Genomic DNA, 70600 nt, shown 5'->3' on the forward strand with positions numbered 1-70600 from the left:
AAGAGTTATTTATGCTGTCTAGACGTAAGTTCTTGGTTGGATAACTGTTTTGCAAATATTTTCTCCCAGGCTGTGGGTTGCCTTTTTGTTTTCTTAAACAGTGTCTTTTGAGGATAACTGGTTTTAAGCAATTTGATTATGACGTAATTTGGTGTAGTTTTTTTCATGTCTCTTCTGTTTGGGGTTCATTGAGCTTTTTTGTAATTATTGTTAATTTTCATCAAATTTGGAAATTTTATGTCATTATTTCTTCAAATGTTTTTGTCCCTCCCACTGTCCCCTCTTCTGTGATTTCAATTACATGTGTATTCGACTTCGATGTTGTCCCACAGCTCTTTGATGCTCTGCTCATGTTTTTTCAGTCTTCTCTCTGTATTCCATTTCGGATAGTTTTTACTGCTGTGTCTTCAAATTCGCTAATATTTTCTTCTTCAATATCTAGTCTGCTGCTAATCCCATCCAGTGTGGTGTTTTTTGTTTTTTGTTTTTTTTTTGAGACAGAATCTCACTCTGTTGCTTGGGCTAGAGTGCCACGGGATCAGCCTAGCTCACAGGAACCTCAAACTCCTGGGCTCAAGCAATCCTTCTGCCTCAGCCTCCTGAGTAGCTGGGACTACAGGCATGCGCAACCATGCCCGGCTAATTTTTTCTATGTATTTTTAGTTGTCCAGCTAATTTCTTTCTATTTTTAGTAGAGATGGGGTCTCGCTCTTGCTCAGGCTGGTCTTGAACTCCTGACCTTGAGCGATCCTCCCGCCTTGGCCTCCCAGAGTGCTAGGATTACAGGCGTGAGCCACTGTGCCCGGCCCATCCAGTGTATTTTTAATCTCACATATTATGGTTTTCTTATAAAGTACTTGAATTTGGACATTTGTTAATAGGCTTCATGTTTCTTATTACACTCAGGCTTTTGTCTACCCTCTTGAACATTTGAAGTCTATTTATAATTTCTATTTTAATGTCCTTGTCTACGAATTCTGCCTATCGTTTGTTTTGTTTCTTGGTCTGTCTCTATTGATTTATTTTTATTATCATTACGAGTTGCTATTTTCCTACTTTGTTGTACACCTGGTAATTTTCAACTGTATATCAGACACTGTAATTTTATCATGTCTTCTATTTATTTGCTGAGACTTTGTAACCAGTCATTAAGTCAAGAAAAATAAATAAAAGGCTTATACATTGGAAAGGAACAAATAAATCTCTCTCTATTAGCAGAATACATAATTGTCCATGTGAAAAATCACAAATACACAAAAAGCTACTATAAGTAATAAGTGAGTTTAGCAAGGTTACAGGACACAAAGTCAACAGAGAAAAATCATGATGTTTTATATATTGGGAATGACCAATAAAATGGGATTTTTTTTTTTTTTTGAGACAGTCTCACTCTGTTTCCTGGGTGGGGCTAGAGTGCTGTAGCGTCAGCCTAGCTCACAGCAACCTCAAACTTCTAGGCTCAAGTGATCCTCCTGCCTCAGCCTCCCAAGTAGCTGGGACTACAGGCACATGCCATCATGCCTGGCTAATTTTTTCTATTTTTAGTAGAGACAGGGTCTCGCCCTTGCTCAGGCTGGTCTCAAACTCCTGAACTCAAGCAATCCTTCTGCCTTGGCCTCCCAGAGTGCTAGGATTACAGGTGTGAGCCACCGTGACCTGCAAAATGGGAATTTTTTAAACGATGCTTTTTTTTTTTTTTTTTTAAGACAGGGTCTCAGTATGTCACCCAGGCTGGAGTGCAGTGGTGTGATCATAGTTCACTGTAACCTTGAATTCCTAAGCTCAAGTGATCCTCCTGCCTCAGCCCCCAGAGTAGCTAGGAGTTCAGGTGCGCACCACCAAGCCCAGCTGATTTTTAAATTGTTTGTAGAGACAGGGTCTTGCTATGTTGCCCAGGCTGGTCGTGAGCTCCTGGCCTCAAGTGATACTCCCACCTCAGCCTCCCAAAATGCTGGGAGTATAGGCATGAGCCACCATGTGCAGTGTTGTAACTAGTTTTTAAAGTACATTCCATAGAATTATTTACATACTTGTCTTCTGCAATTAAAGACAGTTCTTCTTAATACTTTCCAATCTGCACACCTTTAACTTCTTTTCCTTCCCTTAATGCATTGACTAGCACCTCCAGTACAGTGTTGAATAGAAGTGAGGAGAGAGAGTATCCCTCCTTTCTCCCAATCTTAGGGTATAATTGTCTGATGTCCCCTCTTTTATTGCTGATTTTGGTGATTTGTGTATTCTCTCTTTTTTTCTTGGTCACACCACTTAAAGCTTTACCAATTTTGTTGATCTTTTTAAAGAACCAACTTTTGGTTTCACTGATTTTTTAAAAAATTGTATTTGTTTCAGTTTTATTTTCTACCTCAGTTTCAGTAAAAGACTCAGACTGATGTTTTTCTATTGCTTTTTTTTTCTATTTCACTGATTTCTGCTCTTATCTTTATTATTCTGTCCCTCTTTACTTTAGGTTTGATTTGCTTTTCTTTTTTGAACTACTTGAGATGGAAGTTTAGATTTTGATAGTTGACTTTTCTCTTATTCTAATATCAGCATTTAAAACTATAAATTTCTGGCCAGGCATGGTGGCTTACACCTGTAATCCTAGCACTCTGGGAGGCCGAGGTGGGAGGATCGCTTGAGCTCAGGAGTTTGAGACCAGCCTGAGCAAGGGTGAGAACCCGTCTCTAATAAAAATAGAAAGAAATTAGCCGGGCATGGTGGCGCATGCCTGTAGTCCCAGCTACTAGGGAGGCTGAGGCAGGAGGATCGCTTGAGCCCAGGAGTTTGAGGTTGCTGTGAGCTAGGCTGACGCCACGGCACTCTAGCCTGGGCAACAGAGCGAGACTCTGTCCTAAAAAAAAAAAATATATATATATATATATAACTTTCCCTCTAAGCATTGCTTTAATGAGATGCAATCAATTTTAATATGCTGTCATTCAATTTTTATTCAGTTCCACTCATTCTCTAATTTTTATTGTGTTTTCATTTTGACCTATGGGTATTTAGAAGTGCCTGTTTTAATTTCCAAATATTTGGAGATTTCTAAATTTTCTTCTCTTATTGACTTCTAATTTAATTCTGTTGTGTATGAAAAACATATTTTGTATGATTTCATTCTTTTTAAATGTATTGAGTCTAGTTTTATGGCCTAGTATATCCTCTATCTGGAGAATATCCCATGTTTGCTTGAAAATAATGTGTCTTCTAGTGTTGTTATTGGATGGAATGTTCTATCAAAGTTAAGTCAAGCTGGTTGATAGTGTTGTTTGGGTTTTCCATATCCTTACTGATTTTCTAACTTCTTGTTCTATCAGTTACTGAGAGAGGGATATTGAAATCTCCAACTATAATTGTTGAACTGTCTATTTCTCCTTTCAAGTCTGTCAGTTTATGCTGCATAAATGTTGGGACTCTGCTTTGAGCTGCATGTATATATTTATAACTGTTTTTCTCTTCCTGATCCATTAATTCCCTTATTGTTATGGCATATCTGTAATAATGCTTCTTGTGCTAAAGTCGTGTTTTGTCTGATATTAATACAATCACTCCCTCTCTTTTACAGTCACTATTTGTATGATATATATCTTACTCCATTCTTTTAAATTTAAACCTATTTATGTCTTTGAATCTGAAAATGTGCCTCTCATAGACAGCATATAGTTGAATCTGGCTTTGTTATCCAGTCTGACAATCACTGTCTTTTGTTTGAAGTGTTGAGACCATTCACATGAAATGTAAGTATTGATGTGATCTGACTTGTATCAATGCATTATGCTATTTATTTCCTATATGTATCAGCTGTTTTGTTCTTTCGTCTCCTTTACGCCCCTCATTTGTGTTAAACAGATATTGTTAGTGTACTATCTTAATTCCTCTGTTGATTTTTTTTTTACCATTTTTAAGTTAATATGGCTTCATTTCCTCTCACCTCATTTGAGCAATCATATTTATATGTTATTAACCTGACATTAGCATGGTATAATTATTACTTTATAGAATTCTGTGCTTTTTTAAAAGAATTAAGTAAATGAAGCCTATCACAAATGGACAAATATTGTAGGATTCCAATTATATGGGGTTCACGGAGTGGTCAAATTCATAGAGACAGAAAGTAGAATGGTGGCTGCCAGGGTCTGGGAAGAGGGGAGAATGAGAATTTAGTGTCTAATGGACACAGAATTTCAGCTGGGGAAGATGAAAAGGTTCTGGAAATGGATGAAAAACAATGGGAATATAGTCATACCACAGAACTCAGTACAATTAAAATGGTATGTTTTGTGTTAAGTATATTTTATCGCAATTTAAAATATCTCAAAAAAATTAAAAGAAGAAAAATACAATTACAGTCTCCTGTGTTTACGCAAATGTTTGCCATTTCCAGTGCTGTTCACTTGCTCCCGTGGATTTGTTACCATCCACCGTCTTTACCTTCCATCCTGGAGAACTTGCTTTGCTGTCCTAACAGGGTGGGACCGCTAGCAATGCATTCTCTGTGTGTTTTTAATCTAGGAATGTCTTCATTTGTACTTTATTTTCAAAGAATAATTTTTCTGGATATAGACTTCTTGGTTGACAGGTGCTGTTACCCGTGGCACTCTGAGTGTGTGAGCTTGCTGCCTCTGACTGTTTCTGAAAAGTCACCTAGTATTTGTCTTATTCTATGTCTGCAGCTGATGAGTCATTTTCTCTTCCTGCTTTCAAGATTTTCTGCTTTCAGCAGTTTGACTATGATGGGCCTTTTTTTTCTTTTGAGATGGTGTTTTGCTCTGTTACCTGGACTAGAGAGTGCGGTGGCGCTAAGACTGTGATGTGTCTTGGTGTGGATCCCTGCTTATCCTAACTTGGGGTTGGCTGAACTTCTTGGATCTGTAGATTAAAATTGCATCAATCTGGATAAGTTTTCAGCCACTATTTCTTCACACAATTTTTTCTGGCCCTTTTTCTCTCTTCTCCTCCTGAGAAGCTACCACGTCTGGCTAATTTCTCTACTTTTTGGAGAGACAGGGTCTCGCTCTTGCTCAGGCTGGTCTCCAACTCCTGATCTCAAGCCATCCTCCCGCCTCGGCCACCCAGAGTGCTAGGATTACAGGTGTGAGCCGCCGTGCCCAGCCCACAAGTTTATTTTTATATATTTATTCATTAATTCATTTCTAATTTGCCTAGAATTACACTGCAGATTCTGTCTCCCCTGAGGTGTACACACATTGTTGTTCCTGCTTAGGTCGTTTGTTTTTTTCACTTCCTCCTTTCTTTCTCATTCTAATTTTTTACCCTAGCTTCCTGGGGATTGTCCCTGCATAACTTAGTGGTCACCCAATAATTGGAGCAGTGGGAGTTCTCAAGCACCTGGAGCTTGTAAGATTCATTCTCTGACAGCTGCTCTTTATGTGGGTTGTGGGGTTTTTCCCAAATTCATCCCGCCCTCCAGACAGCCTGGCTTTCACTCTCCACTGGGCTCTGGCAGAGCTCCCCTGCGCACCTGTGTCCTCTCCCAGTCATGCAGGCGTGTGCGGAGAGCTGATTAGCCCTTCCGCGGCTCACTCATTTCCAGGCTCTTCCCCATTAGGTTTCTGCTTGGTCTGCCGCGCAGCCCAGACAAGCTCACAAAGCTGCAGGCTGTCCCCATGCATTTCCTACTTTACTGCTGCTGCTACTGGCGGAAGTTTTTGGCTCCCCCTCAATTCAAGTATGTTCCGTCTTATGAATATACTTTTGGTTTTTATTGCCAGCCCCACCTAGTAACATTGTCATTCTTAATGGCCAGGCTGGGGGAGGATAGGAGAATTTCTGGGCAAGAAGGCTGCAAAATTCCACTGTTCTTACTCAAAGTTCTAGCTTTTTTTTTTTTTTTTTGAGGAATAATGCTTCTCAACTTGTTTGCTTTTAATTGAATTCCAGAACCCTGAAAAAGTTGTTTTCTGAAAAATTTGTACAGTTTTATTCTTGTTTGGGGTGGAAAGTATTTGCCAACCTACTCATGCTATCACAGATGAAAGTTCTCCCTTTTATTATTGATGTTTGAAAATTCATTATAATTTCTGAATACTAGTTCTTTATCACATATATGTATTACCAATAGTTTCTCCCGAGCTGTTGCTTGCCTTTTCAAGTTCAAACACTGCTTTTTGTTGTTGTTGAGACAGACTCTCAGTCTGTTTCCCAGGCTAGAGTGCCGTGGCGTCAGCCTAGCTCACAGCAACCTCAAACTCCTGGGCTCAAGCGATCCTCCCGCCTCAGCCTCCTGAGTAGCTGGGACTACAGGCATGCGCCACCATGCCTGGCTAATTTTTTCTATATATATATTTTTAGTTGTCCATATAATTTCTTTCTATTTTTAATAGAGACAGGGTCTCACTCTTGCTCAGGCTGGTCTCGAATTCCTAAACTCAAGCAATTCTCCTGCCTCGGCCTCCCAGAGTGCTAGGATTACAGGCATGGCCTCAAAATGTGTTTTTGATATTCAAGTTTCTTTGTACTTCCGTAAGTATTTTAGAATCAGCTTATTGATTTCTGTGAAAAAGCCTGCTGGGATGTTGATTGGAATTGCATTAAATCTACTGATCAAGTGGGGGAGAATTAGGATTTAACAATATTGATTTTTTTTTCCAACCCATAAGCAATTTTTTAGGTCTTCTTTAGTGTCTCTCCTCAATGTTTTATTGTTTTCAGCATGTCAATCTTACATGTTTTGTTAGATTTGTACCAAGTATTTCATGTATTTTATGCTATTTAAAATGGCACTGGCTGGGTGTGGTAGCTCATGCCTATAATCCTAGCACTTTGGCAGTCCAAGGCAGGAGGATCATGTGAGGCCAGGAGTTCACAACCACCCTGGGCCACATAGCAAGACTCCATCTCTACAAAAAAAGTTAAAAATTAACTGGGCATCGTGGCACACACCTGTAGTCCCAGCTACTCAAGAGGCCAAGGGAGGAGGATCACTTGACCCCAGGAGTTCAAAGTTACAGTGAACTATAATCACACCACTGCACTCCAGCCAGGGTGACAGGATGAGACCTTGTCTCTATTAAAAAAAAAAAAAAAAAAGCATCATTTAAAAAATTCCCATTTCATTGGTCATTCCCAATATACAAAAACATCACGATTTTTTTCTGTTGACTTTGTATCCTCTAACCTTGCTAAACTCAGTCATTAGTTGTAGTAGCCTTTTTGTATATCTTTGTGATTTTTCACATGGACAATTATGTATTCTGCTAATGGAGAGAGATTTATTTGTTCCTTTCCAACCTGTAAGCCTTTTATTTATTTTTCTTGACTTAATGCACTGGTTAGGACCTCCAGTAAAATGCTGAATGGGAGTGGTAAGAATGGACATCCTTGCTTGTTCCTGAACTTAGGGTAAAAATATTCAGTCTTTTATCATAAAATATGACAGCAGATGTAGAATTTGGTGGATGTCTTTCACTGAGTTGAGGAAGTTCCCTTTAATTGTTAGTTTGCTGAGAGGTTTTATCATGAATAAATGTTGAATTTCTTCCATGTCTCTTAATTTCTCTTTCATATTTCACCATTTTATCATTCTTTGTGGAATTCTTGGTAATTTCTTAAGCTTTATATTTCAATTTACTATACTCTCTTCTACTTTGTCTATTCTCCTTTTTAACTTTTCTTTGGAGGTTTTTTAATAATTACAGTTTCATTTCTAGAAGTTTTACCTGGTTCATCTTCAAATATTTGCCTAGTTAAGTTTATTAGTTTCTTTGCATCTGTCATCACAGTTTCAGTATCCTTTCTCACTTCTTTAAACATATTAAAATATTTATTTCCTTTTCTATGTCTCATCATTCCATGTTTCGCAGTATTTGTGGGTCTCATCTTATAATTTGTTGTTTCTGCTGACTCATGCTCCTTGTGGTTTGTTTCCTTATGAGTGTATTGATTTCTGATTATGAGCTCATGTTCCTTGGAATTCTTTGTGGGAATTCTTTGAATCTGTGTTTAATATATATTCTTCCAGAAAGGACTTTTGTTTGCTTCTGCTAGGCGTCTAGGGATCTTTCCAACTCAGAACCACTGAAAAAAAAAATTTTTTTTTTAACGTAGGATTTTTCCAGTCACACAGGGAATATAATTTTGGGCTTTTCTCTGCATGAATTTTGGCTTTTGTTAGGAATTTCTGGACTTCATTTTACCCTGTGTTCTTTCTCCAGCCAAAGCGAAGTGGATATAGGAAAGTCTTCTGTGGCTGAGTTGATTTTTTTTCCCGTTTCTGCCCTAGGGCATTGACTTTTGAGAAGTCTCAAATTTGGAAGGGAGGATGGATAACCTACCTCCCAGGACCAGACCTCGGGCCTTTTCTCCTCTTCCCTGTTTTGTTTAGGTTCCCCTAAAAGCAGAGCCTCAGGAAAGGCTTGTGTGTACTCAATTTGGGAAGTAATCCCAGGAAGCAGGAGTGAGAGATGGAGAGAGTGAACAGAGAAAGAGGAAAAGCCTGCACAAGGTGGCCTTATCAAGGCAGATGCTTGATTTTCACATGATTTTCTGAGGCACCTTATGAGATGGGATATGAAAAGAAGAAACTTTTATTTGCTTGGGTCCCCATTGGTCAAGAGTGGCCCCACAGACATTAACTCCCCTGAACATGTGTCTACAAATGTGTGAGGGTCCAAGAGATTCCCAAGAGTTTCCCACACTGTGGAGCCAGAGAGACTCAGGCAGGGAAAGGCAGCCCCACGTGCTCAAGACAAGGCGACACCTGCATGAAGCTGGTTGAAGTCACATGAAACTCATCCTCTCAGCAGTGGCTGGAATCTGAGCTGAGACCAAGAGGACTGACGTGGAGCCCAGGAGGTGCCTGATGTTCTGGCCATTCACAGCCCAGGGAGCCGGGCTGCAGTGCACACTTACCCCATGAGATCGTGCTGTCTTGTTATTCTGGCTCTGAATGGTTCCTTTATTTAATGCCAGTTCATCTGTGCTTTCACATACATGTTTCTGATGTTTTATTCAGCATTTTTAGGGAGGGATTTCTCTATTTAACTAGCCTGCATATTTCTGGATACAGAAGTAAATGGTCATTATTTTCAAAATGCTTATATATGTATTTTAATATCCCTTTAAAAATTTGTGAGTATGAAATGAAACATCCCTTCCTGGAGTTCCTACAGTCCACCTGTGTGCCCTATTTTGAGAAACAGTCCAGCCAATAATAACAGCAACAGCGGCTACCTGTTTTTGAACATGTATTATGTGCTGTTATTGTTAAATATATTACATTTCTGTATGTTACAGACCTAATAATGCAATAAACATATTTTTTATACAATTGTTTTTTAAATCAGTTAACAGAAGAAAGAAGAAGAAATAAGCACTTATACTGTCTTTTATTATTTCATTCCCTTCTGGGGACACTGTCTAGAGCACTCAGAATGGTCCAGTGTTGGACATACTGTCCTAGGCTTTCCTACAATACAACCTCTAACAAAACTAGGTTGTCCTAAACGCCTGGTAATAGAATTGTTTACTTTTATACCAAGAAGGTTGGGAAAGCACCAGAATCTGCATGTGGCACGTGCCAGGCAGACTTCAAGGGAGGGGTTCGTGCTGTGAGAGCTACAGTTCTTATGAGATTGTCTAAAACAAAAAGACACGTCAGCAGAGCCTCTGGTGGTTCCATGTGTGCCAGATGTGTTCATGACAGCATCGAGCATGCTTTCCTTATTGAGGAGCAGACAATTGTTATGAAAGTGTCGAAGGCAAAAAGCACAGATTCAGAAAGCTAAATAAAAAATGAAGTTTTTTGAGTAATAAAATAATAATAATTTCATAATTACCTTTACCAGCACTCTGTTTTTTCATATGGTTTTGAGTTACTGTTGGGGTTACTTGCTTAAATCCTGAAAAATTTCCTTTAGCATGTCTTGTAATGTAGGTCTGGTAGCAATGAATTCTCTTTATTTTTATCTGGAAATGTCTATATTTCATTTTCCTTTTTGAAAGCTAGTTTTGCTGAATATAAAATTGTTGGTTGACGGAGTTTTTTTCAGCATTTTGAGTATGTAATCTCACTGCCTTCTTGCTTCCATTGTTTCTCATGAAAAGGGAGGTGTTATTTTTATCAGCTAGCAAGGGTCAGCCCTCACCATTTGTGATGTCCAAGACCCTGTGTTTTGGGGACATGTGTGTTGCATCTTCAGCTCAGAGGTGGGAGGGAGGGAGCACACCACAGATGCTCAAGCAGTGCTGAGGACTGACCCTCGGCCACCCATTAAGCTGAGCAGGGGCCCTCTTCACATCTCTGGTCCTCCAGCATCTGCTCAAACATCCCCAGAGCGGGAGGCTCGCTATCTCAATAGCTCCCCCATTTTTCATAAGCTCTGAATGTCAGGACATTTTCCTTCTATGGGATTGAACTTTGCCTCCAGGACATTCCTCAGAGGTCTAGGATACATTCTTGTCCCCCTGAGGCTGCTCTTCCCTACTCATCCAGCCTGGGTTTTTTTGTTTTTTTTTTGAGACAGAGTCTCACTCTGTTGCCCGGGCTAGAGTGAGTGCCGTGGCGTCAGTCTAGCTCACAGCAACCTCAAACTCCTGGGCTTAAGCGATCCTACTGCCTCAGCCTCCCGAGTAGCTAGGACTACAGGCATGTGCCACCATGCCCGGCTAATTTTTTGTATATATATATTTTAGTTGTCCATATAATTTATTTCTATTTTTAGTAGAGACGAGGTCTCACTCTTGTTCAGGCTGGTCTTGAACTCCTGACCTCGAGCGATCCACCCGCCTCAGCCTCCCAGAGTGCTAGGATTACAGGCGTGAGCCACCGCGCCCGGCCCAGCCTGGTTTTTGTATGCCCTTCAACACGCTGGCTCTTCTCCTGCAGATGTTGGGCAGCAGGGGCCCCAAAAGGATCACAACCTTCAGATGCCTGGCATGCGTTCTTATTTTTTTAATGGGGACAACAATGCCTATGTTGAAGGATGGTTAGGAGTCTTAAATGAGACAAGGTGTGCAGAGTACAGTGTCTGGCGCAGGCCAGGAGCCACACAAACATGAGTTCCCTTCCACAGCCTTCTTTCCCTCATCCCCATCAGGCCAATTTCCCCCAAGAGTGGTGCACCAGAGCTTGACTTCTCTCCTACCAAGAGAGCCATTTTCAGAAGTTCCAGGTGACACATGAGCTCCCAAGCCAGGGCCTGGCCATGATCTGTCCCAAGAGCAAGAAATGATCTTCAGCCCCACCCTTCAGCTCCCCTGCAAGCCATGAGGGAGGTCCTAGCCTCTACGTCTCTGCGTGCATCCATGCGTTTCAGCCCATGCTGGCTGCTTCCAAGTCCATCTCTACAGCTGGTGACCCTTCACCTTCACCTAATTTGCCCACGCAGATAGAAGGCAACTTTGAACTCTCCTTCCTTTTCCAGGAATCCAGAGGCCCAAAAGGGAGTCTGCTGGGCCTCCAATCCCCAGCGACTCACTATCTGGGCCAGTAGGCAAAAGGTCACCATGAAATCTCTGCAGATAAAGCCACCATGAGACCAAGCTATTGCAGCAAGGGGATGACATGCTCCCAGATCCCACCTGGATTAGCTGTATGTCCTGCACAGACCCTGAAGCTCCAATCTCTGCCTCTTGCCCTCACACCCGACTGCTCCCAACATTCCTTTGCTATGAGACAACTGGCAGTTCTTCTGGCCTGATCTTTCCCATTGCCTTGCCCCAGGTGGTACCAAACCTGGCTTGAATATTGTAGAATATTTGGTTCCACCAGGAAGCTCTCAGTGTAAACAACTTGTCAGTCACCAGGGTTGCCTCCAGGGCTCTTTGTTCGGAGGCAGTTGCATGACACTTAGGAATTTCATGCTGCCCTAGAAACCACAATATATGTACAAAGGAAGGTATGGGGAGGGAAAGGTAATGAAACAGCTATTTAGTTAGGACTGAAAAAACAGGTTATCTGGCACAGTTGGTGCCTGGCGGAAGGGGTGTTTGAACTGACCCCAGGGAGGGAAATGCTAATGAGCCCGGTGCAGGAGCCTGTTTGGAGGTAGCCGTAGAGCAGAAAGAGAAACCCTAACACCCTGCACTGGCTGTGACCCTCAATTTCCCATCTATAAAACAGAGTTATTATTGATATATACATACTAGTTGACTCTATCATGAAGCTGTTGTGTTATGAGGGTGAAATGAGATCAAGGAAACTCTTGGCAACGCAGAGAACATGTAGCACATACACGTAACCCACATATAATCTCGGGATCCACGTAGTTCAGTCCTGCTCAGTCGCACTCAGACCAGTACACACTGGCAAAGGAATTTAAAGGAAACCCAATCTTGACTTGGGCCTCTCTCTCAATCTCTCTCTCTTTTCTTTCTTTCTTTCTTTTTTTTTTTTTGTTTGGTAGAGACAGGATCTTGGTATGTTGCTCAGGCTGGTCTCAAACTCCTGGGCTCAAGCAGTCCTCCCACTACAGCCTCCCAATGTGCTGAGAACACAGGGGTGAGCCACTGCGCCCGGCCTTGGGTCTCTTGAAGAACATAAAAGTGTGTCCAACTCACAATCCTCAGCAACATTCCTCAAAACTCCCTCTATTCCTCGTCCCCATCCTTCTTGTACCCCTTGCTGTGCCAGGACTACAGACAGCCCCGGTTGCATCCCAACCCCTGGCTGTTCTGCACAGCTCTGCTGCCTCCTCCTCTGCTGGAGCTCCTCTCAGCCCTTTAGTTTGTACTCAACTGAGTCTCTTTGCTCCTTGCTTTAATTTCACTCCCCCTTTACCTGTTACCAGAATTTGCCACAACCAAGGAGATTCTGGGACTGACCTCAAAAGTAAGACTCCTTCTCCCGCCTTCCCATGTTCCCGGTTCTGTGCCTCGATCTGTCTAATTCCGCACCACAGAATGCCCAGGAACCACGAGGGCAGCCTGGACAATCCTGTGAGGTTAGGAAAGAGGAAAAACCATGGCGAGCAAAGCAGAACTTCTCAGTGGGTGGGACTGGGCACGGTTAATAAATCTTGCACCAACTCGCACACAATTGTCATTTAGTCCCCCCTCCCCCCACTAGCCACTAGGACAGTGGTTCTTACAGTTTCTAATCATGCTGATTTTTCTTTACATTGTCACTTTTGTCACTTCCTTTTGTAAGAACCTCAGGTGTGGCCAAGGCCTTCAGCACAGCCTGGATTTCCTATCTCAGTGTCCCGGCTTCCTCCCAGTCGGCTTCTAATCCCCCAGTCTGTCCACCCCACTGACTTTGACCACACTCCACATTCAGCGTGTGCCTCCCCTGCTGAATAGCTCCTGACTGCCCCAGCACGTGGAGTCTACGTTCCTACATCCAGCACGGGGCAGCACGTCTTCATCCTTCGTATCTGCTTTTAGCTACCTTGGTCCTCCAGGAAGTCCCAGCCTGAGTTCCGCTCCCTCCAGCCAGCCCACCCTGACTGCTTCTCCATCCTGAAGTGCAGCTCTTAGAGTCCATGTTACACGGCCTCACTTTTGTTCTTGCTGTCATTTAAATTGTTTTATAGCTTTGAGTCTTTTCCCCATAAGACCATAAACTCCCTGAGGTCAGGGGTCTCAAAGGCTTATTAAGAACACACAAAGTGTCACGTGTGCCTGTAGTCCCAGCTACTCGGGAGGCTGAGGCAGGAGGATTGCTTGAGTCCAGGAGTTTGAGGTTGCAGTGAGCTGTGATGACGCCACTGCATTCTAGCCAGGGCGACAGAGTGAGACTCTGTATCAAAGGGAAAAAAAAAAAAACCCACAAGGGTCCTCAAAAGGCATCTTCTTCTGTTAGCTAGTGACAAGAAAAGCAGACCCATTTCTACTCCAAAGACCCTGACAAAAATCTCCAGGTGCCCCTGCCAAGTCTTTATTTTCTTTTAATTTGCACTAATTCCCTAAAAAGTCATTTTTAAGAACTTCTGGATAAAGGGCAGAAGGAACTCTTTTAAAAATGTTTAGGCCAGGTGTGGTGGCTCATGCCTGTAATCCAAGCACTCTGGGAGGCTGAGGCAGGAGAATCGCTTGAGGTCAGGAGTTTGAGACCAGCCTGAGCAAGAGCAAGACCCCATCTCTACTAAAAATAGAAAAAATAGCCAGGTGTGGTGGTGCACGCCTGTAGTCCCAGCTACTTGGGAGGCTGAGGCAGGAGGATCGCTTGAGCCCAGGAGTTTGAAGCTGCACGGTTGTGATGACATCACTGAACTCTGAGCCAGGGTGATAGAGGAAAACTCTGTTTCAAAAATATGTTTATTGATTTTGTGGTTGATAATATATTCATCTGGCTCAAGACTTTAAAATGAAATCTGCCTCCCACCTTTGTTCCTTGGCCACCCAGTTCCCCGGCCAAGAGGCAAACAGTAGACAGTTTTCTTGTTTATTTTTCAATAGGTATTTGATGCATACATAAGCCAATGTGAATATATGCTCCTTTTCTCCCCCTACCCCTATTTTTTTACCCACAAGCTAGCATGTGATACACATTGTTCTGCACCTTGCTTTTTCTGTTTAACAACGTACCTCAGAAATCTTCCCAAATTAGCACATGAAGAGCTTCCTTGTAACTGTTTTATGACTGTGTAGTGTTCCAGTATATGAATAAATCCTAATTTGTTTACCCAATCCATGGGGGTCAGATAGTGAGGGTGTTTCCAGTCTTCTAGTACCATATCCAATGCTGCAATAAACAGTCTGTTCAGACATAATGTCATATACATGTGTGTATCTGTGGGACGAATCCCTGAAGAATTGCTGGGTCAAAGGGTAAGGTACATATGTAATTCTGATAGATACTTCTAGAGTGTTCTCCAAAGAGGTTGCATCAATTTACACTCCTACCAGTAATGTACAAAGGTGCCAATTCTCCACACCCTTGTCAATCTAATAGGCAAAACCTTTCATGTCAGTGTAGTTTGATTTGTACCACTCTGCTCATGCACGTGGCTGAGTAGCTATTTATGTTTAAGGCCCTTTGTGTGCTTGTTTTTTTGTCTCTCTCTGTGTGTGTTTTTTATCCTCTGCTTACTTTTTTGTATATGTGTTCTTGGTATTTTTCTAATCGATTTATAGCATAACTCTATATGTTAGGAGAACTTGTTATATGAGCTGTAATTTCCCCAGTGTGATATTCCTTTTGAACTTGCCTTTGGGATATTGCTCAGCGGAACTATCTATTTTTCTACAAATTTATCAGTCTTTGCTTTTAGGCTCCTGGGTTCTGTGTCTTGCACAGAAAGGAACAGCTCCCCCCCCCCCCCCCGCCCCCCACACACCTTTTTTTGTCGGTACAAGCTTAGAATGTCTTGCTGGGTTCTGTAAGGAACAGGACAACTCCTGCTCTCCAAGAGCTCCCAATTTTAGGGAGACACAGAATAAACTGACGATTACAATTGTGTTGTCATAAATAGCAGGGGGCACAACGGGAACCTGGGCAAGGCACCCAATCCACTCTGAGTCAGCCAGGGAAGGCTTTCTGAGGGAGGCGGCATGCAGGTACGTCCAGAGGCACGTACAGAAATCAGCCTGTGCAAAGGCAAGAGGCAAAAAGCAACACGGCTTGTTCGACTGTCCACTCTGGCAAGAGGGCAGGGAGCCCACAGGGCTGGCGTGGGGTAAAGGGAGGGGCCAGAGGGGAGGCAGAGGCCAGACCACTGAGGGCCGGTGTGTATTGCCCAGGAGTCAGAGCCTAAGCCAGAGGTAGTGAGGGGACAGTAGCGGGACTCACCAGCCACATGGAGGAAGAGCTAGAGACAGCCCCAGGGGGAGGCGGGGCCCCGGCTCAGAGGCTTCTGCCCCTTGAAGTACAGGCTGCCAAACAAGAGTGTCGATTTCAGACCTAAATGTTCTGTTCTGTCAAACTTCCAGAATTCTATAAAAACCATCAGGGAAGCTAGCATCCTCTCTAAGAAACATTTCTACCCAAGATGATGACAACTTTAAGAGCTTGGACCCTTAGTGGGGAAAGCCGTGGTTGTCACTCCCCGTCAGCACCTCACTGGCAGGTGGGGGCAGCTAAACGCAACTGCCCACACCTCTTAGCTCTAGTCTGGCTCAGGGGACACCAGGGGTCTTCAGGCCCAGCCCATGCCCATTCATCCAGACCCCCACTCAAATTGGGCAGCAGAGATGCAGGGCTGCCGTGGGTGGGAGACGGAGTGGCAGGTCCCCAGTGACGAGGCCTCCAGCTGGCCTGGCCCGGAGATATCTCTTTCCTTCCAGCCGACAAGCCTCAGTCCTGCTGAGTAGCCACAGCTGTTTTCAGAGCTACGAGACAGGGGCCTGCAACCTTCTCTTCTTTGATGGCCTTTCACACAGGCGTTTTGTGGCTGGTCTCCCTGGGCAACTGTCTTCCCTAAAGTGCCCAGCACAGAGCTGTGCATGATAGGCATCAGTAAACGTAGTGGTTTCTGTTGCAATTGGACAGCCTCCCCATTTATAGCAGGTCGCTGAGGGAGAAGAGGGGTGATGTGGACAGGACAGAAGGCAAAACCATGCGAATGCGACTCTGGGATTGTTTCTGGATGTCAGTCTCCAGGCTCTTCTCATGCCCCACCCCTGAACCAGCCACAGAGATTGGTTCTTGATGCCACCACTTTTAGTCCTACTTTCTTTAATGTCCTAAGGCAATTCTATCCCAAAGGGTCCCATAAATCAAGTGCTGTGGAGATAAAGGCTCTTGGAGGCTGCTGGAGCCTTGGTTCCAGCCAGCAGGCTTCCTGGTCCCAAGTCACCTCTACCCTCAGTGCTTGCAGAACACGCACGGGATACCCCCTGTGCCTGGCCTGGAAGCCAGGAGGCCAGGAAGCCAGCCCCAACCTGAACCCCAGATAGGCAAACAAGCTCTCCACGGTAGCCAAACAGCAACTAGGTCAAAAGCAGGGCAGGGAGGGTTTCTAGGCCAGGGTGCACGGCCTGTCTGGATCTACCTCCCCTGTTCCGGCATACTGTGGGGGGCCCAGACCCCCAGGCACCCTGCTCAGGTGCAGCCAAGCTGGAAGGATGAGGATAACAGAGAAAACCGGGAAGCAAGCAAGGGGCCTGGGACCCAGGGCAGGTTCGACCCTGTGGTGCTTATCTGTCACTTGCATAAAAGGCCATGTCAGCTTAAGGTCCAGGATTCCATTTTTCCCAAATGAGACAGGCTATTTCAGTAAATGTTATGAAAGCTCCCTGGGATATATACATGTCCAGCTTCGACTTCCATTTATTGGACATTTACTATGGTCCAGCCACTCGGGAGGGTGGGTATTTTGCACACATAATCTCATTGAATCCTCTTAACAACTCCATGAGGGTAGGTTAATGATATACAGGAGGAAAGTGAGGGTCAGGAAGGCTAAGTCCCGAGCCAAGGTCCCACTGCTAGTAAGAGGCAGAGCTGGGATTTGAACTAGGGGCTGTCCAGCTTCAGAGCTCTTTGTCGTTAACCACCACGTCCTATGGGGACTAAGGAGTGCTGGTCAGTTGTCAGCCCGGACCCTTCCCCAGCCTCGCCTAGCAACGCCCCCGATCTCTGAGACCACAGACAGGCTGCAAAGGAAGGAAGGAGTCTCCTAAATGGGTATTGTCATTATTTCCCAGTGCCCCAATCTCATGGCCTAGTCTGCAGGAAACCTCAGAGTCCTGCCAGTTCACAGGCTTCTCTGACTCCGGCAGCCGAGCACCCCACCAAAGGGCCAACGCTGTCACGGCTCAGCCAGGGCTCCCCAGTTGTGGCGTTTCCAGACGAGACGTAGAAGTGAGGTTTCCCCACCACTCGGTCCTTCTCCCGTGAGGACAGCACGGCAGCCTGCTCACCTGACCTGCTGCCCCCATTGCAGGAAAAGGTGGGCAGGGGCTCCACGCAGTAGCATCTCCTGGTTGAAAGAAGCTGGGAGCTGGGCCTTCGGTGCAGTTTAACCTGGAGCAGGTCCAGCACCTGGGAGGCTCAGAGCAGGCCCAGGCCAGGTCCCTACCAGCAAAGGGAGGAATCCTCACCATATGTTGCCAGCGTCCATCTTCTTCACCAGCTCGGCCTGAACTCACGCTGAGTACGGAGGGACACACGTGACCGAAATCCCAGTTCAATTCTGCTGGAAGCCACCATGCTGGGAGAGGACTTCTTTCACTTTGTCCACAATGGTCCCCACCTCAGCCATGGCCCCCAGACCTAGGAGCAAAGTTCTGCTGTGGCCAGATGGTCTACAGACCCCCACTTACCGCCCCTGAGTGCTCCACCCCAGAGTCCGAGGCCTGAGAAGGCCCAGTCTGTCTCTGCCTGCGCCGGCCCCGTGAAACCCCTCCCGAGACCCAGGCCAGCCCTGGGAGTCATTCCCGCAGCCATCAGTAACTGCGTGGGGGCTGCGTGCCGGGGACTGTAGCAGGCCCTGTACACACGTTACCCCATTTTAGTGGGGATTGTGATTCCCATCTTCCAGCTGAAAAAGCGAAGCTCAGAGGAGAGTGGTTTGCGGAAGCCACAACAGGCCGGGAACTGAACCTAAATGTGACCCCAAAGCCGAGCCCCTTCTGGGGCCCTGGGCTGTGAGCCTGGCAAGACGCCCACCTTGGTCTCCACACACCAGCTTCTTGGCCACACAGGGGATCTCAACGTAGCCGAAGGCCTTGAGCCGGTCCACCTGCTGCGCGGTGATGGGGTGCTCCCACATGGTGGTGTTCATCGCCGGGCAGAACAACAGGGGCTTGCTGCGGTCCCAGGCCCGGATGACACAGGTCTGTGAAGAAGGGCAGGGGGAGGGGGTGTCCTCGTGCTCTGCCTGCCACCCCTCTCCAGCCCTCCAGGCTCGCAGCCAGCCCAGCGATGGGCGTGGGATGACCACACAGCCTGTCTGTGGGGAGCTGTCTCATGTCCCCTCAGCTGTGTCTCCTTGCCCCTCTCTGCCTCCCCACAGGCTCTAGCACGGATGACTGACCTTGAGCCCACAGGGGGTGCTCAACCAGTGCTCACAACGCCTGGTCAGCTCCAGCAAGTCTCCCCTCCCGTGTGGAAAGGTCTCCCTGTACCCAAGCCTAAGCCTTCTCCACAGGGACTCACACCTCTCAGGTCAAGGCCACCGTGGGGAGAGGCAGGCTTTGCAGTTCACCAGAAAGCTAAGAACTAAGAACCAGACTGCGCATCAGACGGGGCCCACGCAGCCGACACCGGCTCCACGTCTAGGACAACGAAAGCCTGGGAGTGAAAACACCTAACGTGTGACAGAAGCTTTCTCATATAAATGACCTCATGAACCCACACTGTGACCCTATAAAGAAGGTGCTGTCCCATTTCGCAGACGGAAGCTGCAGTTCCCGGAGAGGTGAGCAGTGATCCGAGGTCACCCCAGACACCAACGCTACCTATGCAATGTGCGCTGCACTGCGCAGCCTTAGCGGCCCCCGAGTCTGGGCCATCGCACCAAGTCTCACACTCGACCGAGCCGCTCAGAGTCCTTAGAGCTGTGGGCTTTGGAATCTCGTAGCCCTGAGTTCAAATCCTGGCTGTGCTGCCTACCGCCAGCTGTGAGAACCTGGACAGGTTACTGAGTGCTGGGTCTCAGCTTCCTCTCTGCAAAGGCCCCTCCCTGGGCGCTGTGGGGACTCAGGTGAGAATGTCTTAGAAGCTCTTAGCACCGGGCCTGGCACAAAGGACAGTGGCTCCTACTCTCACCACAAGCCCAGGCTCTCTGGGCGAGAGCCTCCTGGGGAGAGAGAAGCGCCCCTGTGGTCTGACCACTCTGGACACCTCCCCCAGGGCCGGGAGCCCCTCGGGGCAACAGTGGCTGGAACACCCCTCCCATGAAATGGGCCCATCTGGGAAAAGAGCTGGGGAGTCCAGAGAACAATGTCAGAACAGGCCAGGCCTGTGCCTGCCCGCCTTGGTGCCCCCGCCCTCTCCTGGGGACAGGGAGGAAGTGGACAGCAAACAGCCTCGGGATCTGGCTGCTTGCGTCATCCCAGACAGCAGCGTCGGTTTCCCATCAAGCCCTCTCGGTACAGCCACCGGGCTACGAGTGGACAGTTTCAGTCACAGTTCCTCTTGGCCCTGTGCCACCTGCCACTTTTGCAGAAGCCAAGAGCATGCCTAGAAGAGCCCCTTGACTGTGCGTGGGGTGGGGGTGAGGGCTGGGCTGGATTCTCTAAGTGCCCTCAGCACAAAGCACAGCAACCGGAGCAGAAAGGCAGCACCTCCGCCCCACGGCGTGTCTGGCCTCCCCCACACCTCACCTCACCTCAGAGCTCAGAGCTTCCTGGACAAACCACAGCTCCCTTGAACCCACCTGCAGCAGGAGGGGAGAGGAGGGCTTTGGTTCCCACGGTCACTCCCCCGGCCAGTGCTGTGTTCGGCTTAGGCAGGGGGAAGGCCTGGACCCCGGTGGGCAGCCAGACTGGTGAGGACGGAGGCTGCCTCCTCCTTCCTGATCTGGTTGCCTTTATAGCACAAACAAGGCTCCAGGGACTCAATGGGCCACGGGGCAGAGGAAGATGGAAGTTCCCAGGCCAAAGGCTGGGGGCCAGGGGCACAGGTCCACACCTGGCATGCCACCCTCACGGCAGCCCAAGTTCTGGGCATCGGAAAGGGAGAAGATCTGGCAGGGGAGGAAGCGAGCTAAGCCTCCTTGCATGGACATAAGGAGAAAACATCGACTGAGACAGGACACAGCCACACACCAAGGACACTGACAGTTCAAATTTCGTAAGATTTGAGATTCCCTGAAATATCTGTGCCTTCAAGTGAAACCCTTTGAGGCAAATGGTCTGTGGGGTGGTCTGAAAACGTGTTCCACTGCCCAGCCAACTCTGGAGGAGGGAACCCCAAAGACTCCTTGGAGTGATGGCAGCTTTGAAGGAAAAAGGAAAGCAGTGCTTTCGGGAGCAAGGAAAGGGACCTCAGAGAGCTGGCCCAGGCCAGGGCTTAACTCCGGAGGCCGGTGTGCTTATCACACCACTGCCGCCCACCGGCCTGGACGCCGGGTACGATGGTGCCGCTCACACACAACTCCGACCCAACTGGATGAAAATGGCCAGGGCCTCCCCTGTCCCAGCCGCCCAGTTGGCCCTGGCACTGGCGGCCAGGAAGCCTTCTTGCTGGCACTGCTCCCTGGCCCACCCCTCGCTGCGCTCCCCACCCGCTCCCGGCCACACGGGCCTGTGCTGCTCCTCTTCTGCCCGCCCTGGCTTTTCTGCACATGACGCTTAAACCACTAGCAGATTCTCCCAGGATTGCCTTAAGGGCCCACGACAAGCATACAAGGACGTTAACCTCATATCTGATCCCGAAAAATCCTGACCCAGCTTTGTTCTTCACCTTGTTCCCCATGTTAAACTCTGAAAACGCCTGGCCGTTTGTGAAAGTAAACTTCCCAGTTAGCTCACACACGTACCAAGTGTCTATCCAGCGCCTGCCACCTGCCCAGCACGGTGCGGGGTGGCGAATCCACTGTCCAAGGACAGACTGGGGTTATTTAAGGTTGGACCACTCACCAGGGGATACTCCCTCCCCACATGCATGGTGGCCAAAGCCCCTCTCCTTCCAGACTGTCCCGTGAGCCCTCAGCACAGGCCCCCCCAGTACATGGTAGGTAAAAACTCAAGAAATGGTGGGGGGATAAGGGAGAGGGAGGAAGGAGAGGAGAAATCATGCCCACGTATTCCTGGGATGGCCACATAAACAAAGGCAGCTCCTCTTTAGGGGCACCAGCTCCCTGGCGGTCTCTTAGGCTAAGACAGTCCCCACTTTGGGCTTCTGTTTCCTCCACCGTCAATCGACTCATTCCTCACCCCGTCTTTCTTCGCTCTTCCCCTAATAGATAGGAAAACTGTATCTCAGCCTTGTGGCTAAAGCTTTGAGGGAGATATGTGATCAGGAGAGACCCATGAGGAAGTCAACCCCCTATCAGACAGGTGCGCCAGGCGGGCGGTGGCTGGCCGAGCAGCGAGGGGCAGGTGAGAGGTGGACACCCTGGAGAGCAGCAGCGTGTCAGGTAGATCATCAGGACGGGGCTTCTGCCCACTCGCTGGAGAGGACGTGAGACGGGGGGGGGGGGGGGGGGGGGGGGCGGGGCAAGGGGACTACATTCTCCTGGGCCCACAGGAGGAGGTTTCCCTGTACAAGGAAGTCTGCAGCTCAGCAAACTGGGACTGAGGCCCAGGGAGGGATGACGGTACCAGGGAGTCACTCACAAGCAAACTGTCACAGATGCCGCTGGCCACCTTCCCCAGAGTGTTGGCATCAAGAGGAGCCACCAGCATGAGGTCTGCCCACCTCCGCAGGTCAATGTGAAGGACGGGGTCAGAGCGGTGCTTCCACATCTGGCAGAGGGGAGGAAACGGGGTCACTCTCCCAGCGTGGAGGAAGGGGGGTAGAGGACCAAAGCAGGCCAGGCACCGTAAGTTAGGAACCCGAGTGGACCACTGACCCACCCTGCCCAAGGCCGACACTGTTCCCTCTTGCAGCTAAGCCGGCGAGCACTGGCCGTGGAGCCGGCCGCCTGAGAGAAACCAGGCCTGAGGAAACAAATGCCCCTTGTCTCCCTGAGCTATTCCCTTTATGGTTTGGTTTTCAAGAGAACTGACATCTGGCAGGGAACTCCTGGCCTGTCTGCTTCAGGCGGATGCTTGAGTTGTCCAAGCCAGTGGAAGGGTTCCAGGGCGGTGAGAAACGGCGGGGGTGGGGTGGGGAAGACAGGCCAGCCAGAATGTTCTAGGCTGAGTGTTTGGAAACGCCTGGCAGGGAACCCCTGTGAGGTCCACACTCAGCGTCTGGGGGATCTGCCAGGGCCCCCTCCCTCCGCAGGGGAGCAGAAGTGGAGCCCGGCAGCCGTGGGAAGACAGGCGCTCCCTGACGCTGGGAGCCACGTGGACAAGGGTGGTGGGAACAGAGCTTCTCTGTGGTTTCATCAGCCCAGATAAGTACAAGGACACTCAACCTCAGGCACCAGGCCAAAGCCCAGCTCCGCCTGGGTGGGAGGGGACTGTGGGCCTCCTGCAGGCCAGAAGCTAGACAGATGTTTTCCTCATCACCTCTGCCCAAAGGGCCCTGACTGCTGCCTTGAGCCCAGCCCGTCTGCTCTGGCAGCCACACCGTAGGCTGCAGGGAGGGCCGTTCCGTCCTGCTGGTGGAAATGCAATGGAAGTCAGCCCCAGGGCCCCGGCACTGACCTCCCATTCGTCAGCATCGCTGTAGAGGGTGACAGGAACGTCCTGGGGGCTGTAGAAATGTTTGGCTCTCTCAGTTGTGACCACTGCTACTTCCAGCTGTCACCAAGAAAAAGTGGAGGGAGGGGGAGGGAGGAAGGGAGAAACTGTTACCATCAGCCACAGGCCTGGGGGGGCGCCCGAGGGCCAGGCAGGCCAGGGCTTTCTTTCCAGCCTGGCTCTAGAGAGGACTTTTCCTCCTTGCAGTGAGCCCGTGTTTGCATAGCCACTTCCGCTGTCACCCAAAGGTCAGGCCCTGCCAGGTGTGGCCGTTTCACTTCCCTATCTGAGGGGTTGCTCAGGAATGAGTCACCAACTGTCCAGTGTATATAAAGCGGCAAGCTCCTGCCACTCAGGCAGAGTGAGGCCCAGCGGCAGAGTCAGGCGGGTGACGGGAAAGAACCTCAAGACAACAGGGCCACAGAGGCCACGACAGACAGCAGGGGCTGCCCGGGAAAGCTCACGGGTCCCGAATGCTGTGCCACCCCGCGGCCCTGCCCTCCACAAGCCAAGGGAGCTGGGGCCTGGCACACCCTGTGCACATCCAGGGCCCCGTGAGAAAGCGCAGCCCCTTCTCGTACTTCTAGGAACGAGGCCTCGTGGGCTCAGGCTGCAGACAGGTGCCAGGAAAACCCAGCCTGCGTGCCCTGCGCTCGTGGGGTGAGAATGAGGTCTGCCTTCACACTGCCCATTTACTAATAAATGACCAGTGCAAACAAGGGTACGTGTAACGTGCTTAACAGAACAAACGGCTGTGAGAAACAGCACAGGGGAACGGCACTGGCTGGGCTAGCCACCATTTGTGAAACAAGATTTTAAACTAACAAGCTGGCAAAGAGAAGGGGCCCAGAGGAAGTGGCTGGGCGGGAAGGGTGTAGGAAACCACATCTTCAGGGGAAACCACGTAGTCAGGAGAGGACATTCATCCAGGAGAAAGAAGTGTCAAGGGTGACAAGGGCAGAATCAGGGACTAGCCAGAGCAGTGGTCATGGGCAGCAGGGTCCGCGCCAGATCCAGCCTGCAGACACGCCGTTCGGCCTGAACAAGGTTATCAACATTGCTGAGCTAACATACACAAATTGAAAGATTTCACTCAGAAAGTCCGATTTCTTAGTTTTTTTGTTTGTTTGTTTGTTTGTTTTTGATGATAGAGGTTACGGTGGTGTACAGCAACCTCATGGCTCACAGCAACCTCAAACTCTTGGGCTCAGGTGATCCTCCTTTCTCAGCCCCCCAGGTAGCTGGGGCTACAGGTGTGCGCCACCACACCTGGCCAATTTTTCTATGTTTAGTAGAGACGGGGTCTTGCTCTTGCTCAGGCTGGTCTCGAACTCCTGACCTCAAGCGATCCTCCCGCCTCGGCCTCCCAGAGTGCTAGGATTACAGGTGTGAGCCACTGCGCCTGGCCATTTTCTTTTTTTTTAATCCATAAAAATGTTTATTAAAAAGGAAGATGAAATTAATCACTTGCAGAACAAAATAAAAAGGAGTCACCTGCGTGAAGAGATTACAAATGACAAATCTATTATAAACTGCAAACCTCCTCCTTACACATTTACTTCGACATTTCCTGTACATCTGGCCAAAATGTCACACACTAAATAGCTATTAATACATAAATTAAAACTGAAGTTTTCTTTCTTCTTGTGTACAGTTCTCAGTATTTATCACTGAACTCACTATTCACATATGATCCATCTTAAAAAAAAAAAAACAAGAAATAAATTGCAAAGCAATGACATCAGCAAGAATTATTTTTTGTGATGAAAAGAAACCCTTTTCCTTCCCCATAGATTAGTAACTTAGGATATGACATTTTTCAGTGGCAGTACCAGATTCACATTCTCACTACAAAAATTATTTATTTGAAGCAAAATGTTTGTAGGTTGAAAAAAATTTAGTTATCCATCTGAACTTGAACCTGAAGACAAAAAGGCCATGTTGTGGGACTAAAGGGCACTCACCCCCACTCAACCCCATCACCTGCCCACAGGGGACGCAGTCAGCTTGGGGCCTGGCCCTGCTGGAAAGGCAGACACGTCACTGGGACGAGCGGGGGTGTGACGGAAATGCTGCACGCCCGGCCGTTGTCCTGGCTTCTTGTGAAAGCCTGGAAGCTCTGCTGCTGCTGACGCACAGGCCCACCTGGCAAGGACTTGGTGCGTGGAGCAAGGGCTGCCTCTTACTCATGCCAGTTCCACTAGTCCCCACTGGCCCCTACTGTCTCACTGAGGACCTGTTCATTTGTTTCCCGCCTGTGGTACAAGGCAGGGTGGGTGACACATTCCGCTCAGCACCTAGGAGCAAAGCTAGGACCAACAGAAGTCTCAGAGAGGAGGACTGAGGAAGAACTTCAGAAGGTCTGGGGTTCCCAGCGCTACTGACTTATCCATTCTCTATCCCGCGCCCCCTTAGAATCTACCATCCTGGAACTTGCAGAAAACCTCAGGGACATTTTTTATAGGTCCTTTAAACCAAACCCTCACTGAGTGCTGGAGTCTCCTCTGGGACATCCCCGAACAAGCCTTGTCCAGTCCTGAATAAGATGGCGAATGAGCAGGGCTGCCTACCCCTCCCTGGAACCCAGCCCTGGAGATGTCACTAGGCCAGGGAGAGCAGAGGGAAGTGGGACTGTGCTGAGCTTCTGGTCTTCTTCACAGGAAAGACACAAGACAGTGATAAAGTAATAGGCATAAGCATGAGAAGGATGATGTATAACTTTCAAACCAGCAGAAGAAAATTCAATCTACGCCATAAAGGGCAGGAAAGGAGAAAAAGAAACAGAACACATAAGTAAAAAGGATTAAATAAAATGTCAGAAGTATAATAGTATTAATAATTAGAGTAAATATATAAGGAACTAAACTCCCTCAGTCAAAATTCGGATTCTCATCTTGGGTGTTTTTTAATCCATCAATATGTTGTCTAAAGAGACACATTTAAAACAAAAGAATATATAAAGGTTAAGTAAGGCAGATTAAATTCTGTTCCCTCCCAAAAGTCCACTAAAATAGAAGTAATTTTTTTTTTAAAAGGTATAAACTCCCAAATACAAAGAGAAGAGAAAAAAACACCACCAATTAAGACATGTCAAGGCATTTTTGGAAGATGGAAGTGGAAGGAAGCATTAGCAGATCAGATCCTGCAAAACCAGATTAGATTAGAAAACCGAATGCCAAGAGCCTCCAAAGTAGCTGAGACAAGGCCAGTTAGAGGCACACAGCCAAGAAAAGCCTCAGGACCTGCAGGCAGTGAGGACATGGGGAGGTGGGCAGGTGGCAGAGACAGACAGGAGGACCCCCAGGTCTCCTCCCGACCCCAGGCAGCTAGACATATTGCCCTTCTTTCACCCCAGCAGGAGTTTGAGTTGCCAAACTTGGCAACACTTGGCACCACACAGGTCAAAGAAGGGGTCCCGGAGTAGAAGTGACTACCTATAGGACCCGTGCCCTCTTCCCCTAATTGACCCTAAGAACACAGGGTCTGCCAGGCAGGAGACTGGTAGCGTCTTTTCTGGAAAAACCAAATGACCCTGGGAATAGAGGGGTGCGGTAGGGAGGGAAAACTTCAGGCACTAAATTCAGAGGTCCCCCAACAAAACGTTTCATTCCCAGCTGAGTATCCGGCAGCGAAGTCCCTGGAGTGAAGACGGAGTTGCCATCAGCTTCCGGTACCCAAATAAGAACAGCAAGGAATATCAGATATTTGAGTAGAGCCCTCTAGCAGGAAAAAAGAGATTACACAACAAACGGAAAGTAGAAACTCACAGGCAATGCAGGGAGGAGAAAACTTAAAAGATCACACCCAAGAAACAAGAACACGACACTTTTTTTTTTAAAAAAAAAAGAACATTCAGGGAACAAAAAAGAACTCTTGGAAATTAAAATGATAAATTGTTAAATAAAAAACTCAATACAATCCTAGCACTCTGGGAGGCCAAGGCAGGAGGATTGCTCAAGGTCAGGAGTTCAAGACCAGCCTGAGCAAGAGTGAGACCCCCATCTCTACTAAAAATAGAAAGAAATTATATGGACAGCTAAAAATATATATATTAAAAAAAAAACTCAATACAAGTTTAGGATAAATCTCCCAGAAAATAGAACAAAAAACTGAAATGGATCATAGTAGGAAAAAAAGATGAGAAAACCATAAGATCCACCCAGGAGGTCAAAAATCTGACTAATCATGAGTTCCAGGAAGAGAGAACAGAAAGACAGAAAGGGGAAAATCACGAAAGAAATACAATAAAATTTCCCAGAAGTAAAGAACACAAAGGTGGGAGCCATTTACTCTGCCTGTCGGGGTCCCAGGAGGTGTCCCCACTGTTAGGTTCACCAAGACCTCAGTATCACATGCCGAGTGTCTGTCAACAGCTGAGCCCATATCAGCTCTTCTAGCCGCCACATCCCCCTGCTGATGTATATGGAGTTTGCAATCAGCAAAAACTTGAAAAAGTTCTCACCCCTGCTGCTGCTAAGCCACAAGCCCCAGACTTCTATCCGAGCAGTTACTTTTCTGGTCCCCAGTGCAGGCCCTCACATCTCCCTGGTAAATGCCCTCTTATCAGACTGGCCCACCGTGTGCTCAGTCTATGGAGAGCTCCTGAGAGCTCAATCCTGTTGTTCCTCCTGGCCTAATATTAGACAAAGTATTTGTGGATTTAGGTGAGGCCTTTGATGGAATCCTAGGACCTCTACTGGACCACTTGGGGACGTTGTCAGCATGTTTATAACCAGTGGAAGACCCTCCTTGGAAAGTGTTTGTTCTTGGTTCTTTCTCACCCCCTACCTCCTCCACCCCACCCCCAGCCTGTGGACCTCGTGGAAGGTCTCTGCCCTTGACCTTGTTCTGGTCATGATTGGATTAGTGTCTCTCAGGGCTGCTGCTGGTGGTGCTGGCTGAGGGCAGGCCAGGAGGAACAACATACAATAAAATCGGTGTGCCTTGTTCCTGGTGAGCGAGCCCAGTCCAGCTTTTCTCAACACTCGTAAGCCTCATCTGTAGTAACTGTGGAGCCCACCTCCTTCACCTTGTGGATAAATGGACATTAGCCACCTCCAGCCCTTGGCCCCTCTGTTGCTTCCCACACTTCCTGTAGGTCACCAGCCACAGCCCCTTGACCTCGGCACCCCAGGTCAGGACATGAATTGCCCAACTTGGGTTCAGGTCCTTCCCACCACTGCAAGCTCAAAAGCGAAGATGAAACAAAATGGGACTCAAGGACTCCCTCCCACTTCTTCCTGTCCCCTGCCAGTGTCACACTGCTGGCCTCCAGACCAGGCACTGTTTCATTGTTCTTCTTCCAAAGATGTGTGGTAGCTCTCCTGGTCCGCCTGAGATTTGCCGTCAGCTGCAGCTCACTCTGGTGGCCTCTGGACCATACTCTCCTTCATCTCTAGTTACATGTCCTCCTCTCCAACTCCTCCGACAGAGGGCTTCAGGTGGCCGCGTCAGTCTCTGCTCCCATGCTGCCTTCTTTTCCCCGTGGGACCGCCATCTTTCATGGCTAAGAGATTCCCAGCCATCCTGGACCATCTGCTACTGAAGAACACCCCAGGTCCATCCCTCTCTATTCTGACATTTGGAAAGCTGCCTCCTGAAGATGTAGTACCCACACTCTGCCCAACTCCCACCACTGGCCGGTTCTCAGAGTGGAGGACCACACCTAGTGCCAGCCTTCAGACACATGCCCAAATTGGTAACAAAATAACACCCTGCTCAGGGGCTCCCTCCTCTTTCTCAGCTCGACCCTTTCTTCTCTCCCTACACCTGCCTCAAGGTCTCAGAGCCTTCATATTGCCTCCTAGCCCCATTACCCACTGGGAAGCCCCAACCAAGGGTCCTGTTAGGCCTCCCACCCTGGGCACTACCCCTGCTTGAGGTTTTCCCTCTGAGCTCTTTGCCCAGCCTCTCAGCCGATTCACTCTCTGGCTACCCTCCCAGGTTGTACAGTCACACTGTCAGGGAGCCTCCTGGGGTCAAGGTCTTCACCTAAGGAGTAATGTGAAGAGTATGTGATGGGCAGTTCCTTCCTGATGCCCCTTCCCTGAGCTCACTGAAGCAGCTGCCTCTCCTTGGCAGTGACCCTGACCCCAGTGCTGTCTGGCAGGACCAGGCTAGTTTTTCTGGTTTTAGAGAGATGTCACCTGATCTTATTCATCAGTCCTATGAGCTTTGTTCTTTTATTTTCATTCACCCCACCAACAGGCTCTGAGTCTGAACACATTTTTTGAAAAAAGCATGTTGTTACCTTCTACAATACTAAATAATTCAGACTATTTGCTTATTTACCCTGACTTTTTCCCCAGCAAATGCCAAAGTGCCCTGGCAGGGCAGAAACTCCCTGAAGGCAGGAACTTTCCTTGGCTTTCTCTTACATTCTCTCGGGTCCTGGTAGGAGAGTCTCCCATACACCACAGAATTCCTGAAAGGCAGTTCTATGCTTGGACCCCTGCTGGAACCCCTGAGAACAGTTTTTATATCTAATTTTTTTTTTTTTTTTTTGAGACAGAGTCTCACTCTGTTGCCCAGGCTAGAGTGAGTGCCGTGGCGTCAGCCTAGCTCACAGCAACCTCAAACTCCTGAGCTCAAGCGATCCTCCTGTCTCAGCCTCCCGAGTAGCTGGGACTACAGGCATGCACCACCATGCCCGGCTAATTTTTTCTATATGTATTTTTAGCTGTCCATATAATTTCTTTCTATTTTTAGTAGAGATGGGGTCTCGCTCTTGCTCAGGCTGGTCTCGAACTCCTGAGCTCAAACGATCCGCCTACCTCGGCCTCCCAGAGTGCTAGGATTACAGGCGTGAGCCACCGCGCCCGGCCTAATTTTTTTTTTTTAAGAGATAGGGTTTTGCTCTGTCATCCAGGCTGGAGTGCAGTGGCATCATCACAGCTCACTGCAACCTCAAACTCCTGGGCTCAAGCAATCCTCCTGCCTCAACCTCCCGAGTAGCTGGGACTATAGGCATAAGCCACCACACCTGGCTAATTTTTTTATTTTTGTAGAGATGGAGTCTCATTATGTTGCCCAGGATGGTCTTAAACTCCTGGCCTCAAGTAATCCTCCCCCCTGAGCCTCCCAAACTACTGGGATTAAAGGCGTGAGCCACCGCACCCAGGCTATATGTAATATTTTGAACCTGAATCTCTTTGTGTAATGTGACTGAGGCTTGGCCAGACCCTATTATATAAGCTGCCTGCATTTGGTCTAGCATTTATAGAGATTCCTCCCTGAAAGCAGTTGGAAAGTCTGGTTTACTTTTCTCTACTGAGAAAAACATCAAGAATCCTAATCTGGATTCCAGGGCTCCTTGGAGAGTCGGAGAGGAGAAGTGGAAATAGATTTTGGGGTGGTAACTCCACGTCTACTTAAGGCCCCTTAGTCTGGCCGGGCTGCTTCTGGGGTAGATTGTCAAAGGAACCCGTGGAAAAGTACTTTACAGCCACATTGAGTTTCTACCTCCAACCCCATCCCTGGCCTCTACTCACTAGAACCATGAGCCACTGGCACCACCCCTAAGTTATGACAACCAAAAATATCTCCAGACATTGTCCAATGTCCCCTGGGAGGTGAAATCACCCCACTTGAGAACAGCTACTCTATAACATTATCCAGAACTCTCTGCAGTGACGGAAACGTGCTGTACAGTATGTAGTCACTAGCCACATGGGGCCATGAGCACCCGAGATGGGGTTGGTGTGACTGAAGAACTAAATTGTTAGTTTTATTTAGTTCTAATTAATTTAAATTTAAATTTGGGCCAGGCATGGTGGCTCACACCCATAATCCTAGCACTTTCGGAGGCAGAGGTGGGAAGATCGCTTGAGGTCAAGAGTTTAAGACCAGCCTGAGAAAGAGCGAGACCCCATTCTACAAAAAATAAAAAAATCAGGCCGGGCGCGGTGGCTCACGCCTGTAATCCTAGCACTCTGGGAGGCCGAGGCGGGTGGATTGCTCAAGGTCAGGAGTTCGAGACCAGCCTGAGCGAGACCCCGTCTCTACTAAAAATAGAAAGACATTATATGGACACCTAAAAATCTATATAGAAAAAATTAGCCGGGCATAGTGGCGCATGCCTGTAGTCCCAGCTACTCGGGAGGCTGAGGCAGTAGGATTGCTTAAGCCCAGGAGTTAGAGGTTGCTGTGAGCTAAGCTGACGCCACGGCACTCACTCTAGCCTGGGCAACAAAGTGAGACTCTGTCTCAACAAAAAAAATAAAATAAAATAAAATAAAATTAGCTGGGCATGGTGGCGCATGCCTGTAGTCCCAGTTACTCAGGAGGCTGAGGCAGGAGGATGGCTTGAGTCTAGGAGTTTGAGGCTGCAATGAGCTATGACGATGCCATGGCACTTTAGCCTGGGTAACAGAGTTAGATCCTGTCTCAAAAAAAAAAAAAAAAAAATTTAAATTTGACTGTGGTGAGCACTATCATATTGGATAGCACAGCTCTGGAATATTAAAGTAAAGGAGAAGAACCTTGCTGGAACGCACAGCTGAGGGGCTGAAGAAGAGCAGGCGTTTCCAGTAGGGCGTGTGATGAAGCCTCTACAGGAGGCTGAGAGGATTCTAAAACGGATGCAGCAGCCATGGCTTAACTTGTGACAAGGCAAGGAACCCAGAGCTTCTGTGGCTCAGGCACACACAGCAGAGGACCCTGACGCTGGGCCAACAGTGCTGACACTGGCATGCTCCAGATCTGTGCCCAGGGCCTGGTGAAGCTAGCACTAACCTGAGCATGGGGGTGGCAGGTACATTCTAGGAAAAAGGATTCTTGGTGCCCAGTGCAGCTGGCACACGAGGTGGGGGAGCTGTGGAGGAGGTGGCCTCCTTAACAAATCCCCGAGGGAGTCCCGGTTGGCTGAATGGGCATCCTGATGGCCCAGCAAACATTTACTGAGCCCACTGATGGCATGAGTAGCAGCTCTGCCCTCAGCAAGGGCTCAGTCCAACAGGCAGGTGGGGCACATAGAACACTCACTATAAGGCAAGGCAGGCCGGGTGCAGTGGCTCATGCCTGCAATCCCAGGACTCTGGGAGGCCAGGGTGGGAGGCTCGCTTGAGATCAGGAGTTCAAGACCAGCTTGAGCAAGAGCAAGACCCTGTCTCTACTAAAAAATTAGAAAAAGAAAATTAGCGGAACAACTAAAAACAGAAAAAATGAGCCGGGCATGGTGGCGTGCACCTGTAGTCCCAGCAACTCCAGAGGCTGAGGCAGAAGGATCGCTTGAGCCCAGGAGTTTGAGGTTGCTGTGAGCTAGGCTGATGCCACAGCACTCTAGCCCGGGCAACAGAGTGAGACTGTCTCAAAAAAAAAAAAAAAAAAGCAAGGCAGACCGAGGTAAGAGTCTGTGATTCCTAGGGATTCTCATCTTCACAGGACTGGTGAGCTTGAGGGGAGAATGAGCTCCGGATCTGAGCCCCTCAAGTTCACTCACTAATAGGACTCAGGAAACCTGGCCTCAAGCCCCAGTTCTCCCACCTCACTCAGTGGAAGGTCTTGGGTGAGTCCCTCTTCTTCTGTCCCTGGTTCCCTTATGAACCATGAGACATTTGGACCACGTGGTCTCTAGGGGCTCATCCAGTTTACTGTACCATCCCAGCCCTTTTGTGATCCTTCTCCCCCTGCCCCCCACACTCTCTCATCACCCTCCTCGGGGGGCGGGGGCTGGTATTCTGTTCCTAACAGCCCCTCCTTGCCAATCCTGTGCCCTTCCCCAGCTCAAGAAAATTCTCAGGACGAAACCAGAGAGGTGGTCTGCAAGGCTCTCCACAGGCGCTGCTCTGAGGTATCAGGGAAAGGCCTGGGTGCAGCACCCTCTGACCAGTGGTCTACAGAGCTCACCCGCTAGAGAAGCAGGCGAGAGAGCTGCCGGGAGGGGAGGAAGGGGCCAGACAAGCCAGTGGGGGCACAAACAAAGGCCGCAGAGTTTCCGCAGCAGGACCACAGAGCAGGCAGGCAACCCCTGCTCAGAAAAAAAAAAAAGGAAAACCCCAAACCAGGCCTTGTGTCGCCTTTCCTCAGTGAGCATTGGAAAAAAAAAAAAAAAAAAGCACAAAGTTACAAAGAACATTCCATAATACTCCACCAAAAGCCCCACTGACTTAAAAAAAAAAAAAATGCACACATAGGTTGAAAAATTAAAACTGAACAGAATGAAACAAAATAAAAAATGTAAGTCTCCATTCCTGTCCCGACCCCCTACACAAGGACAACCACCTCCAGGGGAAAAAACTGCTCACAGTAACTCACATATGTGAATGTCCAAAAGGAATCATGCTATACACCAGGCACTGGCAAATTTTCTCTGGAAAGGGCCAGATGACAGCTTAGGCTTTGTTGCAACTACTCAACGCCACAGTAGTATAAATGCAGCCACAGGAAATATAGATAAATGAATGGAGTGGCTGTGTTCCAATAAAATGTTACGGATGCTGAAATCTGAATTTCGTATCACTTTTATGTGTCACAAAATATTATTTTTCTTTTGACTTCTTTTAACCATGTAAAACCATTCTTTGCTGCAGTTTATACAAAAATAGGCAACAGGGCAGATTTGGCCTAAGGGGCACAGTTTGCTAGCTCCTACACCTTGCTTATTTCATTTATATCTTGAGGATAGTCCCACATCAGCACAGAGAGATCCACCCCATTCTTCTGAACCACTGTCTCCTAACCCATTGAGAGGCTGTACAATAAGCATACTCTATTGTTGGACATTTTGTTTGTTTCCACTTTTGCTTTGAAATTATAAACAATGCTACAATGAATATTCTTGTACATCAGGTGAACTTTTGTAAACACACCCTGCAGGATTTAATCCAATGGGTAAATCAAGGGCTATGAACATTTTTAATTTCTCTAAATTAAAATTGCCAAACTCCAGGAAATCAGAATTTATTTTATACGGCATATGAACAGGGGGCCCTCTCTCCCTCATCCTTGACAGCCCTTGGATGTCCTGACACACATCCTAGAAAAGATGCCTTCTCTTAGCCCAATGCCTGCCAACCCCGAGTGGGAGTTATTCTATACCTCTACAAACCCCCTTCCAGCTCTCAGTCATGCTGATACGGGCCCTGGCAAAAGCCAGAACGGTATGTCTTCTCCTCCCAAGTTTGAAGGGTATGGGTGAGGAGTTCAGGAAATGCCACCCCAAAATATGTCACTTTGGTGTGCTAATTATTTCAAACTGAGGGCAAGTGGGGAACAGCAGATGCAGGGAGGGCTTTTTATCTGCCTACAGATCTCAATTGTCATGAATCCCCACCTGGGAATCTTATCAACTGGGGAAGATTAACCTATTGACACCTCCTCGCCCAGCACAGCTTTTATTAACTGATAATTTTGTATAACAGGACAACCTTTATTCACCACACATTTCCTCCCCTCACCCTCCCATAACTTGTGTGGCCACCACCCCCAGAACCCCCAAGCCCCTATTTCTTTCTGTAGCTCAGGATGCTATACAGGCTGCAAACATCTGACTCTTCTTGGAGTCTCACATTTTGTGGGACTCTCGTACCTTAGGTACATAATCAAATAAGGTTTTTCTCCTGTTGATCTGTTTATATGTCAATCGAATTCACGGCCCAGGCAGGGAACCTAGAAGGGTGGAGGGAAATCATTTTTCTGCTAACCCAAGGAAAGAAACTCACTGGGCTGACAACCCAGACCTAACTGCTGCCCGATCACACAACTGCAAACACCCTGAAACTCATGGGCCCCAGGACCACCTCTCAAATTGCCTTTGGGTCCTAGTCCTTTTCGCTCTCACATCTAGAATCTTCTAACACCAGTGCCAGAAGAGGTGCTGGAGATGGATCACTGGGGTACCTGCACCTCCTTCACTGCACAGATAAGAAAACTGAGGCCACAGAGAACTGACTTACCCGGAATCCCAGCCCCAGAAATTCTCCATGCTCAGCTGCCTGAGGATGGCTGCCCCCCTCCCCTGCTCCCCACCGCACATAAAGGCTCCAGAACTTCTTTGCCAGTGGCTACTCTCCCCAGCTGCTGGTGTGTGAAGCTCATGGCTAAACCCACCTCTCCCCACCACCCCGCGCAGTCTCCCTGGTCTGGCTGCCTCCCGGTCAGTGGCTCTCCCAGGATGTCTGGACGTACTGGTGAATCAGGAACAGCGACGAACCAGATCCGCGGAATCGTTCAGCTCCCTGCAGCCCACAACCCAGTTGCTCATTTGCCAGTCAAAATCTGTGCACCTAAAGGAGCTCAGGAAAGGCTCGAGCATGGGAACCGCAACTCAGCCGGCAGAGAGCTGAAAGTGACTGCTCCATGGGACAAGATGCTCCTGTGGGTGACGGTGACGGGGCTTGGGGGACAGGGAGATGAGCACCATTAGGGGTGAAGGGGAGTGCTCAGGGGAAAGGCCACCACCTGGGGACAACACTAGGCAATCCAGGGATCACCTTTGCTTACCAATAACACACCAAGCAAAGTTGGGCTAGGTGAGCCATCTACCTGCAGGATGAAAGGGAGAGGGCCCCCGCATGAGCTCTTCCCACGTGGGGTTGCCCCAAACCACGTGGCTGGCCCAAAGGACATGAAACACGGGGAAAGGCGCGGGCGAAGGCCAGGAAACACACGCTGCTGGGTGCTTCAGTGTGCCAAACTCTGAGCCCAGTTATTGGCAGAATCATCCCTATTTTAAAATGAGAAAGGCAGGCTCCAAGTGGCTGAGTCAGGGGAGCCCTCCCTCCGAGTTCAGTGCCCTCTGGCTGCCTCACTCCAGCCAGGAAGGGAGAGCCAAGTCCTGTTCCAGACATGGCCTGTCCCCTCAGGGGGCCCAGGCTAAAGGGCCTGGGGTGGGCTGGAGAGCCTCCCTGCTCCAGGCAACCCCTTCCTTACACTCCCATAAACACTGGCTGCGTGGGCTGGGAGGAAGTGGTGGGGTTGCCATTTCCCTCCGCTCTGAGGCTGCCCATCTGTTTCCTGGGATAGGACTCCCTGCCCCCACCCACCCCCAGTCCAGAAACTCACTTGCTCTGGGGCTCTGGGAAAAGGAAACTGCATGGCTCCCTCTCTCCCCAGGGGGTGGTGGCAGGGTTCTCAGCGCTGCAACTCCTTTCAGGCCTCCCACCCTCATGGCTCTAGCTGGCCAGCTCCCCCAATGGCTCTGGGCAGCACTGCTCCAAAAGCAGAGTGCCCAGTCTCAGAGCAGCCACCAGACTCTCCTCCCTCCCCACCCTGGCCTGGCTGGCATCCCTGGCTGGCAGCCTCACGATTTATCCCAGCCTGGGAGTGGGGTGAGGGGGGTGACTTTCTGGGTGGAAGTCTGTGGAAAGTAAAGAAAAGTGAAACACTTCCCAGCCCAGCCCCTGCTGTGGGCCCCACGTGGCCATCTGTGAGCGAGCACTGCCCCCTGCTGAACAGGCCAGATCCAGCTGCCTGGGCCACCCCACGGTAGGCGCTGGGCAGATACAACCAAGGAGAAAGCACAGCCTGGGCCCCAGCGACTTCACAACGACCCACAAAAACTAGCACCTAGTAACACAAACAGTGCCTAAGCAATCTGTGCTTCTACATCAAATGAGTTTAAAACAAGGGGCAAAACTACAGGGGCAGGGGCAGGCAGGGAAGGCTTCTGAGTGAAGGGTTTGTGTAGAATGAAAAGATAGGCCGGGCGCGGTCGGTGGCTCACACCTGTAATCCTAGCACTCTGGGAGGCTGAGGCGGGCGGATCGCTTGAGCTCAGGAGTTCGAGACCAGCCCGAGTAAGAGCAAGACCCTGCCTCTACTAAAAATAGAAAGAAATTATATGGACAGCTAAAAATATATATAGAAAAATTAGCCGGGCATGGTGGTGCACGCCTGTAGTCCCAGCTACTCTGGAGGCTGAAGCAGGAGGATCGCTTGAGCCCAGGAGTTTGAGGTTGCTGTGAGCTAGGCTGACGCCACAGTACTCTAGCCTGGGCAACAGAGTGAGACTCTGACTCAAAAAAAAAAACAAAAAAAAAAAAACAAAAGACAGACAGAGAAGCAGAGAGAGCAGAGCAGCCTGGCAGGGGCCCAGCCAAGCAAAAGCCACCAAGGCAGGGGATAGAGGGTGGGGGCAGCAGGGGATGAGACAGACCAACAAAGGGCCCTGGAGGCCAGACGAGGAAGTGGGGCTACTGCCTGTCAGATTTCACATGGTTTAAAGCTTTGAACTTCTGCACCAGAACCCCCAGATATAAAACTGATCCAAGCTGAAGCAGTCTGGCCAAGGACGGGGGACTAGAGTCCCCAACCCCAATACACGGTGATGGTCCTTAGGGCATCTCTGAACACCTGAAGGAGCAAAATTGGAAACCAGAACTGCGGGCCCGAGGGAAGCCCTGAGGTTTCAGAGCATTTGACTGACAGGACAACCGTGGGACCTAACAAGGAGGACAGAGCCAGTGTTCAAGATGGAGTGAAGTAGGGACGGGGGGCCCAAGGCGGCAAAGGGAACTGAGAACTTGCTGCATTTCTCCAGCCGGCCCTGTGCCCACACAGGACCTCTTGGAACCTCAGGGTCACCATATGGGAGTCCAAACCCTCCACTCACCAACACACCCTTTCCCAGTCCCCCCCACAGTCTGTCCACACTATCTAATCTGGCTGTTGGCAATACTGTGCACTGGTCTCTGTCGCCTGTATCCCCCGCAGACCAACACACACAGACGACCTCCACAAACACAAGAAAAAGAAAACCCCACGCACTGTAGAGAAATGGGCTGACCTCGGGGAGCAGCACTCTCTCGTGCCAGAGGCTGCTACGCTGTCCATTGAGGATACTCACCCCAGGAATGTCCAAAAGCTGTGACACCAGAAGAGGCAACTTCAGGGCTGCAACACTCCCAGTGACACCCACGAGAACATGGAATTTTCTCTCCATCAAGGGTGCAGCAGCGGAACATGAGGCCTTTGGTTCCATGTGGGGTCTGGTGGCTTCAAATTCTGGGAGCCTGCCAGGCCTGGGCTCCATGAAGCTCTGTCAGGATTTGGGATCTAAAAGCAGAACAAGGGGCGCCGCCTTCCTTCACACATTCCACCAGGAAGTACTGAGCATCACGTGTTGGCCCCAGGCCAGATGCTGTGGGTGCTGAGGTGGTCCACAGTCCCAGCATCTGGGAGACACAGTTTGATAAGAAAGCCAGACACCCTCCCCATATATGGCCAGTCACAATGCAATGTGGCAAGTGCTGTGAGGAAGGGCTGCACCGGGGGTGCTGTGGTGGCCCAGAGTGACTCTCAGGAAGTGACACTGTCACAGCAAAGATGACATTCAGGTTGAGTCCTGAAGGACAAGTAAGTTTTCCAGAGAAGAAAGAAATAACCTGGGAGGAAGGAGAATCTTGCGCAGGGGAAGCGTCCTGCGGGAGGCGGGTGGGTCTGGGAGGCAGGGAGCGGCCCGGCACCGAGGGTGATGTGGGGCAGGCAAAGGCCAGGAAGTAAGGCTGGAAATAAGGTCGAGGCCAGAATGTCAAGGGCAGAAGGGCTGGGGAAAGTTCTGGTTTCAGAAAGACGGTGCTGGTGCTGGCGACAGTGTGGAGGGGGCCTTGCTGGTGGAGAGACCAGAGAGGCAAGAAGAGCTCTGCAGCAAGCTGACTGACCAAAGGAAGTGGAAGAAGGGGATGGGTTCCAAAGACGCTCGTAAGATGGAACCCTAGGCTGAGATTTGCCCCATTCTCCCTGTCCCTGTCCCTGTCCCTGTAGATAAGGCTGGGCACCACCCTGAAAATCAAAGCCCAGGGAGAGAGAAGCATAAAAGGGATATAGGCCGCCCACGAGAACAGCTGGCTGGTTTCTTCCTCTGGCTCTCAGATGATGCTAGAAGTGCGTGCTCATGATAATATGGCTGGCGGACACACCAAAACCAACACTCGCGCCGGCTGGGCCAGCAAAACATTTGTCATCAGCAACAGTCACTGAGGACCGATTACAGCAAGCACTGGGTGAAGGAATTGAGGAAGACATGGCCGCTGCCTTGGAGGAATCTGCAGATGAGTTTGAGGAGACAGGAGTCACACCTAAAATTATTTGTGTTAGGTCCTTCTCTGGGATGTACCTTTTTGGTGATCACTGGCTCAATCTGTACATTGGTTTACTTGCCTCTCCCCTCACCAGCAAGCTCCCTGAGCGAGTGACCAGGTCTAACTGCCAACCACCAGTTCACCATCAGGCGGTCCTGAACATCTGCTGAATGAATAATAAATTGTACCCAAGGCGGTGTGAGGCAGGGGATAGAAGCCTGGCCTGTGACTCAGAAGCCCTGGACCCTTGTCCATGGTTGTGCTCCCGACCTGGTGTATGACCTTGGTCCAGGATCATTCCCTCGTTGGACCTATCTCTTCAACTGAAAAATGCAGAGGTAGGACGAGGTGATCTCTGAAGCTCATTCCAGCAGAAACCTTCTAGGCCAATGTATGAAAGACAGTGGTAAGGGACTCCCTGTACAAGACAGAAGGTTCTAGAAGATGCACTCAAAAAGGACAGGATCAGCAGGGAGAGGGAAACCCAGGCAGACCCCAAGGGAGAAATGCTGGTGAGTCATCCAATGGCTACATCCAGGGCTGGGCCCCCACAGGGGGCTCCTCTTCACTCACAGGCCCCTTGGCTCCCTGGGGCCTCTCTGCCCCGTATTTGACTTCAGCACTTAAGCGCACACCCATGTGAGCTGAAGGTCATGTTTGGCTTCATTATCCCACTTATCTCACAGGCAAAGACCCTTCTCAATAGCAGTTAAGCACAGGCTGGTTTCCTAGAGCCAAAATTGCCCAAAGTTCCATTTAGCAGCAATCTCAGTCTCTGCTCCACTTCAGGGCCCCAGCCAGAGCCATGCTTGGCCAGATTTGGAGAACTGAGTCTATGCCAGGGACTAGGGAGCCCTATTTGCAACTGACAAGGTCTAGAGGGCCTTCCAGCCAGCTTCTCTCCAGAATACGTCATCAGTAGGTGATGGAGACACATTCCCAGTTCTCTAGGGAGACCTACCTGCCAGATCTCAAACCCTGACCCTGACCCTGTCCACCCCAGCCAACTGATGCTAGGACAGAGATCCCCACAAAACCAAAAGCTGAATTTCATCTCTATAGCCCTTAACCTCTTCCCCATCAAGCTGCTCTCATTCCTAGGGAACAGGTTATAGAAATCATCCATGCTTGGGGCAGGAATTCACACTGGTGACTTACATTGCTTCCCTACAGCAGGTAGTACAGCCCAAGATATACTACTTAGTCTGCTGTGCAAACTTTGCTTAGGACCAAAGCCTACCTACCTTTCTAGAAAAGAGGGTGGTTATGTATGCACGAGTATGTGTGTATGTGAGAGAGGGAGAGAGAGAGATACTTGAGGAAGTGAAGCTGGATCATTTAAACAACATTTGGAGGCAAGGTCAAATCAATCAACCTGAGAATCCCAAGGAGGGTGATAAATGACAGGCATCCTTTGTTTTCTCTCAAAGAGGACCAAATTCCAAACCAACAAGTCTGTTACTCTATTTACACAGCAAGGGTAGCCGTAGACAGTACCTCACCTGCCTGGGTTCTGCTGGACTCAGGAACTTTTTTCTTTGAGACAGAGTCTCATTCTGTTGTGCGGGCTAGAGTGCCTAGCTCACAGCAACCTCAAACTCCTGGGCTCAAGCAATCCTCCTGCCTCAGCCTCCCGAGTAGCTGGGACTACAGGCATGAGCCACCATGCCCGGCTAATTTTTTCTATACATATTTTAGTTGTCCAGCTAATTTTTTTCTACATTTTTTTTAGTAGAGACAGGGTCTCGCTCTTGCTCAGGCTGGTCTCAAACTCCTGAGCTCAAACAATCTGCCTGCCTTGGCCTCCCAGAGTGCTAGGATTACAGGTATGAGCCACCACACCCGGCCCATGGGAACTCTTGAGAAGCAGAGAGCAGGCAGGTGGGTTACAGGGCTGAAGGCCTCAGGATCCCAGGGCACCAGCCATGTAGGTGAGCAACAGCTAGAAAAATGGCAGCTTCTCTGTCCTTTAGAAAGACAGGGCCAGACAGAGCAAAGAGCCTGGGCTTGTGAAATCTAAGTCTCCTTCCTTGATGAGTTTAATTCCGAGCAGAGTAGAGGTTTCAGGAATACCTGCCAGTCACAAAAGGGGCAAAGGTGGGGCCAGGATAGAATCAGGGCCAAATAAGGGAGCAAGGAAAGCAAGACCCAACAGGGCATAAGCTCAGCCTAACACAGGAAAGATGAGGGATGGGGGCCTACTACCTACAACAAAGGAGAACCAAACAAGGGAAGTGGGCGGGGGTAGGCAGGGATTCCAGACCCATTTGGAGCCCGAATCCTTTAGCCTAACTTCAAAGCCCCTCTCTAATGGCCCAGGCTTCGGCTCTGGCCCCATCTCTCTCACCAGTCAACACACTCTACTTTCCGCCCCAGAAATAATGAACAACTTGTAACTTCCCAAAGTGTCACCTGCACCAAAACCCAAGACAAATTAAAAGGAGTCCCATGACACAAGGACTCCTTCCCTGGATCCTAGAAGCTAGGATCCCTTCAAGGAGAGCTCAAGGCCTTGGCATTCTCCTAACAGACTACCCTTCTCTCAAACCAGAGGCAGACACACTTGATTCTGCTGCTCCTGGAATCCCAATTAGGTTCCCCCACCAGGGCCACATGTCAGGGAGATATATATGGTCAGCCCTCCATATCCACAGTTTCAGCATCCATGGATTGAAAATATGTGGAAAAAATAAAATTAAAATTAAAAAACAATAAAAATACAAATAAAACAATACAGTATAAGTATTTATACAGCATTTACATTGTATTAGGTATTATAAGTAATTAGAGATGATTTAAAGTATACTGGAGGATGTGCTTAGGTTATATGCAAACACTGTGCCACTTGATATTTAATATTAATATAAGGGACTTGGACATCTGTGGATTTTGATATCTGTGGGGGATACTGGAACCAATCTCCCATGGATACCAAGGGACAATATATTACACAAATACACACACACACAGGCTACTAGAGAGGTAGTGGCTGAGTGTCACTCCCTCCCAGACACTAGGAGAGATTCGGAAAACCCCTGCTCCAAGACACCCACAACTTCCCCAACTTGAGAATCTCTCCTGCCCATTATCTAGTACCTGCCTCCAAATACTGCAAAGGACAGCAGGAAGCTCTTTTCTGACAAAATCTGGCCTCATTCTAATTTTTGAATGTCATGCAGCACTTTTAGGCGGGCCTAGGGATAATTCCAACATCCTATGGTTTTCCTTTTTCTATTTTACCAACTTTTGAAATAGTTTGTACTTTGAGTAGCCCCTAATCGTTTTTTGAAGCAGGTTCATGATTTCTAGCGGGGCGGGAGGGAACGGTAAGCGGTAAGTGTGAGGAGCTGACGGCCACCTTTTAAACTAGATCACATGGCACTGGACATATGATCGCAGAGCAGCACAAAGTCGGGATGGGCGGGCACAGCTCAAGGGCCCTGCTGCTCTTGGCGGCCTCACCTGTACAGACAGGAAAGTGAGGTCCCACAGACTGCACGGCCCCTACACACACACACACACCCCTGCGTGCAGAGCTTCGCGGGCATAGATGGAAAAGCCAGGACACTCACAGACACCGCCGCGGACCCACGCTCACAGCCAAACCTCCTCCAGCCTCCCCACCCGCCCGCCGCGAGGACCCAGGATCCCAGCCCGCCTGCACGGCTCACCAGCGCCAGGCGCGTCTCGGGGCAGCCCCCAAATATCGCGGCATTTCGGCCGCCCCGCCCGCTGAATCTGACTGGCGCGCAGCCTCACGAGAGCACCTGGCAGGCTACGTGGTCGCGCGGCCTTCTGGGAGTTGTAGTCCACGTCTCTGCCTTCTGAGAGCAGTAGTCCACTGGAGGGCGGGGAGGAGGTGTGTTTCCCGGAGAAAACTTGTATTTCTGGGATTCTTGCTAGGAGGGCCTGGCCTATCTGACCTCCTCACCCTTATCCCCAACACACATACTGCTCATCGCTAGGGGGACTTAATACTGAATATTTACCTCTTCTGTTTTAGATGCACAGGATACAGAGATAAATCAGACTCATCTCTGGTCTTGAAACAAGCTGGGACACAGAAAATCACAGGATAAGGTCCGCCATGAGGAAGCACAGGGGACTAAATAACTCCGGGTATGAAAGCCCTCGCAAAGGAGTCATCTGAGTGAATCTTGAGGTGAGCAGGGGTTTAGATAGAAGACGGGAACAGCATTCCAAGTGGAGGGCACAGCACGGGCAAAGGGAAAGCGGTGGGAGAACGCACGCGGGGCACATCATCAGCCTTCTCCGTTCTCGGGCATTCACCGGCCCCCGGGAGCCTTTGTGCCCGTTGAAGCAGCTCTACATGCTGCAGGTCTCTCATGGCCAGAGCTGAGGGGGGCCTCCTTGCTCTACCCTTGCCCTTGCCGCAAGGAACCATCCCAAACCATCCCTCCCCACTGATCCAACTACTCCTACGTGCTCCTCAGGGAACTTGGAACTTCCTCCTCCTAAGGCAGGAGGCCTGAGGGGGCAATCTCAATGCCTACTCTAGGCTGCCTCAGAGAAAGAGCCACACAGTTAGTGGCATGGCTTTTGGCCCCAGGGAATGACAGGCCACAGACCCACCCAGGCCCTCTACCTTCATGCCCCCACCCACGGTGAGCTCCCTGCAGGCGCACATGAAGACACGTGACACAGCAGAACACGCAGGGCCAAATGTTCCCTTTATTATGGTTCACTCAGTTACCACAAACAGACACATTGGCTCAGGCAGGTCAACTGCCACCTGGGGGATGGTCTGTCTCCCAGAAACAAGGAGGAGCAATGGGCACCCAGAGACTGCCAAAGCAGGTCACTGGCAGGCCGCAGACCTGAGAATCCCCAGAACTGGCCTGGGCCCTCCTCTACCCCACCCCCACACCACACCATCCCGCAGAGATGAATCTGTGCCCAGTCCCCACTTCTCACACTAGTTCCTTCCCCAGGAAAGTGCATAGTTGCCTGGAGATGCAGCATCCCAGGGCCTGAACAAACCTGGGCCACACATGGGTAACAGGCTTTCCCAAGGGTAGAGTCAGGGTGTGACCATATAGGTCTGAGCCAGGAAAGAGGAGAGGCAGGTAGCATAGGAAATCAGTTGAAGGTGATACCCAACAGGTGATGGATGCTAGGCTGGCAGCTGGACCACAGCCTCTCCGGAGCTACCAGAGAGACTAAGGGAAAGGGAGCCAGAGGTCTGGGGTAAGGGAGAAGGAAGGGGAGGAAAAGCCTAGACCTAGGGTCTCTTTTCAGGTGCCAGGGACTGTGACAACTGCTTTCCAGAAAGAACATGGGAGAGCAGAGAGGCAATTATACTCTGTGGCCCAAGCCCAAAGGACCATTAGGAAAGAGAGGCCCCTGGCTCCCCTTATAGGGCAATGAAGTACCTGGAGCTCAAAGCTCAGAGTGGCCTGGAAGCCCAGGTATTGGGTTCCAAGCTGCAGTCAGCCCAGAGTAGCCAAGCGGGGTTTGGTTTTTTTGTCCAAATAGCCCAGGTAGGCTTCTGTTGGGAGAGGGGAGGTGGGAAATGGGCAGTTCTGCTCCTTGGGTGAGAACCCTCTCCACTCCAGGCCTCAGACAGAGCTGGGGCCTCTACCACCAATGTTCTCACACTGCTTGGAACAGAACAGCCCCATGGACTTGAAATCACTTTCCTGAAAAGGCAAGGAGGTTCTGACAGGGTGAGGAAGGGCCAAGAACCAAGGTCTGTAGGCAGAGGGGAGCAAGTTTTCTTGATTTAGGGGGAAAAAAAAAAAAACTAAACTAAAGCCAGAGAGCCTCCCCTTCCACCCTGCCTAACCTGAAATCCTATTTAGGCCATTGTGCTTACAGCTAGGACTTGGCCTGTGCTTCTTCCTGGGCCCTAAGTTCAAGTGCCCAGAATGCCCTGTGACCAAGAGCAAGCCAGGGTCGGGGAGGCATGCTCCCTTCCCACTGGGCCCCGCCTGCCTTCTCCTTTGACCTTCCCTCCAGGCCTAGCCCTCCGAGCCCTGTCCCTCCTACCAGACCCAAACAGAACAGCTACTCCTCCCAGGAATCCAGTGATCACTCGGAAACACCTAGATGCCCCAGTGGGCTGGGGCCAACCAGACCTCCCCTAGGGACCAATAATTACTGCAATGCCCTCTTCTCCAGCTGTGCCTTTATACCTGACAACTGCCGGACATGACCCAGCTCCTCGGGGAAGGCAGTGGAATCTGCCATCCACAAGGGCAGAAGCCACCTGGCACATGGTGGGGTCAGGGTAGGAGAATCAAGCCACAGCAGCCGGGGTATGGGGAGGAGGCAGAGGGCCACAGGCAGAGGGGCTCCAGGGGCCTCTGGGGAGAGGAGGAGGAGAAGACAGGGGAGAGAAAAGAGGAGCCTGCCTCTGCAGGCCAAGCTCTCAGAGCCAAGGAGACCAATCCTGTGTTTCCATTCCTTGGGAGTCAAGGACCTAGGTGGGCTCTGCCTCTCCAGCTGTGTTCCCCTCCCACACCAGGGCTAAGGCTCAGCTCCCCTGTCAGCTTCCTGGATCTGGGAATCAGATCAGATTTAGGAATCTGGGCTCAGTCTCAGGAGCAGACACAACTGAGATACTCAGCCTTAGGGAAAACAAAAGCCACATGGGAAAGAGAAAGACAGACCCTGGGCAAGGGAAGACAGGACAGGGACTCTGACAGCAGGGAAGAGATGAGGGAGGCAGAGGCCGAGGGAGGGGAGACCTGGATGGATCAGAAGGAGCAAGGGGAGATCCCCTGCCTGTCCTCACCCTTCCACCTGCCACCACCATGAGTGCTAAATTCTGTTGCTTCCCAGGAAGACCAAAAGTGGAAACAATCTCAGCTCATGAACCTAGGGAGGGGCCGAGCTTTCTGCTATGCGTCCCCCTACCCCATGAGGGGTCCCTGGGCCAGGGTCAGAAGGGGCAAGTGGGGGTGGAGGGCTGGTTTAGTTCTAAACATACATCTAGCACCACAACAAGAGACCTCCACTGCACACTATTTCACGAGGGGACACAGACAGCTACTACCGCACAGGACAGCTCCACGTGCAGCCCACAGCTCTCGGAGTGCCAAGAGCACAATCCAAAAGGTGGGGAGCAGGGGACAGACATATACATATATACATATATAACTCTGATTCTTTATACAAAGTGGGGGAGAAGGAGAAAAGGGAAGGGGGAACCCTGCTTGGTCACCACAACAGACGATGTGGCTCGAGCCCCCTGTCCCAATGGCCCCAGCCCTGCCTCCTGTTGGCTTGGCTGGTTCACATCTCATTGGAGTATGTGTAGTTGGGGGTGGCGGAATACTGAGTCTGCGGTTGATTCATGGCACCCTGGGCCGCCCCCATGGCTGCATTCTGGGCTGCCTGCTGCACATGCGGATTCTTCCATGCCCCCGTGGTCCACTCCTCCTGAGCTTTGCTGAAACTCCCCCCACTGCCCCGGTAAAATTTATGAACCTGTAGGAAGAAGAGCATGAAGAAGGGTTAATCAAAGGGAAGAGGCGACCCATCCAGGAAGCAGATAGGACCATTTGTAAAAACATAGTCCTCCCTCCCCCTCCAGGCCTGTGTAGGAAAGTCTGGCAGGCAATTCCAGAGTGAGACCCTTAGAAGAAAGACCTCTGGATCCCCTTGTAACTTGGAGGAGGGGTTGTTTCCGATCACAGGCTCCGCCCAAAGCCACCCTCTCACCCTTGAGGGGACCATGTACCATGCTGAGGGCGATGAAGGAAAAGACAGCCACGACTGTGAACATGACCGTGGGAATGAGCATCACCACTGCTGAGCCAATGTTCGTTCCGAAGAAGGAGATGGTGGCAATCCAACCGCTGTGGGAAGAGGCCGGTGGTGGGGCTGTGGGCAGGATGTGGGGTGCCCAGGGACCACCCCACTGGAGCAAGGGACTACCTCTCTGCCACAGGGAGGAACCATGTCACTGGATTCAGAGGGACCATCTTACTGACCCCGTGTCAGTGGCCCAGGAAGACCCCGCCCCATAGCTCAGACATGCCCCTCAGACTCAAGGCTTCCTTTTCCTGCGTTTTCCCATGATGCTTGACATCCCTCGGCCCCCCAGTAACCACGGCCAGGTTTTCCTTCCCCTCTGATGCTATGGCTGTGCTACTACACTCTCCTGAACCCTCTCATTCTCCCAATAACCACCCAGCGCCCTGCGGGCTAGGAAGCATGGCACACAGAAGTAAGCGCAGGACATGCTCAAGGTGCCAGCCCGACCAGCCCCAGCCCAGACCCCTGCCTCTTACCAGACGCCCCAGCCCGGGATGCCCACGGCCTGGATGATGCTGATGACCATCTGGGCCATGAAAGTGAAGAAGAATGCCATGAAGCTGAAGGAGCTGTCGGTCCTGCAGCAGAGGAGATGGCTCCTGTCACCCAGGCAGAGGGCCAGGGTTTCCCTACCTTCAAGGTCCCCAAGCCCTTCCAAGTTTAAGTGCAAAATGGACAGAAGACCCTTAACGGCCTTAATGGAGAGGCCAGAATAGGCCAGTGTTTATCCATAGATCTTTGCAAGGTTCCACATGTTAGGCCTGTGTACACAACATTACACAGGGAGGGATCTCCTCATGAGTGGACAACCCTTTGGTACATGGGAGGCTGGCCCTATTGGCATATAAATAGATGGCTCCATTGTGGCAGGAATAAACAGTCCCACTGTCAAGGGGATGGACAGCCACATGGGCACCAAGACAGCTAGCGCCACTAGTACATGGATAGATGGCCGCATGGGTTCAGAGATGGAATCCCATTGCCACTAGAGTGGACACCCTATTGGCACCAAAATAGCAGCTAACTGGTACTTAGATGGATGGCTCGATGGGCAAAGAGATTTAAGGTCCCATTAACATTGAGATGGGTACTCTACAGGCAACAAGACAGATAGCCTTGTTGGTACATGGATGAACAGTCCCATTGGCACAAAGATTGAAAACCCCATTTGACACTAGGTGGACACCCACTGGCACCAAGACAGCCAGCCCCACTGATACATGGCTGGGTGTCCCTTTGGCACAGAGTTGGATGACCACATTGGCACATGAATAGTGTTAGTGATCCATGGATGGCTGGTTCCACTGGCACATGGATAGATGGTCTCCTTGTCACCAAATCAGTTAGCCCCACTGGTACACAGATGGGCAGCTCCACCAAGACAGGCGGCCCCATGGACAAAATTCAACATGCAGCTTCCTGGGGAAGGTGTTGGCAGAAGACAAAAATAGGCCTGTGCTCTGTGTTGCCCCCACCCAAGGGTAGCGTGAGAAGGGAAGGAACTAAGAGGAAGGTCCTGATTCCTACTCTCTCACCTCAACCTGGAGCCCCCAGAAAGCCCAAGCCCCACCTGGTAGTCTGAGCCAAAGGTGAACAAAGGAAAGGAAAGTGAGTTTGGGGGATGGCAAAAAAAAAAAAATGGGAAAGGAGTAGAGAAGAGACACGGGAGATGGGCATAGACGGGGCTAGGAGCTGGGGTCAGCCCCAACCACTTACTTGAAGGCTTTGTAAATGGGCCGAAACCAGCAGACGTAGGAGCAGGGTGTGAAGAGGATGAGCCAGAGAAAGGCGAGGCCAAAGTTGGTGGCTCCCCCGCCTCCGATCAGCCACGCGAGACAGCCCACCAGGTTCACGGCCAGCGTGACGCTGTTCACTGCAGGCCCAGGAGCACATGCACACAGAGACAGACACCCAGGCCCATACAGAGACACACGAGCACCCAGACATGGTCAACACAGACCCACAATCAGACAAGCACAGAGAGATGCAAACAAACACGGATATACACACACAAATGCAAGCCACATTTATATGTTCACACCCATACGGAAGACCCACAGTGCATATCGATGCACACACAGAGACATACAAGACACACACAGAAGGAGAAGGAGTACAGGCTGTAAGAAAGCAAGCTGGGAGTTCTGACCAAGCCCTCTCCCCAGACCCCCTCCTAAGGATCTGAGAAATCCGGAGAGCAAAGGGTCTCCAGGGAGCAGAGCTTCTGCCCGGCAAGCCCCCTTTAAGGGATTAAAGCCTCAGGGTGGTAGAAATGCTCTTCTCCTTATAAGGCAGGGCATGGTGGCTCATGCCTATAATCCCAGTGCTTTAGAAGGCTGAGGCAGGAGGATCGTTTGAGGCCAGCAGTTTGATGCACAGTGCGTTAAGATCGCACCTGTGTATAGCCACTGCACTCCAGCCTGGGCAATATGACAAGACTGTCTCTATTTAAAAAAAAGAAAGAAACATCTCTTCAAGCCATTGTACCGTCTGCCCTGTACTTAAATGGGGCAGGCACTGGTGTCTGGGATCTGTTTTTATTTAATCTATTTCTCAGGCAACTAACAAGTCATCTGCTCCAAGAAGCCTTCCTCCAATACTGCAACCTTTCATCTCCCATCCCTCTGACCTTCTACAGAGGGTTGCTCTCATGGGCTGCTCTCATGGTTTCCCAAATACGGATCCCAGCCCATCAACAACATTAGAAGCTTCCCAAGAGTGGGACCCAGGCTCCCCGTTCTCTGTCCCCACATCTTGCTGCATCTAGAAATCACAGTATCACTGAGACACTGCCAGCAGGGACCTCGAAGATTCCTCATTTTACAGATAAGAAAACTGGTGCTGGCACTAACACACACCCAGATCTTCTCGTATCAGGGCACTCCCTTCCTTGAACACTAGGCTGAGTCCACAAAGACTGTTGAATAAACAGAAGAAGGAAGGTTCAGTCTTGGCCTCAAATAGCCAGCATCCGTGGGCCCGTCTTCTGAACAGAGCCCCTAAGCATCTCAAGGATTATACACATTTCCTTGGGAGTAAAGCACCCAGTGGGCACCTAGTAAGGACTTAGGGAGGTATTTATAGACCTTAAATCCAGCTTCTGGGTGAGATCTTCCCAGGAGCAGAGCTCCCAGAGCCCATGTCAGGGGGAGTGCTCCCCAACTCTGGCCTGGCCTGGCAACCCTGTCACCTGTGCAGATACACCCATCTCAGGGCCCCTCATAGTGAGGGTGGGCATTTCTTCTTGTGCGTTTCAGCTATATTTCCTCCATTCCTGTTCACTGCCCAAGCATTTCTTGGAGCCTTGGTGTTCTTACTGGTTTTATTTGCTTTTTACAAAGAAAAGGCACCAGCCCATCAGTACACTGGCTAACATTTCTCTCGTCAGTCCCACCTCTCTCCAGCTCCCTTGCTCTTGTGCCCTTGCTGAAATTATTCGGCTACCTCTCTGTAACAGACACCCACTGACTCGGCCACTGTGTCTTCACTCCTCTCCTCGTCCAGCTTAGATTCCATAACTAATTACACTCATTTTCTTCTTTTCTCCCCTGCCCTGTCTTCGGGTCATACTCACCCTGTATGAATATAACTCCATCTGTATGTGAGCTGAATGTCACTAAGAAAAAAGGGGCACCACAAGAAAGCCTGGCAGGACTATAAATTCAAGGCCACCAACCTCAAATGGGCCCTGTGCATGGCCCAGAAATCTTAGGGGCCAGGTCTCTTTGGAGACTGTCCTCACCCTCTCTCCACAAACATGCTCTCATTCTGAGCCCACCCTCCCCAAAGCTCCCACCCCCACTCCTACAACATATTTGATGGAAAAAAATGGAAGCGAAGCCGGGCATGGTGGCTCACGCCTGTAATCCTAGCACTCTGGGAGGCCAAGGCAGGAGGATCGCTTAAGGTCAGGAGTTCGAGATCAGCAAGAGCAAGACCCCATCTCTACTAAAAAATAGAAAAAAAAAATTAGTCAGGCAACTAAAAATAGAAAAAAATGAGCTGGGCGTGATGGCACATGCCTGTAGTCCCAGCTACTTGGGAGGCTGAGGCAGGAGGATCACTTGAGCCCAGGAGTTTGAGGTTGCTGTGAGCTAGGCTGATGCCACAGCACTCTAGCCCAGGCAACAGAGTGAGACTCTGTCTCAAATAAATAAATAAATACATAAAAATGGAAGCCATCAAAAGTAGCCTCCTCATTTTCTTCCCAACATCTACAGACCTACCTACACCCTCTCCCCCTACCACCTACTACCCTATTCCCTCCTCTCTCAGGTTATATGGTGAGAGATCCCTTCTTCACCTAAAGGACAAGCCAGGACTCGAAATTGAGTCTGTCTTCTCCCATCCTCTTCTGACCATGCCAAGAAACACCTGCTGCAAAGACAGCATGCTTTACCACGTTCCTGGTACACACAACCACCTGCCCAGATAAGCAGCTACGTGCAGGCCTGACTCAAAACAACATCACACATGGCAGACCCCAACTGAGGTCACATTGCCAGTGTCTCAGGTTCCTGGGGCTTGTACCCGGCACAAGAGAGCCAGCCCGCCCTGCTTTCACATGCCTAAGAGATACCTTCTGGCCAGCCTCGGCATAGCCAAGTCCCATCCCCCCTAAGATGACACCGTTCCCACCAACCTGCCACAGACTACCAAAAAGAGGGCCTTTAAACTCTCAACATCAAAACTTTAGAACACCAGAAGTCTAGAACACTAGACTCTTAAAAGTACAGGCCACATAACACAGAGCTGCACGGAACCACAGCAATCACTCAGCGAAATCTATCTTCCTGCAGATGAGGAACCTGCTGCTCCGTAAGTAGCGACCAGACAAACTCGATTTCATATCACCCAGCTCCCAGATGAATGCTCTTCTCTTTGAGCAATCTTCCAGAGAAAGCAAGAAAAACAAGATTTTTAGGGGAAGGACTCCTCTCCAAATCAAGAATCCTGAGGTCCTCACAGTTATCAGAGGTTCCCTGGAGAACTGCCCCAGTGGGAAGGGGAAGGGGAAGTGAGAAAACAGGAACCACACTGCAAAGAAGGCCCCATCCAGGTGCTCTGTGAATGGGAGATGGAGGGGAAGGGAAGGAAGGAGAGGCCTAGGTAGTGGGCCTAAGGGAAACTGAGGCCCAGCTGGCGAGTTGGCCCATGGGAAGAGCCTGCTGGGAGCCTAGCGGGGAGAGACTTACTGGTCCATGCAGACGTTACAGTGGGGCGGAAGGACAGCTCGGCCTGCAGCACCCACCCAGCTACCCAGCACCCACCAGGCTTCCTCCCTCCTCCACTGCCCTGGCCACCCCGTCCCCACAGCACTCACGCATCCAGAGGTAGTAGAGGCGCTTGGTCATGCTGAGATGCTGGGGAGGGATGTCTGCCTCGAAGTCTTGGTAGAAACATGGCTTCAGCGGGATGAATTTGGGCAGTGGTGGGAAGTTGTTCACTTTCTCTGTGGGTGAGGCACATCGCATGGCATCACCTCGAATGTCCCCCTCCCTGCCAATCCAATGTGCCCATCCGTACTCTGCCTGGACTGCCTGTGGCCGTCTGGCCACTTTGCTATCCCCTGTGGCCACTGGCCACTTTGCTATCCCCACCAGCCATCCCGACTTCCCCAGGTTTGCCATGACGATCCCCAAGTAACCAAAGGCCCTGAGACAGTGTCACTCAGAAGAGTAACAAGCAATAAATACTGTCCTTCAGGTGAGGCACCCTCCTCAGCAGAGGAAGTGGATGGGTGAGAGTCTAGGGATGTGGGTTCCAACCTCCACGCCAACACTCATGCTCTTGGGCAACTCATTGGCCCTCCCCGGACCTCAGTTTATCCAGTGGGGTGAGGGCTGGGCTAGATGGTCCCTAAAGTCCAGCTGTGGCTTTCTATATGTCTGAGCTTTAGAAACTGGACACAAAAGGTCTCAGCGTGTTAGGAAACAACGGTGACAGAGCGGAAGGGGCCGAGCCACCCATGCTGCCAATCAGTCAGATGCTCAGTAAGACGAGGATGTCAGGATGCTGAATCTTTGGTCCCCAGGGTCGGAGATCTGACAGGGCTAGACAGGGTCATGTTGAGGTTCTCAGACAGACTGGCCTGAGGAGCGGGGGAGGAGGGGAACCTTGGGACATGGGTCAGAAAGAAACTGCCCTCGGAAGACTAGGGGAGGTACATCCTATGCTGACTTTCGTGTCCTACCCACATGGCCCGCCCTTCCCCTTACCTGCCATGGTGGCACCAGCTGGCCCAGCGGCCTGCCCACGCCTCTAGTCCTGACCTGGGAGGAAAGAAAAGCCAGAGAAGGATGAGGATAGGGGCCCCGCCCAACCCAGTCCCTCTCTCCGCCCCGCTGGGCTGTAAGCTCCCTGGGGCAGGACCCACACTCCCACGGTGTGACACTCCCACGGTGTGACACTCCCACGGTGTGACACGCCCAATAGAGGCAGCTCCCCACCCCCCAGAGGCACCCTTCCACCAGCTACATCCTTCTAGCCACTCTCGCCTTTGCCCCAACACACAAACTACATCCTCAGAAAACCCCATTCAAGGGTAGGAAAGGAACTGGGAGGGGACCTCATGCAGGGAAGGCCCGAGGGACAAGAGGAAATTCTATTCCTTGACTGTGAACACAGGCTGAGCCCCTTCCCTCTTGCCTTTTGCCCTCAGTCGTTTGCTCCCTTATTAGGACCTAGCATGTGCCGGGCGCTGGGAGAGAGCATGAGCAAGACAGACGTGTCCCTGCCCTCCCCATGAGAAGCCAATAACCTCTGCAGTAAATCATACAAAAGACAAGCGCAGCCGCCATGAAAACACCCGCTGTCTGTGCGAAGTGAGCTATCTGGTCTGGAGAACAGGGCAGTTAAAAGTAAGCGCTAAGAGAAGACAGGAGCACGAAGAGGAGTCCCCGCAAGACGGCCTCTGGGCAGGGCAGAGGGACACCTGGTCGCCCTTACCCTCACGCAGGAAGGAGCTTCACGCCCTGTGGCCAAAGCATCGAGTGCAAACGGGGAGGCAGCAGACGGCGAGGTGGGCAGGCTGCTGAGACCCTCAGGAGGCAAGTCTGAAGGGGCCTGGAGGTGGGTTCGGGGAGTCGGGGGACCGAGGCCGTCAGCGGGACTCACGCCCGAGTGGAGGACGGAGCCGTCATGAGACGCCTGCGTGGGGAGACGCGGGGTCCAGGGGAGGACAGGCCGCCACGCGGCAGACCCCCAGGCTGTCCTGCAGGCTGTCCCGCAGGCAGGCGGCCGGAGCACAGTGTGCCACACGCGCAGGAGCTCCCCGGGAGGCTGACACCTTGAGGAATCGTTGGCGAGTTAGGCCAAGGCAGCCCGTGAGCAATCGCTTTGTAAAACGGTCACTGTGGCGGACAGACTACAATCAGAACGGAAAATGGCCCGCAACCAAGCGCCGAGGCCGCGCAACATTGGACAGGTGGGCAGGGATTTCCCTGAAGTTTTAAAACAGGCAAAACTAATCGCTGGTGTTAGAAGTCAGGATAGTGTCACCCTTTAGGGAGCGGTGACTGAGGGGCACAGGACCAGCCTGGGATGCTGGTTACACAGATATACAGTTTTTTATATTTATATGTATATATATATCACATACACACACATATACACACATATATATACATACAGTTATACAGCATACAGTTACAATTTGTGCACTTTCTTGTGTGTTACACTTCAATGAAAAGTTTGCTTTAAAAAAAAAAAATGTCTCTTATCATTCCAGTCAGATTCCTCTGGATCCAATTAAAAGTTTGGACAATTACAATCTTTTGTGGCCCTATTGTGATATGGGATCAAATACAGATATAAAGACCTAGTAAAATCTAGCACAAAAAGGAAAAAGGCATAATAGAGATATTCATGAAATGATACTCATCCACAGGTGCATTAATTGTAGCACTGTTTGTAATAACAAAGGATTGGAAACAATCTACATGTCTATCAATAGGGGACTGATTAAGTAAATGGTACAGTCATACAATGGACTGTTCCACAGCTATTTTTAAAAATGCTCTGCAGCTGTTGAAAAGAGGAAGAGGCTCTCTATGTACTGATATAGAAAAATCTCCATGATCACTAGTAGTTGAAAAAAGCAAGATGTAGAACAGCCTGTATATTAGCCTTTGTATTAAAAAAGGGGGGAGGGATAGAATTAAAAAAAATTTCCTTTTGATCCAACAATCTTACTTCTAGCTATTTATCCACAAATAAGAAATAACACATGTTATTCAACTTAACACTATTTGCAATAGCACAATGATGAAAGCAACCTAAACGCAACTATTTGCATATACCAGGTACATGATGCAATGGAGTATTATATACATGTAAAAAAGAAAGAGGATGAGCTCCGAGAACTGCTATGGAATCATTTCCAGGATGTGCTAAGTAAAAAAAGCAAAGTACAGAAGAGCATAAATAGTATGCTACCCGTTATATAAAAAAGAAGATGAGCCAGGTGCTGTAGCTCATGCCTGTAATCCCAGCACTTTGGGAGGCTGAGGCAGGAGGATCACTTGAGGCCAGGAGTTCAAGATCAGGCTGGGCAACATAATGAGATCCTGTCTCTATAAAAAAATTTAAAAATTAGCCAGGCATGTTGGTAGCATGCTTGTAGTCCCAGCCACTCCGGAAGTTGAGATGAGAGGATTACTTGAGCCTAGAAGTAAAAAGGGGAAGAATACGCACATGAATTAGCTTATTTTTGCAAAAGAAACACAGTAAGAATAAATCAGAAATTAATGAAATAGTCACCTAAATGATGGAAGGGCTAGGATGAGTAGAAAAATTTCCTTGGGTAAAGCTTTTCATGTACTTTTATACATATAATGACTTACATATTAAAAAATTTAAACCAGAAAGAAAAGTAAACTCTAAAACAAAAACAAATTAAGCTAATTGTACACTAAATAGATAATGCAGCCAGGCGTGGTGGCTCACGTCTATAATCCTAGCACTCTGGGAGGCCAAGGTGGGAGGATTTCTTGAGGCCAGGAGTTCGAGACCAGCCTGAGGAAGAGCAAGACCCCCTCTCTACAAAAAATACAAAAATTAGCTGGACATGGTGACACATGCCTGGAGTCCCTGGTACTTGGGAGGCTGAGGCAAGAGGATCACTTCAGGCCAGGAGTTGAGGTTGCAGTGAGCTATGATGACACCACTGCACTCCAGCCTGGGTGACACAGCAACACTCTGTCTCTAAATATTAATAAAAAATAAATAAAACAACCACACACAAAAAAAAGAATTGGCCTCAGTAACTTGGGATCACAGTAATCTTAGAAAGACATATCTCAAGGGCAAAAATAACTGGAAAGAAATCTTGAATTTTAGCAAGTTTACTGTTACCGTGGGCACTGCTGTGATTCTGAAACGTCATGTATACTACAGGAGAGAGCAAATGAGTAAATGTGTTGATGTTTTGGGGAACATGGTTCTCACTGCTGGCGTAGGGAGACAGAATATGGAACATGGGAAGGTAAGAAAGAGACTTATGTTATCAGATTCATGGTAGAGGTACCAGTATGAACTCATGATTTTAAAAATATATATGGCTGGGCTGGGCATGGTGGCTCACGCCTATAATCCTAGCTGAGGATTAGGCAGGGAGGCTGAGGCAGGAGGATTGCTTGAGGTCAGGAGTTCCAGACCAGCCTGAGCAAGAGTGAGACCCCTGTCTCTACCAAAAATAGAAAAATTAGCCAGGCATGGTGGCGTGCACCTGTAGTCCCAGCTACTGGGGAGGCTGAGGCAGGAGGATCACTTGAGCCCAGGAATTTGAGGTTGCTGTGAGCTAGGCTGATGCCACAGCACTCTACTCAGGGCAACAGAGTGAGATTCTGTCTCAAAAAACAAAAACAAAAACAAAAACAAATAAACACACAAACAAAACAGCAGCAACGACAAGAACAAAATGTATATAAATATATGGCTGGTCCCAAGCCAGGAGAAGGAAATATAAGAATATAAGGTTAGTCTGGAACATCTTGTGGTACCAAAAACAAGAAAGTACTCAAAACTAATGGGGCAAGTTAAAAGGACACGGGAGCCAGTTTCAAGGGGCTAACACCTGCCAAATTTCTGACAATTAGAGTAACAAAAGTAATAATGACAGTAGTATGTTATACTGAATTTTAAAAAAATCATGAGTCCAACGTGACATTATTTTTTAAAAGAGAGGGAAGAAGGAAATAGGAAAAGCACTTTGCAGAAGAATGCCAGCTATAAACATAGCAGTCACATTAGAAAATCTCCCAACTTTGTAATCATTAATATAATAGCTAATTCAGTCAAAGATTATCAACAGCTAGTAAAACCACTGGGTAAAACATTGCTGGGGAAGAGGCAAGTAACAGAGTAACAGAGTCTTAAACTACCAGCTCAAAGATGATTTGCTAATGACAAGGGGGAAAAGGCACTTTCACCATGGAGGAAGGTGGCAGACACTACCTTACTAAGGAATCAAACTTAACCTCACCAGTAATGTCAATAATGGCAAAATGACATTACGGCCTCCCGGTGTGACACACCGAGAAGGGCATATCACCTATGTCAGATTCCTGCCAAAAGTGTTTAACCTGAATGTAACCGTGAGAAACAATCAGACAAATCCAAGTTGTGAGGCATTCTAAAAACTAGCCTGGGCTGTTTAAAAAAAGCAACATCCTGGCCAGGCGTGGTGGCTCATACCTGTAATCCCAGCACTTTGGGAGGCCAAGACGGGAGCACTCATTGAGGCCAGGAAAGAAACCCAAATATGGACTCGAAATTAGATAGTTATTGCATAAATATTGGGTGTGATAATGGTATTGAGGTTGCATAGGAATGTCCTTACTCTTAGAAAATATGTGCTCAAATACTTAGGGTAAAGTGTCATAATGTCTGAAGCTTCTTTCAAATAGTTTTGAAAAAAAGAAATGATGGATGGATAGATAAAGACAGAATCAAAGCAAATGTGGCAAATGTTAACAACTGGTGAATCTGGGTATAGGAATATGGATGCTACTTTACTAGTCTTTCGAATTTAGTTTGGTATAAAAGTTTTCAAAGTAGCTGGCGCAGCTGCACGCGCCTATAGTCCAGCTACTCAGGAGGCTGAAGCAGGAGGATTGCTTGAGCCCAGGAGTTAGAGGTTGCAGTGAGCTATGACGATGCCACCGCATTCTAGCCCGGGCAACAGAGTGAGACCCTGTCTCAAAAAAGAAAAAACAAAAACAAACGAACAAAAAAAGTTGCTAGGGAAGAAGAGAGCCACACAGTCTGTCACCCCCGCAAGACTACTTATTAATCACAACAAAGAAAAGGTACTTCTACAATGAGAGGATCTGGCAGGCCAAGTGAAAATTTAGCATTTCTGATAATGGGATGAAAGAACATCTTGTGCCTCCTGATACGATATGCACAGAAGGACACAAGATCTTCTATGAATACTGTTGCCAAAAAATGTTTAATCTGAAAATAATTATGAAAAAACAATCTGAAAAATCCAGATTGTGGGAAATTCTACAAGACAAATGTTAACGTCATGAAAGACAAAAATTGGTAGGGGACCGCATCTAAATTAACACACACTAAAGAGACATGCAACCAAAAGCAATGGGGAATCCTAACGCATCCTGGATTTTTAAAATCATAGCTATAAAGAATATTTTTAGGACAGCTAGAGAAATTAGAACATAGACTGTATAGTAGACACCATTGTTCAATCTTAATTTCTTGGGTATTGTAGTTATATAGGAGAATGTCTTGGTTCTTAGGAGATATATGCTGAAGTATTTACAAGCACAGTGTCTGGCTGGGCGAGGTGGCTCATACCTCTAATCCCAGCACTTTGGTAGGCTGAGGCAAGAGGATTGCTTGAGGCCAGGAGTTCAAGACCAGCCTAGGCAGCATAGTGGGACCTCCCACCTCTATAGAAAATTTAAAAATTAGCTGGGCTCGGTGACAGTCACCTGTAGTCCCAGCTACTCAGGAAGCTGAGCCAAGCAGAGGATCACTTGAGCCCAGGAGTTTGAAGTTACACTGAGCTATGATCATGCCAACTGCACCCCAGCCTGAGCAACAGAGCAAGATCCTGTCTCAAAAAAAAAAAAAAGATGAAATTGGGACATCTTGAAATTATGAATCATGTAAATGTATTACCTGTTCAAAAAAATAAATGGGGCGAGGCGCAGTGGCTCACGCCTGTAATCTTAGCACTCTGGGAGGCCGAGGCAGGAGGATGGCTTGAGCTCAGGAATTTGAGGTTGCAGTGAGCTATGATGACACCACAGTATTCTAGCAGGGGCTGGCAGAGCAAGACTCTGTCTCAAAAAAAAAAAAAAGGAAAAAAATTCAAGCAGAAGAGGCTGAGCTGGAAGGAATGAGAAGGAGCAGCTGATGAGGCAGGAGGAAAACCAGGAAAGCATGGAGTCTCCAAAGCCAAGGCTACAGAGTATACAAATGTGACAATGCCACCGAGAGGTCCAGTGTGAAAGGGCTGGACCAAAGTGTTCATCAAACTTAGCAACATCAAGTCGGCTGTAAGTGCAGCGGGACCTGTTTCGGTGGTGAGAGTAGCAGCCAAAGTAGAGTGAGCTTAACAGGCAAACTGAGAGCAGGTGAAGACAGCCCTTTGAAGAAGCCCGGCTAAGAAGAGAATAGAGATAGGGTACCACCTGGGTGGGACATGGGAGGTGGGGGTCCTAGGGAAGGCTGCAGCTGGGTTTATTTAAGATGGAAATAAGCTAGAAGGATCCAGAGAAAAATTATAATTACAGCAGAGACAGAGGTTACTGGACAGAGAAAGCCCCTGAAAGGGGAGGATGCAGGGGCTCCAGTGCAAGGAGGTGAGACAGGCCTCAACCCTGCCAGGTGGGAAGGAGCACGGTAAGCAAGCAGATGCGGGAAGGTGGGAGGCCCTGAAACGGACAGTGAGAGAGTCCCATGTGTCTGCCTTCATTTCCTCTGTGATAGAGACGACAAGATGCAGGTGAGGGGGCAAGCATAGAGGACCCAGCTACGTCACCTGGTAATTACAACACTTCCTAACTTCTCCGGGAGCACAGATACAGAAAGCTGTGGGGACACAGAGCAATACCTCCCTGGTTTGTCTTGGAGATCATTCTATACATGCTGTTTTATAACCTGTTTTTTTCCACTCAACAATATCTCATGAAGTTTTTTCATGTCAATGAATACAGATCTATCTCGATCTTTTCAATGACTGGTCAGCTGCATCAACAATGTCCATGGCCATAGAGTGGTCAAGTGTGACAAGTGACTGATTTGGCAATCAGGAGGCCACGGCTTCAGGGAAATGATAGAGAGAAGCCAAGCTGCCAAGAAATTAGGGAAATACGAGGAAGAAGAAGGGACAGGTCTAGCAGATGAGTCTTTCAAAAAGCTTAGCTCGGCCAGGCGCGGTGGCTTACTCCTGTAATCCTAGCACTCTGGGAGGCCGAGGCAGGTGGATCGTTTGAGCTCAGGAGTTCGAGACCAGCCTAGGCAAGAGCGAGAACCCCATCTCTACTAAAAATAGAAAGAAATTATATGGACAGCTAAAATATATATATATATAGAAAAATTAGCCGGGCATGGTGGCGCATGCCTGTAGTCCCAGCTACTTGGGAGGCTGAGGCAGAAGGATCGCTTGAGCCCAGGAGTTTGAGGTTGCTGTGAGCTAGGCTGATGCCATGGCACTCTAGCCTGGGCAACAGAGCGAGACTCTGTCTCAAAATAACATAAAATAAAATAAAAAGCTTAGCTGAAATTTTAATATACATACACAGATAGAATATCAGTGACAACAATGAAATGCCATATACTAAAAGATTAATAGTAGTTGTCTCTTGATAGAGTGATGGTAAGTTATTTGTTTTCTTTGTATCTTTCTTTTCTAAAATTTCTACAATGGCCATATATCCATCTTTTGTAGTAAGACAAAGTCACAGGCCGGGCGCGGTGGCTCACGCCTGTAATCCTAGCACTCTGGGAGGCCGAGGCGGGTGGATTGCTCGAGGTCAGGAGTTCGAGACCAGCCTGAGCAAGAGTGAGACCCCGTCTCTACTAAAAATAGAAAGAAATTATATGGACAACTAAAATATATATATACAAAAAAATTAGCCGGGCATGGTGGCGCATGCCTGTAGTCCCAGCTACTCGGGAGGCTGAGGCAGTAGGATCGCTTAAGCCCAGGAGTTTGAGGTTGCTGTGAGCTAGGCTGACGCCACGGCACTCACTCTAGCCCGGGCAACAGAGTGAGACTCTGTCTCAAAAAAAAAAAAAAAAAAAAAAAAAAAAAAAAAAAGACAAAGTCACAGGTTGAAAATGGCAGCAGTGAGAGGACATAGGGTTAGAAAGGTTTTTCCAAGATAGGAGATTTGAGCCTATTTATAAGGTGAGGAAGGTATTCAGGGAAACAGCGTGGGCTGAAGATACAGTGAAGGGGGAAAGAGCTGATGGACAATGGTACCTGGGGAGACAGGCTGGGTCAGTATCCATAGCACAGATTGGGCGCGTTAGACTTGGAATCTCCTTCTACTAGGATGTGAGAGCAATGAATGGGGAGACATGGGTGTTGCTCCACCTCCCACACCCCCAACCACCCTCCACATAAGCAAAGGGCTGTGGGAGAGTGGTCCAGTTTGGAATCCTTCCCCCATGGAAGAGAATGGAATGGGCAGCTGATGGGAACCGGGGGAAGGAAGGTAAGAACTAGACTGTAAGAGCCTCGAGGGAGGAGACTCCTCCCTAACACTGGCTCCTGCCTAGCCCTGTCCCTGGTCCCAGGCTGTCTCCCAAAGGTGTGCTCACAGCTACAGAGATGTCAGTGCAGCACAGCATGGCTGATTCAGGACAGAAGCCAGAGCACAGGGTGAAGCTGCTTTATTTGTATATAAAGGTTAAGGCAGAGAGAATTCAGGGCTTGGGAGGGCTGTAGGAGGCTGGGGTCACAGAAATGGAAGGCTCTAGGCTTCTCTGCCCTATTTCAGGGCTAGCCTTTGAAACCGGGAATGGGAGGACTGGGGGAGAACAGCAACCACTGGCCTCTCTCAATCAAAGTTTTTAGACTACAAAACAGGAGAAATAGCAATTTGCTCCTCAAATCTTTCCTAATGGGAAGGCGGAGTGTGCTACATAGCCCCCCAAAGATGCAGGCCTAAGGAAACGCCTCCTTAGTTATCCATAAGATAGCAAATACTATCTAACTTTTGTTCAGGAAACCCTAACTATAATGTATTCCATTCCTTACTGCAGAGCAAGGAGAGAAGCTCCCACAGTGAGGAGAGTGAGGTCCCTGGAGGACAGACAGGAGTCAAGCTTGGTCTCAGATCAGATCAGAGGCCTGGGGCTAGTTCCAGGGATCCCTGTTCACTAGGATGAGCCTCTCAGCCCTGGCACAGAAATGGTCTTTTTTTTTTTTTTCCTGCCTGCCCAGAACCTACCTGCTAAGACAGAAGTTTCCCCTCCTGCTCTACCTCTGGTCCCTGTATCCCATTACCGCCCCATCTCCAGCTCTGAAATCCCAGAACTATGACTCATCCTCAGGAAGCAGCAGTCTCCTGGCCATGCTCACTGTCCTGCTGATGACTCTTCAGTAGCCTCCTACAGATCCTGTGCCTGGCATCCAGGGCTTTGTGCCAGTCAGCTACAAGCCTCCGTCCCTACCACCTTTTGCTTCTCTGCCACAGGCTGACCTGCTTCCTACACACCCAGCTTCATACAGGAGATCATGTCTAGCCACCCGCTCTGCTTCCAGTGCCCCTAAACCAGCAGCCCTCTCAGCTCCTCTAAGTCCTACCATTTTCTCACATCCCACTCTTCTGGGATGCCTTTCCAGACGTCACTGCTCTGCATCCCACTGCAGAAATTCTGAACCAGTCATTGGGCACTAAGTGCTCACCCATTCTCATCCAGTCTCTTTCTCATTCCCTCGTGGATGGAGTTTCCAGGAGGGACCAGACACAGAGCACAGTTAATCCACATACTTGCTTAAGACTTGGACACCCTCCCTAGAGGTGGGAGTGAGGCAACTGATCCCTCCCCCACTCAGGCTAAGCCCACAGCTTCTGTCAATCTGCTGCATCACACTTCCTCCAGGAAACCTTCAGAGGCTCCAAGGCTGGCAGCAGGGAAGGAAGTGCAGCCTAAGAGGAAATGCTGTGGGGAGGGAGGAGGACAGGGAGAGAGAGACAGAGGGAGCAGGGAGGAAGGGAAAAGGAAGAGGGAGAAGAACTGGGAGGAACGTTCTAAACCAGAACAAGGAGCATCCTCACGGGAGGTCACCACTTAGTCCTATTATTTTCATCCCTAGAGAAGGGTGCTGCAAAGAGATGCCCAGAGAAGAGAATCAACTTGTTCAAAGGTGGCCAGCCAGGGAAAGAGTTAAAGAAACAGCCACAGAGCCCAAGGTCCCTTTCTAGAGCTCCCCTCCCAGGACCCCACTGTGGTGGCCCATTCGCTGGAGACAGTCCTCCCTCAGCTCTGGAGACTTTACCCTAAGGCTCACCAACCCCAGATCAAACCTAAATGAGCAAGATGTGTGCAGCCCCCCAAAAATCTCTCTGCCAGTCCTGCCCCTGTAAGAACCATCTCCCTCTTTCACAGCCCCGCTCCGCAGAGGCAGAACAGGTAGGGCACAGGTTGCAAAATTCTCCAGACTCCCCCACCCCATGGGCACAGTCACATGGCTGGGCTCACAGGCCGGGCCTACTCTCCCAGCCCCCCCAACAGCTGTGCTTGATTCCATCGCTATGCCTATGCCTTTACCCATACCGGTCCCCTGGAATGCCCTCTCCAGCCTCTCCTCCCTTCCAAATCTCACCACCTCCAGAAAGTCTCCTATCGATGGCTCTCGCCTCCCTTTCTCCCTATGTCCGTGGGAAATTCTGCCAGGCCCTCGCAGATCTCCCCATCAGAAAGCTGGGACATTACCAGTTTAAGCCGGTAATTCGCCTGTGGTGGCGAATTCTCAGGCCCAGTCTCTACTTGGATCCCCCACCCCCCAGACCGGGAGCTCCCAGAGGCGGGGACAGGGATCGGTTCCCAAACACTTCACCTCCGTCCTGGTGACCGACTCCTGCCAGCGTTGGAATGAGCTACATCCGGCGCCCCCAACTCACCACCTAAAGCCCCGGTGGAGTCCAGGCCCAAGCCAGTGCACCCATCCCCCTGCAGCCCCGGGGCAGCTCAGACCCACACAGGCCAAAGGCCGGCCGCCCCAGGGAGGAGAAGGAGGTACGACCGTGTCCACCTGCAGGCGCCTGTTGCAAGGAAAGACCCAAAGGAGGCCACAATCGCCCGCTTCCAGTCGCCCCCATGCCGGGCCGCGTGCGCCATCCCCAGCAGGAGGAATGCCAGGTGGGATGGGGGGTGGGGAGGGATGGAGGGCCCACGGCTCAGGATCCAGAATCCAGGGGTCTGACGTCACCCAAAGCCCGGGTTCCCTCAGCGGGAGCCGAAGACGGGGACAAGAGGAGTTGGGGGGCTTGGTGCGCCCCGACTGCTCTTTCGCCCGCCCCAAACAAGGAAGGTGACCCCGACTCCCCACCTCTGCAGCAGCTGGGCCTGCCCCTGCATCCAAAGGTGAAGCGCAGAGGGTGCAAAACCAAAGCCGGGGTCCCCTCTCCCGTGCCCAGATTGCCCGCAAAGGGTTCCCACCTGCAGACCCCGACTCACCCGCCGCCGCCGTTCGGCTGCCGAAAGGCCGCGGCGCTGCGCTGCGTGCACCGGGCGATGCGGCGCGGAGCCGGCCGCGAGCCGCTCGGGCCTGGGGGCGGGGAGCGCGCGCGCCCGGGGCCGACTCCACGCGCGCCCGCGCCACGGCCGCCTGCAGCACCGCTCTCGCGAGACTCCTGCTCCACGCCTAGGCCCGCTCCTCCTGAGCTCGCGAGAAGGAGGATCCGGGGCCCCCGCACCTTCCAGGCGCTGTCCGAGGTGCTAGTTCCCGGGCCCCGCGGATCAGGTGATTGACCGGCACCTCAGGGACAAGAGCAAGGCCAGTACTAGGTGGGAGGATGAGGCCGGAGATCGCAGCCTCGCACCAGCGGCCAGAGCCTCGGCTTCCAAATCTGCACACTGGGGAGAGTAACCTCCCATGCCGATCTCAGGGGCCTCTGGGACGGAGCAGAAAGGAAGAATGAGAACGAGCTTTGAGAGCGGGAGGGTGTGGTGACGGATGAAGGTCCTTCAGATCCGTAGGCTCAGGGTGACAGAGCGAGGACAGAGGACGGAAGATCACAAATGAGGCATAGAGAGATATGGACACACAGATCCACGGAAAGGAAGACATAGACAAGAGAGAAGAGCCACGGACATAGAGACATAGAAACAGGGAGAGACAGATACTGAAACATGAAGAGATCAAGACCTGGAGAGAGAAAAAGACAGGGAAAGATAAGAGAGGTGAGACAGCATGATGAAGTGAGAAGGAGACAAGAAATAAAAATAGACAAGCTACACAAAGGAATAGAAAGAGAGGCTTAGAAAAAGAGACTCAGAAAAAAAAAATGAAAGAGAAAGTGATATGCAAAGATGAACACCAAAAGAAAGTAGAGACCAGGGTAAATGTTTTAAAACTCAGAACTTTGAAGAGTTGAGAGAGACCTACTTGGAGAGATGAGGCTGGGAGTGAAGACAGGCTTTTATTGTGAGTGGTGTTTACTTAGTAAACCTCCTGTGGGATCTCTCCAGCCAGGGCCACTCTGGGTCCTGCCAGCCAATTGCTCCTTACCGCCACAGGGCCCTCCCACCCTCCACCCCCACTCACACCATCCCAGCCTGGAAGGGGGCCTCAGTGGGTGGGAGACACTGCAGGGATTCTTTGCATAGAATAAGGGCCCATTGTCTGGCTCCAGCCTGCCAGGAGTGGGGCCTCACTCCCACAGCTGGGATGAAAAGGGGGTGGGAGTGAAGAAAGGCCGATAAGAACTAGTGTGGGTGAGGGAAGAAGGGAGGGAGCCTGGGGGCTGGGAGGGGCTGAGTAGAAAGCATAACCAGCCCCAGGCCAACTGGGAATGAAGAGTACTGGCCTACAGGGCAGGACAACCAACCTGGTTCTCTGTTGGTCCTGTCCCTGGTTCATCCTCACGGTCACCACTGTCTGGTCTGCTATAATGCAAGCCTAGGCTAATTTACAGAGCTATAAGGAGAAGCCAAATGGGAACCTGTGGAGGTTACCAAGCACAGCTCCTGCAGGAAAATGTTGGGAGTCCACGTGGGCCTCAGGAAGGATATAGGGGTTCACATGGGCCTTTAGGAGAGGGATCTGAGGTCCACATGGAGGTCTATGGGGACGATGTCTGAGATCCACATGGAGTTTCCAGGAGTTATCTTGTGGCTCATGTGGGTCCTACAGGGGAAATGTTGAGGTTTCATGTGATGACCACAGACAAATTTTCCCCAATCAGGAGAATCAGAAGAGCCTTCTATTTTGCAAACAACTGAGGTAGGCAGAGTACTCAGGTCCAAAGTCAAAAGCCTGCCTTTGTCTCAATAGATTACACCTTCCATATTTAGATCAATGGAAGGGAGAGCAATGTCGTTAGCACTGAAAATCATTTAAACAAACTTTTATTTAAAGGCATTTGCTGATCACCTACCTACTAAGCAGCATAAGGCAGTGGTTTAGCATACAGACCTAGAAGACAGACTGCCTGCCCCTTCCCTGCGGTGCAAACTCATCCTCACTGATCCTTTGTTTTCCACATATATAAAATAAGGATAATGGTAATAGAGCCTGTGTCTTAGGGGTCCTGTGAGGATGAAATAAATTAACACATGCAGACACATGTAACACATGAAACAGTGCCTGGTACACAATAAGTGTTTAATGAGTGCTAGCTCATACTGTGCGCCAGGCACTGGGGATGTGTGTTTCTCATAGTGGACGGCAGGAGTAAGAGAGCCTGAGAAAACCAAAGCATGCAATAACAAATTTCAAGCTTTTTTTCAGACGTGGAGAATATCACATCTGCTCACATGCTGTTAGTCAAAGCATGTCATATGGTTAGGCTTAAAATTAATTCATGGGGGTTAGGGAGATATGCTCCCCCTACAGGATGCCAGGGAAGTCACATGACAAACGGTAGGGATGTTTAATCTCATCGCAAGGAGGAAGCAAGTAACTGGGAGCAGTAATTCAATCAATCACCCATGGGGCCAGCTCCAGGCTGCTTACCTTTTCCTGCCCAGCTTCATCTGAATGACGAAAGGCTAATCCTAGCACTCTGGGAGGCTGAGGCAGGAGGATCACTTGAGGTCAGGAGTTTGAGACCAACCTGAGCAAGAGTGAGACACCCCTCCCCACCCCCATCTCTACTAAAAATAGAAAAAATTAACTGAGCATGGTGGTACATGCCTGTAGTCCCAGCTACTCGGGAGGCTGAGGCCGGAAGATCACTTGAGACCAGGAGTTTGAGGTTGCTGTGAGCTAGGCTGATGCCATGGCACTCTAGCCAGGGCAACAGAGCAAGACTCTGTCTCAAAAAAAAAAAAAAAAAAAAAGAGTCTCTGGGAGGGTATCTATGGTACAGGCCAGTAAACAACTGAGAGGAACACAAGCATTTTTTTTTTTTTTTTTTGAGACAGAGTCTCGCTCTTTTGCCCTGGCTAGAGTGAGTGTTGTGGCATCAGCCTAGCTCATAGCAACCTCAAACTCCTGGGCTCAAGCAATCCTTCTGCCTCAGTTAATTTTTTCTATGTATTTCTAGTTGTCCAGATAATTTCTTTCTATTTTTTGGTAGAGACGAGTTCTCGCTCTTGCTCAGGCTGGTCTCAAATTCCTGACCTTGAGCGGTCCTCCCACCTCGACCTCCCAGAGTGCTAGGATTACAGGCATGAGCCACCGCGCCCGGCCCGGAACACCAGCATTTACTGAACCCTTAACATGTCTGAGTGAGATGCTAAGCCTCACGACTATCCTATGAAGTAAGTGCTATTATCCCCATTTTATAGATGAGACAGTTGAGGTTCAGAGAGGAAAAGTGCTCTGCCCAAGGAAATAGAATGGCTGTATCTAAGAAATGGAAGAACCAATATCTTTAAGCTGGGTTTCCCCAGAAACAGACACTGAGATAAGGATGTTAGTACAAAGGGTCTATTTAAGAGAGGATTCTAGGGAGCACTAGTTAGAGGAGTTGGGGAAGTGAAACAAAGAAATGAAGAAAACCAATATAGGGTGCAGTAATGAGGGTACCACTGTGGGCAACTGGGGCTTAATCCTACTAGGCATCTCTGGGACAGTGCAGAAAACAACACAATCATCCCACTGAAGAGGTGAGGAGACTGAGGGTTTCTTCAGTAGTTGAGAGCTGCTCCTGGCATCTCTGGCCTGCCCGGTGTGCCTTCTGAGCAGAGAAAGCCATCAGGCAGCGAATCCCAGGAGCCTGCAGTAAGCCAGCAGGAATGGTTAAGGGGGTATGGGGAGGGCACTATGCAGTAGCATCTACTACAACCAGGACCTAAACCCAAGTCTCTCTGGCTCCTGAGCCACATCATGCTGCCTCCAAGATAATCCTTTTACTACCCATGCTGTTAGTCCTGTGGATGTTTGCAATATAGAGTCTCCATTCTTAAGAAAGAGCCTCCTGCTCACCCAGCCCCCTCCATGCACCTGACCTTGTGAGATGCCAAGTCTCTGACACTTAGCGTGTATGTCTGATTGCACAGCGCTGAGTATACAATGACACACATTCTTGCCTGCAGAGCCCTGGAAATGTCAGATCAGCTTGTCCAGCTCCCTCACTGCCCAGAGGGGCAACCCAGAGGCTCAGTGAGACTTTCCTATATGGGGCTTCTCCCCACACTGCTTCGCGCTGCCCCATCCCTGTGTTTGTCTTCTCTTCCCAACCAGACTGCAAGCATCCCAAAACAACCCATGGAATTTGAGAAAGTACTTGCAAATCATATATCTCATAAGAAACTTGCACCTAGAATATATGAAGACTTTGTACAACTCAATAATAAAAAGACAAAATCAGCTGGGCATAGTATCATGTGCCTGTGGTCCTAGCTACTCTGGAGGCTGAGGCAGAAGGATCACTGGAGCTCTGGAGTCTGAGGCCACAGTGAGCTGTGACGTGCCACTGCACTCCCAGCTGGGCAACAGAGCAAGACCCTGTCTGAAGGGGAAGGGGAAGGGAAAGGGAAAGGAGGAGGACGAGGAGGAGGAGGAGGAGAAGAAGGAGGAGAAGGAGAAGAAAGAAGAAGAAGAAACGAGAAGAAGAAAGAGGAAAATAAATACCTCACTTAAAAATGGGCAAAGGGGCCTGGCACGGTGGCTCACGCCTTTAATCCTGGCACTCTGGGAGGCTGAGGTGGGCGGATTGTTTGAGCTCAGGAGTTCAAGACCCCGTCTCTACTAAAAATAGAAAGAAATTATATGGAAAACTAAAAATATAGAGAGAAAAAATTAGCCGGGCATGGTGGTGCATGCCTGTAGTCCCAGCTACTCGGGAGGCTGAGGCAGAAGGATTGCTTGAGCCCAGGAGTTTGAGGTTGCTGTGAGCTAGGCTGACGCCACGACACTCTAGTCAGGGCAAAAGAGTGAGACTTTGTTTAAAAAAAAAAAAAAAGGGCAAAGGATCTGAACAGAAATTTCTCCAGAGAAAATGTACAAATGGCCAATAAGCACATGAAAACATGCTCAACATTATTAGTTGGGTAGGGAAATGCAAATCAAAACCACAATGAAATACCACCTTACATCCACTAGGAGGACTATAATTAAACAGACAGATAATAGGTGGGCTGTGGTGGCTCTCGCCTGTAATCCTAGCACTTTGGGAAGCTGAGGCAGGAGGATCCCTTGAGCCCAGGAGTTTGAGGTTGCAGTGAGCTATGATGATGCCACCGCACTCTAGCCTGGGTTACAGAGCGAGACTCTGTCTCACACACACAAAGATATAATAATAAGTATTTGTGAAGATGTGGGGAAATCAGAACCCTCATACACTACTGGTGGTACTGTAAATGGGGCAGCTGCTTTGGAAAACAGTTTAGCAGTTCCTAAAAATTTAAACATAGAGTTACCATTTGACCCAGTAATTCTACTTTTAGGTATATACCCAAAAGAAATGAAAACATTTTCACAAAAAGACCAAGAATATTTGTTACAACTTTATTCATAGTAGCTAAAAACTAGAAACAACCATCAACGAGAGAATGGATAAATAAATGTTTGCATATCCCTACAATGGAATATGACTCAACAATAGAAATGAATGAATAACTGTTACATACAACAATGTGGATGAATCTCGGAAATGTTACATTGAGCAAAATAAGCTAGATCAAAAAAGACATACTATATGAATCCACTTACATGAAGTTCAAGAACAGGCAATTAATGTGATAGAAGTCAGAATAGTGGTTGGGGAGGGAGCTAGAACAGCTGGAAAGGGCAAAAAGAAAATTTCTAGGGAGATAGAAATATTCTGGATCTTTTTGGGGGGTGGTAGTTACAAGTGTATACAATTATCAAAACTCATAAAACGTAAAATTTTAGATAGGTGCATTTTATTGTATGTAAACTATAACTTAGTAAGTTACTATTATCATTAAAAAATGAGTGTCCCTGGGGCAGCCTGAGTCTAGGGAACAGGGATAGTTCCCTATTTCCTTTCTCTCACAATCATTCATTGGCCACCACGCCTCACTGCTTCCCTTCTGCCAGC

General features: G+C 49.4%; 2 protein-coding genes and 1 pseudogene across 2 annotated transcripts; 1 reads left to right on the plus strand and 2 right to left on the minus strand.

Moving 5' to 3' along the window:
• The first annotated feature begins 9392 nt into the window (after positions 1–9392).
• Positions 9393–9746, plus strand: LOC138397719 (large ribosomal subunit protein eL34-like; annotated as a pseudogene).
• A 6001-nt stretch (positions 9747–15747) lies between these two features.
• Positions 15748–42876, minus strand: PPCDC (phosphopantothenoylcysteine decarboxylase). Its single transcript, XM_069457302.1, has 6 exons — positions 42830–42876; positions 37925–38133; positions 23104–23199; positions 22126–22254; positions 18512–18680; positions 15748–18115 (listed from the first exon to the last, which is right to left on the minus strand). Exons 2-6 carry the CDS (start codon positions 38108–38110, stop codon positions 18030–18032), a joined length of 666 nt encoding a protein of 221 aa, XP_069313403.1. The 5' UTR covers positions 38111–38133; positions 42830–42876; the 3' UTR covers positions 15748–18029.
• Positions 42877–46390: 3514 nt separating this feature from the next.
• SCAMP5 (secretory carrier membrane protein 5) lies at positions 46391–55249 on the minus strand. Its single transcript, XM_069491880.1, has 8 exons — positions 55241–55249; positions 53889–54089; positions 53159–53201; positions 52264–52392; positions 48657–48813; positions 47417–47518; positions 46864–46981; positions 46391–46610 (listed from the first exon to the last, which is right to left on the minus strand). Exons 1-8 carry the CDS (start codon positions 55247–55249, stop codon positions 46416–46418), a joined length of 954 nt encoding a protein of 317 aa, XP_069347981.1. The 3' UTR covers positions 46391–46415.
• Between the last annotated feature and the right edge of the window lie 15351 nt (positions 55250–70600).

The sequence above is a fragment of the Eulemur rufifrons genome, chromosome 2 (assembly GCF_041146395.1).
Source record: "Eulemur rufifrons isolate Redbay chromosome 2, OSU_ERuf_1, whole genome shotgun sequence".
NCBI lineage: Eukaryota > Metazoa > Chordata > Mammalia > Primates > Lemuridae > Eulemur > Eulemur rufifrons.

Bases quoted from the DNA above. Each gene is read 5' to 3' on its own strand.
- SCAMP5 (XM_069491880.1), bottom strand. The intron at 52,393-53,158 runs GTAAGGGGAAGG...CCTCACCCACAG, and splicing joins AGCTGGTGCCACCATGGCAG to AGAAAGTGAACAACTTCCCA. The intron at 46,982-47,416 runs GTAAGAGGCAGG...CTCTTCCCACAG, and splicing joins ATCCCGGGCTGGGGCGTCTG to CGGTTGGATTGCCACCATCT.
- PPCDC (XM_069457302.1), bottom strand. From the start codon at position 38,110: ATGGAGCCCAGGCCTGGCAGGCTCCCAGAATTTGAAGCCACCAGACCC. The intron at 18,681-22,125 runs GTGAGTGACTCC...CCTTCTTCACAG, and splicing joins GCATCTGTGACAGTTTGCTT to ACCTGTGTCATCCGGGCCTG. The intron at 18,116-18,511 runs GTGGGCGTCTTG...CTTTGCTCCTAG, and splicing joins GCTGGTGTGTGGAGACCAAG to GTCTGGGGGCCATGGCTGAG.